Source organism: Odocoileus virginianus, chromosome 30 (genome assembly GCF_023699985.2).
Source record: "Odocoileus virginianus isolate 20LAN1187 ecotype Illinois chromosome 30, Ovbor_1.2, whole genome shotgun sequence".
Taxonomy (NCBI): domain Eukaryota; kingdom Metazoa; phylum Chordata; class Mammalia; order Artiodactyla; family Cervidae; genus Odocoileus; species Odocoileus virginianus.
In genome coordinates this window covers 35,316,080-35,387,192 of record NC_069703.1, presented here as the reverse complement: position 1 = coordinate 35,387,192, position 71,113 = coordinate 35,316,080, and the positions used below count along the sequence as shown (strand labels likewise).

The 71,113-nt window shown below is 46.5% G+C and overlaps 2 protein-coding genes, 1 long non-coding RNA gene and 1 other non-coding gene across 4 annotated transcripts in view; 3 read left to right on the top strand and 1 right to left on the bottom strand.

The window, feature by feature from the left end:
* The first annotated feature begins 714 nt into the window (after positions 1-714).
* LOC139032286 (U6 spliceosomal RNA) lies at positions 715-821 on the top strand. The gene has a single exon (XR_011484821.1). It is a non-coding gene; the product is annotated as a U6 spliceosomal RNA (small nuclear RNA).
* A 16,525-nt stretch (positions 822-17,346) lies between these two features.
* Positions 17,347-39,433, top strand: IFNLR1 (interferon lambda receptor 1). Its single transcript, XM_020874599.2, has 7 exons — positions 17,347-17,456; positions 22,292-22,415; positions 28,760-28,944; positions 34,073-34,215; positions 36,178-36,337; positions 36,944-37,077; positions 38,270-39,433. Exons 1-7 carry the CDS (start codon positions 17,399-17,401, stop codon positions 39,044-39,046), a joined length of 1,581 nt encoding a protein of 526 aa, XP_020730258.2. The 5' UTR covers positions 17,347-17,398; the 3' UTR covers positions 39,047-39,433.
* On the bottom strand, positions 27,198-28,516 carry LOC139032227 (uncharacterized). Its single transcript, XR_011484751.1, has 2 exons — positions 28,181-28,516; positions 27,198-27,668 (listed from the first exon to the last, which is right to left on the bottom strand). It is a non-coding gene; the product is annotated as an uncharacterized lncRNA (long non-coding RNA).
* A 13,541-nt stretch (positions 39,434-52,974) lies between the features above and the next one.
* IL22RA1 (interleukin 22 receptor subunit alpha 1) overlaps positions 52,975-71,113 on the top strand; it is a 28,925-nt gene continuing 10,786 nt past the window's right edge. Inside the window, exons 1-4 of the mRNA XM_020874600.2 lie at positions 52,975-53,247; positions 57,338-57,470; positions 58,605-58,783; positions 63,950-64,125. Of these exons, the coding sequence (XP_020730259.2) occupies positions 53,205-53,247; positions 57,338-57,470; positions 58,605-58,783; positions 63,950-64,125 (531 nt within the window). The 5' untranslated portion in view covers positions 52,975-53,204. The remainder of the gene's footprint in view (positions 53,248-57,337; positions 57,471-58,604; positions 58,784-63,949; positions 64,126-71,113) is intronic.

Sequence of the window (71,113 nt, the reverse complement as noted above, 5' to 3'; positions counted from 1 at the left end):
GGAAGAACCAAGAGCTGGGGGGAGGAAAGGGTCTAGGCAGCGGCCAGGACAGTCCTTGGAGGACCGTCCCCCACAGAAAATTTATCCCCACTTCCTGAATCTCTGCAGGCGTTAGAGCGGTAAATGTCAACAGTGCCCCCTGCTGGAAAGCCCCAGCATTACAACGTCTCTGTCCTGGAGGTCAAAAATACCAAGAAATCTTCTAGACTGGTTCAGCTGGAACAATACAGGTCAGTGACATCACTGCTGCCGCTGCTTATATGAATAAAGAACTGACTACATCCCTAGTGCTATGCTAAGAGCGTGCGTGCACGCTTAGTCGCTCAGTTGTGTCCGATTCTTGGTAGCACTATAAACTGTAGCCGGCCAGGCTGCTCTGTCCATGGGGATTCTCTAGGCAAGAAATACTGGAGTGGGTTTCCATTTCCTCCTCCAGAGGATCTTCCCAATCTTGGGGTCAAACCCAGATGCCCCGCATTGCAGATGGATTCTTTAGCATCTGAGCCACCAGGGAAGCTGTGCTAAGTAGGCCTCTTGTATTATCTCATTTAATCTTCAAACAAACGCATGAGATAAGATCTATTATTAACCCCATTTTTCAAATGAATAAACTGAGGTAGAAAGGATAAATTCTTTTTGCTGAGGTCTCAGATTGGTCTGTGGCAAGATTAGCTTTCTGGTCCAGGTCTTTCTGACTCAAAACCTATGGCTTTTGTGCTCACTTTGGCAGGACATATACTAAAATTGGAATGATACAGAGAAGATTGGCATGGCCCCTGCATAAGGATAACACATAAATTCATGAAATGTTCCATGTTTTTAAAAAAGGGGATATATGTGTATGTACAACTGATTCACTTTGTTGTACAGTAGAAGCTAACACTAAACTATCTAAACTAACACTAAATTAATTAACTAACTAAACTAATGCAAAGAGTGAGACATGACTGAGCAACTGAACTGAACTGAACTTAGAAACTAACACAACATTGTAAAGCAACTATACTCCAAAAAAAATTTTTTTTTTTAAATCTATGCTTTTAACTACTTTCTCAGTTGTTGTTGTTTAGTCACTAAGTCGTGTCCAACTCTTTGCGACCCCATGGTCTGCAGCGCGCCAAGCCTCCCTGTCCATCACCAACTCCCGGAGCTTACTCAAACTCATGTCCATTGAGTCGGTGATGCCATCCAACCATCTCATCCTCTGTCATTCCCTTCTCCTCCTGCCCTCAATCTTTCCCAGCATCAGGGTCTCAAGCCCCCCATCAAGTCCAAGGATGATGGAGAGCATTCCCCTTTGCATCACCTCCACTCAGTTGATCAAACCCTGAGCTGAGAAGGATTCTGGGTGTCATGACGAGTCAATGAGTCTGCCAGGGATGTGGCAGTCTGGAAGGGATGTGACAGCGTGCATCTCAGGTGTGTTTTCATCTCTGATCTAGTCTAATCTACTATGTAGAGTGATTTTTCTCAGTACCCGAAGAAAGGGATCGGGGCTCAATCTTCTGACCTCTATCTTCTCTCAGTGACGGAAAAGGCGTCTCAAACTTACCGTGTCCAAATATGAACACTCGACATGCACTTCCAAGCCATCCCTGCACCATCTTCCCCATCTAAGTACCAGGCATCACTGGTCTCTGCTCAGGCCAAAAGCTCTGATATCACCTTTGACCCTGTCTTTTTCTCACACCCTATATCCAATCTTTCAACAAATCCCATTGGTTCTGCATTTAAAATATACTCAGAATCCAACTGCTGCTTCCTCATCACCTCCACAGCTCCCAGCATCATCATCTGCCCTGTTCTGGTGTAGCGGCCATCTAACTAGTCCTGATACATGCACCCTTGCCCTCTACAGTTTACACAGCAGAGCCTGTATGCCTTGGTTTCAAAGTATCGGGTTGGCCAAAAAGCTAGTTCGGATTCTCCGTACAGTGTTCTGAAAAACCCAAACGAACTTTTCGGCCAACTGAATACTTTTGCATAACTTTTACACAAAATAAAAAGAAAGAAAGAAAAGGGGAGGGGGACAGGGAATTGTCACTCCCACTTGACAGATGAGAAAAACTGAGGCTCAGAGCAGTGGTGTGATTGGCCCAAAGACACACAATGGGGAAACTGCAGACCGTGGCTCCTACCACCATCCTGCACTCTGCCATGGTGCTCCCAGACATGCCCCTCCAACTCCCAGAGCTTCCTATGGGCACATTTGAGGGTAATCCTCCCCAGAGGCTGCAGGAGGTCCACTAAGGAGGATGTCAAGGAAGTCAGGAGAAATGACCTTCTTTCTGCCTTGTGCTAAGTCACTCAGTCATGTCCGACTCTTTGCGACCCCATGGATTGTAGCCCACCAGGCTCCTCTGTCCATGGGGATTTTCCAGGAAAGAACACTGGAGTGGGTTGCCATGCCCTCCTCCAGAGGATCTTCCCAACCCAGGGATCGAACCCAGGTCTCCCGCATTGGGGGCAGACTCTTTACTGTCTGAGCTATCAGGGAAGCTCTCTCTGCCTTAGAGTGGCCCAAGAAAGCTCTTGATCTAACACATCGCCCAGTCAAGGTTACTTTCCTTTGGTGTGTGGTGCCTCCTGGTGTTCACTATTGTGAAATGCAGTTGATTTTCTAAGAGCATTTTAGGGAAAATGTCAGCAAAAGTCAGCAAAAACAAGACCGGGAGTCGACTGTGGCTCAGATCATGAACTCTTTATTGCCAAATTCAGACTTAAATTGAAGATAGTAAGGAAAACCACCAGACCATTCAGGTATGACCTAAATCAAATCCCTTACAATTATACAATGGAAATGAGAAATAGATTTAAGGGACTAAATCTGATAGAGTGCCTGATGAACTATGGCAGAGGTTCATGACATTGTACAGGAGACAGGGAGCAAGACCATCCCCAAGAAAAAGAAATGCAAAAAAAAAGCAAAATGGCTGTCTGAGGAGGCCTTACAAATAGCTGTGAAAGGAAGAGAAGCAAAAAGCAAAGGAGAAAAGGAAAGGTAAACCCATTTGAATGCACAGGTCCAAAGAATAGCAAGGAGAGATAAGAAAACCTTCCTCAAAGATCAATGCAAAGAAATAGAAGAAAACAATAAACTGGAAAAGACTAGAGATCTCTGCAAGAAAATTAGAGATACTAAGGGAACATTTCATGCAAAGATGGGCATAATAAAGTACAAAAATGGTATGGACCTAAAAGAAGCAGAAGATACTAAGAAGAGGTGGAAAGAATACACAGAAGAACTGTACAAAAAAGATCTTCACAACCCAGGTAATCATGATGGTGTGATCACTTACCGAGAGCCAGACATCCTGGAATATGAAGTCAAGTGGGCCTTAGGAAGTGTCACTGTGAACAAAACCTAATGGAGGTGATGGAATTCCAATTGAGCTATTTCAAATCCTAAAAGATGATGCTGTGAAAGTGCTGCATGCAATATGCCAGCAAATTTGGAAAACTCAGCAGTGGCCACAGGACTGGAAAAGGCCAGTTTTCATTCAGTCCCAAAAAAAGGCAATGCCAAAGAATGCTCAAACTACCGCACAATTGCACTCATCTCACATGCTAGTAAAGTAATGCTCAAAATTCTCCAAGCCAAGCTTCAACAATACATGAACCGTGAACTTCCAGATGTTCAAGTTGGTTTTAGAAAAGGCAGAGGAACCAGAGATCAAATGACCAACATCTGCTGGATCATCGAAAAAGCAAGAGAGTTCCAGAAAACATCTATTTCTGCTTTATTGACTATGCCAAAGCCTTTGACTGTGTGGATCACAATCAACTGTGGAAAATTCTGAAAGAGATGGGCATACCAGACCACCTGACCTGCCTCATTAGAAATCTGTATGCAGGTCAGGAAGCAACAGTTAGAACTGGACATGGAACAACAGACTGATTCCAAATAGGAAAAGGAGTATGTCAAGGCTGTATATTGTCACCCTGCTTATTTAATTTATTTACAGAGTATATCATGAGAAACACTGGGCTGGATGAAACACAAGCCGGAATCAAGATTGTCAGGAGAAATATCAATAACCTCAGATATGCAGATGACACCACCCTTATGGCAGAAAGTGAAGAAGAACTAAAGAGCCTCTTGATGAAAGTGAAAGAAGAGAGTGAAAAAGTTGGGTTAAAGCTCAACACTCAGAAAACAAAAATCATGGCATCCGGTCCCATCACTTCGTGGCAAATAGAGGAGAAACAGTGGAAACAGTGGCAGACTTTATTTTTTTGGGCTCCAAACTCACAGCAGATGGAGACTGCAGCCATGAAATTAAAAGACGCTTACTTTTTAGAAGAAAAGTTATGACCAACCTAGACAGCATATTAAAAAGCAGAGACATTACTTTGCTGACAAAGGTCTGTCTAGTTAAGGCTATGGTATTTCCAGTAGTCATGTATAGATGTGAGAGTTGGACTATAAAGAAAGCTGAGTGCCAAAGAATTGATGCTTTTGAACTGTGGTATTGGAGAAGACTCTTGAGAGTCCCTTGGACTGCAAGGAGATCCAACCAGTCAATCCTAAAGGAAATCAGTCCTGAATATTCATTGGAAGGACTGATGCTGAAGCTGAAGCTCCAATACTTTGGCCACTTGATGCCAAGAACTGACTCATGGAAAAGACCCTGATGCTGGGAAAGACTGAAAGCAGGAGGAGAAGGGGATGACAGAGGATGAGATGGTTGCATGGCATCACCAACTCGATGGACATGAGTTTGAGCAAGCTCTGGGAGTTGGTGATGGACAGGGAGGCTTGGCATGCTGCAGTCTATGGGGGTCACAAAAAGTCAAACATGACTGAGCAACTGAACTGAACTGTGAGCTTGACGGGGCTTTCCCAGTGGCTTGTGAGTTTGAAGAGCCAGTGGAGGTGGTACCTGGGGCTCCTTTGACCACCCTGTCAAAGGAACTCTCTCCTAGATACAGTTTTCCGATCCTTAGAGACCAGAGTGGATGAGGGCCATGCTGCTCCTTTCAAAGCTTGCCCATCCAAACCTCCCCAGGGCAACCCAAATTGATACAACTTTTCTGAAAGCAGTTCAAAAAAAAAAATCAAGATTTTAAAAAATATGGGTTTTATTTTTAAAATTTTACTGGGATATAGTTGATTTTTTTAAATGTTTTAAGTGACATGCTCATCATATAATGGTAAGGGGAAAATTAGTATCAAAATGTGTATAAAAATGCTATCTATGTACACATAAATCAAAGATAGACACATAAATGGCAGCAAGGAGTCTCTTTAGGGAGGGGGATTGTACTTTTTAAATTTCCTTTCTAATTTTATACACTGAGCACATTCTAGTTTTTATAGTAAAGTCTTGCTCATAACTGGTGGCACTAGTGGTAAAGAACCCACCTGCCAATGCAGGAAACATAAGAGAGGCCAGTTCGATCCCTGGGTTGGGAAGATCCCCTGCAGGAGGGCATGGCAACCCGCTCCAGTATTCTTGCCTGGAGAATCCCATGGACAGAGGAGCCTAGTGGGCTATAGTCCATGGGGTCCCAAAGAGTCAGACACGACTGAAGTGACTTACCAGACCGCCCTACCTGTCTCCTGAGAAAGCTGTATGCAGGTTAAGAAGCAACAGTTATAACTGGACATGGAGCAATGAGCTGATTCAAAATTGGGAAAGGAGTACATCAAGTCTGTATATTGTTAACCTATGTATTTATTAATAACTTATATGCAGAGTACATCATGAGAAATGCCAGGCTGGATGAATCACAAACTGGAATCAAGATTGCTGGGAGAAATGTCAATAACCTCAGATATGCAGATGACACCACTTTATGGCAGAAAGTGAAGAGGAAGTAAAGAGACTCTTGGTGAGGGTGAAAGAGGAGAGCGAAAAAGCTGACTTAAAACTCAACACTCAAAAAACTGACATCATGGCATTTGGTCCCATCACTTCATGGCAAATAGGGAAAAAGTGAAAATAGAAACATGTTTTCTTTTCTTGGGCTCCAAAGTCACTGCAGGTGGTAACTGCAGCCACAAAATTAAAAGATGTTTTCTCCTGGGAAGGAAAGTTATGACAAACCTGTGAAGTGAAAGTCATTTAGTCGTGTCTGACTCTTTGCAACCCCATGGACTATATAGTCCATGGAATTCTCCAGGCCAGAATACTGGAGTGGGTAGCCTTTCCCTTTTCCAGGGTGTCTTCCCAACCCAGGGATCGAACCCAGGTCTCCTGCATTGCAGGCAGATTCTCTACCAGCTGAGTCACAAGGGAAGCCCATGACAATCCTAGACAGCATATTAAAAAGCAGAGACATCACTTTGCCAACAAAGATACATATACTCAAAACTATAGTTTTTTCAGTAGTCACATACGGTTGTGAGAGTTGGACCATAAAGAAGGCTGAGCACCAAAGAACTGATGCTTTTGAACTGTGATGTTGGAGAAGACTCTTGAAAGTCCCTTGGACCTCAAGGAGATCAAACTAGTCAATCCCTAAAGGAAATCAACTCTGAATATTCATTGGAGGGACTCATGCTGAAGCTTCAATACTTTGGCCACCTGATGCAAAAAGCCAACTCATTGGAAAAGACCTCAACGCTGGGAAAGGTTGAGGGCAGGAGGAGAAGCGGGTGACAGAGGATGAGATGGCATCACCAACTCAATGGACATGAGTTTGAGCAAACTCCAAAACTAGTGAAGGATAAGAAAGTCTGGTGTGCTGCAGTCCATGGAGTTGCAGACATGACTTAGAGGCTGTAAAACAACAACACAGTGAAATTTTACAAAAGAAAAAAATAAAACCCTTTCTGTCTGGTGTCCCGCCCCTGTTGTCTGTTGTAAGCTGGTCAGAATTCAGTGAGCAATGGACAAGTTGAAGATTTGTCCACTGGTGGGCACATACGTGCATTCTAACAAGAACTTCTGGACACTGCCTTACCCATGCATTTCAGAGTCCTGGTAGAGAGAAGAGAGGGAAGGATGGGCTCCTTGGGGACCAAGAAACCTTGGATCCCAGAGACAGAGAAACAGGGAACCTGAAAGAAAACTCATAACCAAGCTTCTCAGGCAGCAGGAGAAATACAGATGCAGAGAGATGGTATATGCGAACACGCCTGGACCAGAGAGGTGACTGGCATGCTCAAGTCACACAGCAGATGATGACAGAGTGGGTCTAGCATTCAGGCCACTGAATCCCAATTCCTGAGTTCTTCCCCCACACTGGCAACCTGGACTTTCAAAATAATCTCCGTGCAAATGCAAATTAGCATTACAGTAAGAAAACACTATTGACAAAAAAAAAAAAAATTGCTTGATGAAAGCAAAGGTTGACAAAGATGTTAGGGAGAGGATAATCTCATGTATACTTCAGGTAGGGAACAGATTGGTTCAGCCTTGTGAAGAGCAATTTGCCATATCTGTTAAATTATGAAGTGTACACGCCCTGCGACCCAGCAGATATATATAACTCTGTGTTATCTATTCCCAGGGAACACATGCCCAAGCATGTGTGGTGTACAAATGTGATTGTCAAGGCATTTTGTCAACATGAATAATTTAAAACACCCTAAATATCCAACAATTGGAGACCAGTTAAATAAAATATGGCACATCCAGACCATAAAATTCTTTGTTGTTGTTCAGTCGCTCAGTTGTGTCCGACTTTTTGCCACCTCATGGACTGTAGCATGCTAGGCTTCCCTGTCCTTCACTGTCTCCCAGAGTTCACTCAAACTCACGTCCATTGAATCAGTGATACCATCTAACCATCTCATCCTCTGTCACTCTCTTATCCTCCTGCCCTCAATCTTTCCCAGCATCAAGGTCTTTTCCAGTGAGTCAGCTCTTCACATCAGGAGGCCAAAGTATTGGAACTTCAGCTTCAACATCAGTACTTCCAATGAATATTCAGGGTTGATTTCCTTTAGGATGGACTGGTTTGATCTCCTTGTTGTCCAAGGACCTCTCAAGAGTCTTCTCCAGCACCACAAATCAAAAACATCAATTCTTATGGTTTAACTCTCACATCCGTACGTGACTACTGGAAAAACCGTAGCTTTGTTTATAGGTACTTTTGTCAGCAAAGTGATATATCCGTTTTTTTAATACATAGTCTAGGTTTGTCATAGCTTTTCTTCCAAGGAGCCAAGCGTCTTTTAATTTTATGGTTGTAGTCGCCATCTGCCTGAAATATGAAATACTTTGAACAGTGAGGGAAAAAAATGTCTCTATGTAACAACGTGTAAAGTTCTCATCAAAGTCTTGTCCAGTGAAAAATGCCAGAAGCAGGCCAAGTAGGACAATTTATGGAAAACAGTATATATTAAAAACCACACACAGAGACACACAATCATATTTTCAATGGGTTCATGAAAAATCACCCCCAAACTGTTCAGTTACTCTGTTTGTGTATGGAGGGGTGGGGAGGAGAGGAGAAAGGACAGAGGATTATGCATTAAAAGGAACACGTATTCATCTATTGCAGGTGTAATTAAAACATCATTATTTCGAAGAGATATAAGAAAGAGTTAAAAGGGAGGAAAGGAATAAGTAATTAAGGAAAAGGAGGAGGGAGGAGGCCCCAGGAAGATGGAGCACACAATCTGTCAGCCAGGACAGGCAGACGGGAAAGGGGTCGAACGGAGGAAGCCGCTGGAAGCAGAGGCTCCTGGGCCGAGATGCGCAGATGGGACCGCAGGTGCAGCGTTGGCCCCTGCACGCCCGCCCGGAGCCCAGCACACCTGGGAACCGCGGCCAGGAAAGAGTGCTACCAGCAGGTTTGGAAGGAGCCAGGCTGTTCTTACCGGAAAGGGAGGGGTTCTGGGCAGAGGGCAGTCCTGCCCCTTCTCCCCAACTCTGTCTGCGCCCGCAAGCCCCCCGGGCAGTCCAATGAGGCAGCCTCACACTTGGAGTCCAAGGGACTGGACTGGACTCCTTTGGGCAGCAAGATCCAACCAGTCATCCTAAAGGAAATCAGTCCTGAATATTCATTGGAAGGACTGATGCTGAAGCTGAGGCCACCTGATGTGAAGAACTGACTCATTGGAAAAGACCCTGATGCTGGGAGAGATTGAAGGTGGGAGGAGAAGGGGACGACAGAGTGAGATGGTTGGATGGCATCACCAACTCGATGGACATGAGTCTGAGCAAGCTCCGGGAGTTGGTGTTGGACAGGGAGGCCTGCCACGCTGCAGCCCATAGGGTCCCGAAGAGTCGGACACGACTGAGCGACTGGACTGAACTGACACGGAGTCTTCTCACCTTAGGCCCCTCAGGGATCCCACCCCTTCACCCTGTTGCAGAGGAGGCTGAGGTCGGAGGGATGAAGCAGGGGCCTTACCTAAGACTGACGGTTGATCCAAGATCCTTAGCCATGGGCTCCTTCCAGGCTGCTATAACCCCCTGCGTTCAACTCCCAGCTTCACCTCTCTCTAACTGTGTACCCTTAGGAACCCCGCCCCCCTCTATATCTGAGTATAATTTGCCTACCTACTGTAAAATTCACCCTTTTAAAGTGTACAGTATTTAATATATTCACAAAGTCCTTGCAACCATCACCACTAATTCCAGAACAGTTTCATTACCTGGGAAAGAAACCCCATACCCACTAAGAAAGTCATTCCTCTGTTCTTCTGCCCTCCCCCAGCCCCTGGCAATCACTAATATACTTAATGTCTCTATAGATTTGCCTGTTCAGGACCTTTCGTATAAATGGAATATACAAGTAGAATACAACATGTGGCCTTTTGTGTCTGGCTTCTTTTGCTTAGCATAATGGTTTCAAAGCTCACCCTTGTAGTTTGTATCAATATGCAATGCCTTGTATTACTGGATAATATTCTGCTGTATGGATATAACACATTTTGTTTATACTTTCACCAGTTGTTGGAAAGTTGGGCTGCATCCGCTTTGGCCAACTATGAATAATGCTGTTCTGAACATTTACATGCAGTCTTTGAATGGAAATGTTCTCAGTTCTCCTGGCTGTATACCCCGGAGCGGGATTGTCGAGTCATATCATCACTCTATACATAACATTTTGAGGAACCACCAGAATGGTTCTACAGCAGCTGCACCTAACTACATACCCATTAGCTCAGATTCTTAACCTTTCGGAACCTTAGTTTCTCACTGGCAAAGCATCAGGATTGATACTTACCTTATAGACTGGCTGTAAGACGTAGATTTGATAAAGGAGCGAAGGCAGTTGGTACATAGTAGGTGCTCAATAAGTGGAATTATCATACTTAGAAAACCTATCAGATTCTGAACCTGTTCCTTTTGTTTCTCTTCAAATATGAGCATCAAATCCACATTATCCCCATTTGTTTACCTACTTCTTGAATTTCCCTCCAATTAATTTTACTGTGGAGCAAAATTCCTGCTGACTGTTCCCTCCTCCTCTCTCTGTCTCTCTCCCTCACACAGACACACACACACACACACACACACACACACACACACACACACACACGCCATTTTAAAAGGACTACGTGCGTCCTAAGTCACTTCAGTCATGTCCGACTCTTGGCGACCCCATGGACTATAGTCTGCCAGGCTCCTCTGTCCATGGCATCCTCCAGGCAAGAATACTGGAGTGGGTTGTCATGCCCTCCTCCATAAAAAGGACTAAGCTAAGCTAAATGGAAAGGAAAAAATTCTCCCATCCTGCAACCTGTATGTTAGAGCTGAAATCCATTACTATGGTGGTTCTCAAAGTATGGAACCTAGACTGGCAGCACCTGGGAACTTGTTAAAATGCAAATCCTGGGGCCCCACCCCAGAAACACGGAATCAGGGACTCTGGGGATGAGCCCCAGCAATCTGTGGTTTAACAAACCCTCGGGGTGATTCTATGGTACACTAATGTTCCCAAATTACAGATGAGAAAACTGAGGCCCAGAGAAAGGATGTAACTTGTGTGTAAGCCCATGGAGTGATTAAAACTAGAAGCTTTGGAATTATGTGGTCCTGGCTACAAACTGCAGCTTCCCCATTTCCAATTGTGGGACCTTGGGCCTGCCTCTCCCTACCTAAGTGTCTGTCTTAGTTCAGGCTGCTCTAACAGAATACCACAGACTGGATGACTGAAACAACATTTATCTCTCACAGTTCTGGAGGCTGGGAAGTTCCAAGTGAAAGTCGCTCAGTTGTGTCCAACTCTTTGCAACCCCATGGACTGTACTGTCCACGGAATTCTCCAGGTCAGAATACTGGAGTGGGTAGCCATTCCCTTCTCCAGCGGATCTTCCCGACCCAGGAATCGGACTGGGTCTCCTGCGTTGCAGGCGGATTCTTTACCAGTTGAGCTACCAGGGGTTAGTTCAAGACGTCAGCCAATTTGTCATCCAATTCTGTTCCTGCCGAGAGTGCTCTTCATGGTTTGCTGACAGCAGAAGTCTTCTCCTCTTACCCCCACATGGCCAAGAGGAAACGATCTCTCTTGTGTCTCTTCTTCTTAGGGTGCTAATCCCATTCACGAGGGCTCCACCCTCATGACCTTATTACCTCCTAAAGGTCCCATCTCACAACTGCATCACTTTGGGGGTCAGTATTTCATCATATGAATTTGGGGTACAATCATCTGTAACATGGGAACAGCATATACCCGCTCCCAAGATGGCCATGATTCTGCGTTAAAGGCAGAATAAGGGCTGGAACTCAGGCCCCCAGATTTCCAGACTGGTGCTTTTACCCCTAGAAAACTAGCTGTCACCCCAACCATCCAATAAGAAGGTTCAAGAGATAACATTTGAAAAGCTGACATGGAAAGAAGGGCTTTGTTTTATTTTGAGAGACCCCAAACGGAAGAGCCAGAGGACTAGTGAAAAATTCCAAGGTGGTAGATCAATTTAAGAGACAATTTCCTACATGGAACTGTTCAGAAACAGAATTGGAAGTCCCAAAGGATTCATCACTGGAGAATTCCAAACCATATCTGGATGCCAACATTTCCAGGGTAGGAAGTTGCTGGGGATGATCTCTGAGGTCTCCTCACATGTAACCCTGTGTAGTGGATATGCGCTATCCCCTCCACATCCATTCTTTGTGAAACTGCCCATTCACCACCTCCATGTGGTTGGATGGGCTGTCAATCAGGGTGTTCCATTCATGCCTCACACCCCAGGGGAGGGCACACTACCCAGACTAGTCAATTAGACTTTCCCATGAATCCCTTGGACTGCAAGGAGATCCAACCAGTCAATCCTAAAGGAAATCAGTCCAGAATATCCATCAGAAGGACTGATCCTGAAGCTGAAACTCCAATACTTTGGCCACCTGATGCGAAGAACTGACTCATTGGAAAAGACTCTGATGCTGGGAAAGACTGAAGGCAGGAAGAGAAGGGGACGACAGAGGATGAGATGGTTGGATGGCATCACCGACTCGATGGACATGAGTTTGAGCAAGCTCTGGGAGTTGGTGATAGACAGGGGAGCCTGGCATGCTGCAGTCCATGGGGTCACAAACAGTCGGACACGACTGATAGACTGAACTGACCCTGACCACCCTGATTGGCTCAGGGAATGGCACCTGACCCAAGCAGAATCTTTTTCTGCCAGAGCCTTCTCAAAGCCACATTCATTCTTGAATTTCCCAATCTGGTGAGCCTGCAGAATTTCTTTTTGGCTTAAGACAGTTTGGGGTTTCTGTCCCTACCATTGAAAAAAGTTTTAAGTAATATTACCATACAAAAATGGGCTTTCTGTCCTTGTTTTGAGGCCTGCCTGGAATTGCATTAAAACAGCAAGAGCAACAAAAACAGCAGACAAAACAACAATAGTTTCAAGCCATTTAAAATCTTTAGTCTCTTTAAAAAATGCCAAAACAGATTCCAGTCCCAACACAGAACAAAAAGTTTTCAAATCTATTTTCTCCATCTCTCTCATCTCATAGTCACCGCAGCTGGCTCCTAAATTTGCTTCTTTCTTCTCCAAACACCTAAGCCCCAGTTGGCTCTTAGCTTTTTCCTTCTCAACAGCCTTTTTCAGTGTCCACTGATCCTGATCCAGCCTTGCTGGATCTTGGAAGCAGGAAGGAAAGAATAAAGGTGTAACTCCTTGTACAGTAATGTGGATTTATGCAGATCAGTCTTGGAGTCAATGGAAGAGGTTTAATTGTAAAATTCCATCTATGGAGTGAGGCATGACTGTGAAATCATACTTTCAGAAGAGATACTGAGGTCTTTCAAGCATGAGTCATAAGCCAAGTACAGCTTAATAAACATTTACAGAGTAACTACCATGTGCCAGCTAAGAGCCAGGAGTGGGGCTGAGTTGTCTCAGGCATCTGGAAATGTGGTTGCCTGAACTCCAGACATGAAAAGTCAGTAGTGAACAAACTTACGGTTGCTGAGTGGGGAAAATGGGGGGAAGGTATAGTTAGGGAGTTTGAGATTGACATGAACACACTGCTCTATTTAAAATGGATAACTAACAAGGACCTAATGTATAGCACAAGGAACTCCACCTAATGTTATTTAGCAGCCTGGATGGGAGGGAGATTTGGAGGGAAATGGATACACGTATATGCATGGCTGAGTCTGTTTGCTGTCCACCTGAAATGATCACAACACTGTTATCAGCTGTAGGCCAATATAAAATAAAAAGTTAAGGGGGAAAAAAAGCCTGCAACTCACTTATCATTGAATAGCTACTATGTCCTAGGCTGTGAGGATATATCCAGGCAGAGAAATATTAAAGGCATAAAAATGATTTCTATGAAATGGTGGTTAGTACTGCCAAAGGAAACATGTTGGGGGCTGAGAACAAACCGAAGTCAAGGGTTAAGTTCCCTGAGAAAGTGACTCATGAGCTGAGACAGGAAGCAAGAATAGGAACTGGCTAAAAGACTACAAGACTCAGGGGAAGACAAGCCGGGGAAGGGAATCCTGGGCACAGGAAGGGAAGCCTGGGCACAGTATTTGAAAGATGAGAGAGAGTGAGAATGAAAGCGAGAGCAAGAGGAGGAAGGAGAGAGAGAGAGATAGAGAGAGGCTCCAGGAGGACTCTCTGTGTGGGTGGAGAACAGAGAACTGGAGGAAGGTTCAAAAGGTCAGTGGAGGCCCTGCTGTAAAAGCCTTTGACTGCCACGTAAGGGATCACGAGTCTGCACCAGAGACCAACACGATCCCTATGGGCCACCTAGGTCTTGAGATAGTGGTTTGTTCAAAACAAGGAGAAGCCCAGTTCTGGTTCTTCCACCCTGTGTTGTGTTGAAGCAGGCTACCGCAGACTCAGGAGAGCCCATGCTGTGCATTTCTTCCCAACTTTGTATTCAGTGGCTTCAAACCGAAATTGACCATGATGGAGGTATGTATACCACAGAAACTGGCAAATGCTACCAAGCAGGGCTTTCCCCTGCCCCACGAGACCCAGTCCTTAAACACCAGCACCTCTGCTTTCGCCAAAGAGGAAGCTGGCACCCTAGCACTGGAGAGTTCAGTGCTAATGATCTTTGCAAATCAGGAAGTGATCAAGATCGGGGCATTTCATTTTCATCTGCCCTTAACCATCAGGAGGCTTTGTAGAAGAAGTTTTAAACCCACAGGTCAGACTGAGATCCAAATGCCAGCCCCATCACTAATCCGCTGTGTGACCTTGGGCAAGCAGCACAATCTCTCAATTTCATCTGTTAGAAGAGATATTGATACCCACTTCATGGGACTGATGTGTGTACTAAACACATGTAAACTGCAATGCCTGCTGAATAATAAGGACTATTATGGATTCAAGGACTAACGCTATTGAACGCTGTTTTAGGTAAAGAGCTCTCGATAGAGATACACTCATTTTATTCCAGAATGAACTTATAATCATTGTTTGAGATACTGGAAAGATATGGAAGGAGCTCCCTGAGGACCTACATAGAGGTTAGGTCATGGTAACTAGCTGAGATTTTCTCTTTCATCTTTCTTTTTTCTCAAGATGACGTCTTTTAACATTTTGAGAGATGCAGCTTACCCGACTTCTGTGGTCACAAAACGTCCTTTTGAACTGTTGCAGCAAGGCATTCAGACACACAGCTTGCTGATTTGAACTTATGGGGTGGGGAGAAAGGGAACAAGGGAGAGCGAGCACATGGCAGGTTTTGTCAAAAAGAACAGGTGCCAGGTTCAGATGAGCCACGTATGTGGAAAAGGAAGACACTTCTGTGCCCCCTGCTAAACTGCTCCCAGTTCAGTGGGATCCTGGGTCTGAAAGAACTGCAGTTGGTCAGATGAAGCCACAGTTCCATAGATGATTCAAGGATACTTAAGTATGCTCCCAGATGAAACTGCTTCTATCTTCCTCGCCTTTGAGGTCTGGACATGGCTTCTGTGAGCCCATGTTAAGAAGTACTGATTGAATTCAATGCATGATGCAAATCCCAGAAGTCTCCTGAAATGTCTGAACATCTGCACCCAGGGAAAAATACAGGGCAACCAAGTCCCCAGAAGATGCATTCTCTCTCCCAAGAACTGCTGGAACCCAACCAGATGAGCCCCAGGATTCCCTCTGCAACTTCATTGGTCCTAGTTCATGGGCTTGGTCACAACTGATCAACAGTTACCAGGCCCATTACTGAGACCCAGAGAATGAACAAAGTAGTTACCCAGAGGCAGTGTAGCCATGAAGTCAGACAGGCCTGGGACTGAATCTGGAATTCAGCACCTGCGTGAGCTATCTGGGTTCTCAGAATGGCAGATTCTTCATCTGTGAAGAGGAAGCAAAACCTCCTTTGAGAGCTGTGGAAGAACAGAAAGCAACAGAGTTCATAAAGGAAAGCTATGATTATTCTTTAGAATACAAGTGACTTTTCTTGTTGGAAAAACAACATATATTAATTAGAAATTAGTTTTGGGTTAATTTAATTACTTAACTTTAGAAGTTAGACGTAAACAGAAAGAAGAAAACTTAAAAATATCCTCACCATTAAGAGATAACAAACGCTAACGTATTGGTGTTCAAAACCGTTCAATTCAGTTGCTCAGTCCTGTCCAACTCTTCGCAACCCCATGGACTGCAGCACACCAGGCTTCCCTGTCCTTCACCATCTCCCAGACCTTGGTCAAATTCATGTCCATTGAGTCGGTGATGCCATCCAACATCTCATCCTCTGTCATCCCCTTCTCCTTCTGCCTTCAATCTTTCCCAGCATCAGGGTCTTTTCCAACAAGTCGGCTCTTTGCATCAGGTGGCCAAAGTATTGTAACTTCAGCTTTAGCATCAATCCTTCCAACAAATATTCAGGATTGATTTCCTTTGGGATGGCCTGGCTGGATCTCCTTGCAGTCCAAGGAACTCTCAAGAGTCTTCTCCAACACCACAGTTCAAAAGCATCAATTCTTTGGCACTCAGCTTTCTTTATAGTCCAACTCTCACATCCATACATGACTACTGGGACATATTGGTGTTATACTCTTCCAAATCTCTCTATGCCTATGTGTGTGTGCCTGCTCAGTTGTATCCGACTCTTTGCAAACTCACGGACTGTAGCCCGCCAGCGTCCTCTGTCCATGGAATTTTCCAGGCAATAATATCAGAGCGGGCCATTATTTCCTACTCCAGGGGATCCTGCCGATCCACGGGTTGAACCTGAGTCTCTTGCATCTCCTGCGTGGGCAGATACTTTACCACCCGTGCCTCCTGCGACGCCCACAAATGCCTATAGGCACACATTTTTTAATGCGCTCGTATTTTGGTACTTGCTTTCCTGCTATTGAGTAAACATCTCTGAGTGACTACGTATGTCTTGGCAGCATCTTTTTTTTAATGACTGTAGACTCTTCTGTGGTGAGGCTTGTTCCATTGTCTGGAAGCGATTACTGTTCAGGGACAGGTACCACGCCAAAGGCTTTGGCATCAGAGGGACCAGTGTTCCTGGGAACATGCCCAGGAAGCTCTGGAGGCTGTCATTCCCCCATGAAGCGTGTAGAGAATAACAAGACGGACCCCGCCCCCCCCCCCCCCCCCACCATTGTCGCTGGAATTAAAGTAAATAACGGGCCAAAGTGCTTGACCTGGAACCTGGCACTTGGAACGCGCCCGGATGCACCCAGTGGTGTCTGAGACTACGTTCTTAAACTGGCCCTGAACTAGTTTGTCTTGTTTCAAGTCCCGTGTTGAAATTCCTGTGATTACTAACTATGAATTCCTCTTCTCCCCTCCCTCCATACGCGGATTTACTGATCTCCCCCCACTCCATCCTCTCGCCGGGATCGGGCAGAAAAGAACGAAGTAGAAGCTTTGGGGAGCTCCTGGAGGGTTTGAGCGGGGCTGCCCCAGGGGAAGCCCCGGGAGTCTCCCTGGCCACGCCCCCGGAGGGGCGTGCCCGTGACTCGGCCTCCTATTGGCTGCCAGTCGCATCACCTGCCCGGTGTGAACCAGGAGGCCGGAGGTGTGGGAGGCCTGACCTGGTCCCCCTCCCCGGGCCGCAGGAGGGCCGGCATGACGGGGGCCCGACGCTGGGCCTCCCTGCTCCTGTGCCTGCTGCAGTCAGCTCCAGGTAAGGGATGGGGCCGCGGGGCGGGCGCGGGGCCGCTCCATCCGGTCTGCACCCAATTCAGACCGACCCAGGGAGGGAGTGCCCGGGCAGAGGTCTGTGCGGGGTAACCCTGGTCGTGCGAATCAGCAGAGCCCATCCCTCCCCCCTCCCCGCCCCCAACCCACCACCGCCAGTTTTTTTCTAACCGGGGACTAAACAGACTCGCCACGCCAGTACTCTTGCCTGGAAAATCCCATGGACGGACAGAGGAGCCTGGCATACTGCAGTCCACGGGGTCGCAAAGAGTCGGACACGACTGAGCGACTTCACTTCACTTTCTAAACAGACTCGAGTCTGAAATTCCTTTACGGGAAGGAACTGATCCAATTTCCTAGTGCCAGTTCAGGTCCAGGTGAACAGAGAAAAACAGAGAGTGGCAGTTCAAAAGTCAGCTGCATTTGTCTATAAAGCTCTTGTTAAGGTTTCCTAAAAGCCCTGTCCGCTAAGTGAATACCACCACACTTGACCCTCATTGGTACAGGGAACCAAGCAAAAGTGCGCTGCCCTCGCTGGCTGGGAGCAGAGCGGGGCGGGGGAGTCCCCTATCCTCCCCCTCCTCCCAGCTCGAGGTGTCAAAACTTCCACCCAGGCCTGAGGGGAAGGACCACCCGCTTAGTCTAAGCTGTGCTACCGTTCTAACAAGTCACATTTTTTCTTTTCTGCGCCCTCACTAGTAAATAAGTTGACAGGGTACAAAACACCTTGGGTGGTTGGGATCCAACCACCAAACCCCAGCTAATCCAGGAAGAAGGAGCCCAGATTGGTGCCAGGATATCCCCCTAATCTTAGACTAATAATTTAAGAGCTTAGAAGGGCCCTTAGACATAATCTAATGTTGATGCTAAAAGCCAACATTTGTCTGAGCAACTTCTTTGTGCTGGGCACCACATTATTCTAGTTAAGCGTCACAACCCAACTGTCCTAAAGGTATTTTCTCCCTTTTCAGATGTGGAAACTGAGGCTCAGAGCAGTTAAGGGAATTACCCAAGAAGGAAGGGATTGGTGAGACACACAGAACAGGGAAGACAGGCTGAAGCGAGCATGGCCAGCTTTGGCGGCGGCTGGTCCTTCCACCCGGGTCAGCTCAGGGACGCCCCAGCTCCTGGTGCCTTCACCGCAGTGTTACGGCAACTGATGAGGAACGGGATACCTACGTGGTGGGAGGGGAGGGAGTCCTCTGTACTCCCCTTTTCACCGTCAAACTCAATGGTTTTGCTGTCTAGCCCTAGCTATCCTTACATTCGATGAATATTTAATGTACAGAACACAAGCTGTGGTGTGAAGGTTTAGGGTGAAGCGAAGCTGAATCCAGGTTCTAATCCTGGCTCCCACACATAATGGGTGTGTAGCCTCAGGCAGTTGGGTTGTGACACTTAATTAGAATAATGTGGTGCCCAGCACAAAGAAGTTGCTCAGACAAATGTTGGCTTTTAACATCAATATTAGATTAAGTCCAAGGGCCCTTCTAGCTCTTAAATTATTACTGTGTAATGGGTGTGTAGCCCCTTCTGTGGGTGTGTAGCCCCTTCTGTGGAAGGGGATTGACGCCTACACCACAGAGTGGTTTGTCCTGAGGACTGCATGAGGTTTTGATTGAATGGGGATTTGACTGAATGCCACCCTTGTGCCTGGCACCTTTCAAAGGCTTGGTAGAGGGTAACGGATTGTCAGGGGGCTCAGTGGTAAAGAATCCGCCTGCCAATGCAGGAGACACAGTTTCGATCCCTGGGTCAGGAAGATCCCCCAGAGAAGGAAATGGCAGCCCACTCCAGTTTTCTTGCCTGGGAAATCTGTGGACAGAGGGGCCTGGCGGGCTACAGACCAGGGTCGCAAAGAGTCGGACACCACAGAGCAGCTGAGCACCCAGAGGGCAACTACTCTCCACTGCGGCCAAGCTCAGACTCGAGGCCTATTCTCAGATAAGCCACTGGTAGACGGATTTTGGCCTCCAGACAGCCACCTGCTAGAAAGTCCAGAAACTGGGAGCACTGTCAGCATCAGCGTCCTGGTGATCCAGTTCCAACGACAGGACACAGGTTGGGGTGAAAGCAGGAGCCCACATTTGGGTCTAAAAGGTGGGAGTGTGGACCTGAACTGAGGGCCATCAGCAGAATTGGCCCCACCTTCCCTGATGCCCTTCTGTATACTGTATGGATTTCTATCACGGCGCATGTGACCCTTCAGGTAACTGAATTCTCCATGGGACCATGAGTACTTAAAGGGCAGGAGTGGAGTTGTAGCCCCCTTTAAACTTCTGGCATGCAGTGATCAAGAGATGTTCTTGACCAGCAGTGAGCCACAGATGTTGGAAGAATAATGCTGAACATAGAGGGAAAAAGTGAAAACAATGGCAGACTTTATTTTCTTAGGCTCCAAAATCACTGCAAATGGTGGCTGCAGCCACAAAATTAATAGGCGCTTACTCCTTGGAAGAAAAGCTATGAAAAACCTAGACAGCATATTAAAAAGCAGAGACATCACTTTGCTAGCAAAGATCCATCTAGTCAAAGCTATGGTTTTTCCAGTTATGTACAGATGTGAGAGTTAGGCTCACATAAAGAAAGCTGAGCACCAAAGAATTGATGTTTTTGAATTGTGGTGCTGGAGGACTGTTGAGAATCCCTTAGACACCAAGGAGATCAAACCAGTCAATCCTAAAGGAAATCAACCCTGAATATTCACTGGAGGGACTGATGCTGAAGCTCCAATACCTTAGCCACCTGATTTGAAGAACTGACTCATTTTTTGGATGAGACCCTGATGCTGGGAAAAATTGAGGGTGGGAGGGAAAGAAAGCAACAGAGGATGAGATGATTGGATGGTGTCACTGACTCAATGGACATGAGTTTGAGCAAATTCCGGGAGATGACAGGGAAGCTGGGTGTGCTGCAATCCATGGAATCGCAGAGTTGAACATGCCTTCTTGACTGAAGAACAGCAGGCCCCGTGAGAACCTACGGGAGGAAGTGTGATCAGAGTTTAGACTTTGGGGATTTCCCGGTGGTCCCGTGGTTAAGAATCAGCCTGCCAATGCAGGGCACATGGGTTTGATCTCTGGTTGGGGAAGATTCCACATGCTTCAGAGCGAATAGGCCAGTGCACCACTCCTGAAACCTTCGTGCCCTAGAACCAGTTTGCCACAACAAGAGAAGCTGTGGCAATGAGAAGCACGTGCACCAAAATGAAGAGCCCAGCCCCCCACAACTCCAGAAAGCCCTCCCATAGCAACAAAGCCAAAAATAAAAATGAATTAAAAAAAAAAATTTTAAAAAGAGCCCAGACTTTGGGATTGACTAGGCCTGGATGGATTTGAATTCCATTTCTGCAACGTATTAGCTAAGAGGGCCTCAGTTTCCTCATCTGTAATGTGATGCTCACAATTAGTACCTGCCTCCTGGAGATGTGGGGCAGGTTGAAGGAGAAAATGCAGATGACATAGTTTTTGCATCGTGCCTGGCACATAGTTAGGACACAGTACACATTAGCTGCTCTTACTAGCAGCAGCAGCGTTGCCACTACTTCTGACAGATGTCAGGAAGACTCCCCAGAGGAAGTGACATTTGAATCAAGTCTTTAAAAGATTGGATGGTGAATACCATGCTGTCAAGAATGCTTGGGTTCAAGGACACACAGAAGAATGCAGTGGTTTGAGAAGGGCGAGAAGGAAGATTGGCTGCGGCCTGGTGAGGTGTGTTGGTGAGCTGTCAGGAAGACGTCAACGAGATGGCCAGGCCAAGCTGGGCAGGGCTGCACGTACCCTGATAAGGAGCATGGACTTTATTCTGAGGGCACGGGAAGGGCAGGAGCTGGTTAGCTGTGTAAGCAGATGCATATTTCAGAAGCTGAGCAGTGAGAAGGAAGGAGTGCCAAGGAGGGCGGTAGGGGCAAGTTTGAGATGGTCAGGGAAAGAGCCGCTGGGACAGTGACGTCTGAGCAGAGATGGGAAGGAAGCAAAGAAGTGAGCCAGATGGAATATCCGGGGGAGAACAGTCTAGGCGGAAGGAACAGCTTGTGAAAAGGCCTGGAGGTGAGTGCAGGCCCATCGCACTCTAGGAACAGGAAGGGGCCAGTGTGGCTGGAGGGGACAGAGTCCTGGGGAGTCCTGGGTCGGACTGGGTAGGGCCCTGTGGGTGACTGTAAAGACTTTGGATTTTACCTTGAGTGAAACAGAAGCCACCGGGGCTTTAAAGCAAAGGGGTGACATGATTTAACTCTCATTTTAACCCTTGCTGCCATATGGTAAATGGATTGAGGGGACAAGGCTGGAAGCAGGGACAGCAGTTAGGAGGCCTTAGGGATAATCCAAGTCATCACAGTACTCATTCATTCACTCGACAGATTTTCACTGTGCACCTACTATGCGCCTAGGGGCCCTTGCAGGCAGCCTCTGGGGACACGGCTGAGGACAGGACAGAGCCTCCGTTCCATGAGGCCCTCAGGGCCGTTCCCTCCTGAAGGCCAGGGTTCTATCAGATGGTTCTGCTCTGTGCTGTTTTGCTGGAATCCTCAGGTGCCAGGGTGGGCACAGATGGGCACAGATGTGCTGCTGAGGTCTAAGGAGGGGAAGGGGCTGTAGTACAGCCAGTAAGTCGCACAGTAATGACTGGAATCATGCCCCCCGGCTCTCCCGCCTACATCATGTCCCGTCTGCTTCGGCCACCCCAGACAATGCCTGCTTCTTCTTTTTTTTTTTTTTTAATGCCTGCTTCTCGAACTGAGCAAGCACCCGATTGCCTGCCATGCCACACTTCTGCTCAGAATGGCTCCAGGCTTCATGACCTCTTTCTCCTCCACAGGGCGGCCCCTCCTGGCCCCTCCCCAGAACGTGACACTGCTCTCGCGGGACTTCAGTGTGCACCTGACGTGGCTCCCAGGGCCTGGCAACCCCCAGAACGTGACCTATTTTGTGGCCTATCAAAGGTGGAAGGATGCCTCTGAGCTGGTGGGGAGGGGGGTGTGGGGGGGGGCAGTGGGCCTGAAGAGGTGGGCAGGAGCCAGAGGGGCTTCTCTGCAATAAATAGCTACATTCAGTGTGGGCAGCACCCACAGGTTCTCTGAGTCCCACGGGTGACAGCATGCGGCAGGTACTGGGAGAGGGTATTCACGAAAGTTCTGGAGGTGGGGGTGATGCTGAATGGCGAATAGTGCCCAGGTGATGGACCCACCAGGAGCGAGGCAGGATCTTTGAGAAAAGTCAGAACAGGACATGGATGGAGCTGTGAGGGCCTGATGATGGAATTCTTGAGGGCTTGGCTAAAGTGCTTGACACTGTAGCAGGTAAAGGAGGCAGGGATATCTCTTGCAGAGCTGTGGTAGGCATCACGAAATGATCACCCTTTTCCCCACGGAACCTACACAGGGCCTTGGGGTCCTTCTCACCTTGGCAGCCCAGGCATCCACCGCTGATGCAGAGGAGTCGAAAAGTGAAAGCAGATTTGTCATCTTTGCACATAGGTGGAAGTCATCTGAAGATCTTTCATTAGAGAGTAAGCTAATAAAAGCAGATACTCAGCAGCATCAATCTAGAATTGGTGGGAAGGAGGAGGCAGAAAGGAGAACTGCCATATCCTCAGGACTCTTCCTGTGCCAGGCTGAGTGCTAGGAGCCTAGCGTGGGTGCCTCCCTTCTGCCTCCCTGTATCGCCAGGCAGCCTCTGCATTTCCCCTGTGTTGGAGGTGAGGAGGTACTCAGAGGTGCTGTGACTTGCCTAAGGAAGTCAGTGATGGAAGCAGAAGAAAAACCCACATCTGTCTGACCCCAAAGCTTCTGCTCTTCCTGTTCTATCATGGTGCCTCCATCTGTAGCCTCCAGATATGAACGGTGGGGGCCTGGCTTGGGAAAGGACAGACTAGAGAGCTTTCAAAAGAGAGAATGGGAACTTCCCTGGTGGTCCAGTGGTTAAGAATGCACCTGCAATGCAGGGAACTTGGGTTCAATCCCTGGTCTGGGAAGATCCCACATACTGCGGGGCAGCTCAGCCCGTGGGCCACAACTACTGAGGCTGTGCACCCTAAAGCCCATGCTTCACAGCGTGGGAAACCACCATAACGCGGAAGAAGCCCTGGCTCATCACAACCAGAGAGAGTCCGCACGCAGCAACGAAAACCCAGTGCACCCAAGCTAAAGAAAGAAAAGAAAAAGAAAGAACGGTGCAGAACTGTATCAGGAGGCAGAAGATACCCAGCCTGTCCTGCGTGTTTGCTGTGTGTCTGCACATGTCCATACATGAAACATGTTTAATCTCACACTGCCCTGCAAGGAAGGATTCAGTGACTCCGCTCTGCCAGTGAGGGAACTGAAACACTGAGAGGGTGTTTTGCTCAAAAGCACACAGCTAGGCATAGTGGAGGTGTGATAAATTGATTAAAGAATTGAAAGCCTAACCTCAGATTTTTATGATATTTTCCTTTCCTTTTACACTTTTGAAACACCTGTGAGGATTCCAAAACTGTGATATTCTAATGGTACTATTTTCTCATTTATTAGCTAGAATTATTTTATAAAAACATGCTTCCTTTCATGTAGTATTTGATATTCAGTGGTACTGTTCATACAGGCAAGACAGAATAAATGCTTGGAATTTTTTTCTTGACCAGCTTGGAAGATAACGAATTGGTTACCTATCATGCCCCAAAGGTGATTGCCTTGTTGTTGTTTTTTTTAATTATCATCACCAACTCAAGTAGTTAAACATATCTAATGGTTTAGTCCATTGCAATTGATTCTACTCACTGAAGCTTGAATTGTCTCACCTTCGGCCAATGCAAGTCCCTTCAGGTTGGCTCCTGGGTCCTTTGAACTTGACCCTAGTAAGTCTTGATATCTTTATTGTCATTTGTTGCAAATAGATGTTCCAGATTCATTTGCACAATTCCTTACCTGAAACCTGAAATCAGCCATGTCTCCATTTGGTAAAAAAAAAAAAAAATGGTTTTAAAGAACACTGTGTAGCTGTCTGATCAGTACTGCACTATTGCTTTGAGATCTTTTCAGTGAACATAATTGAGGTAATATGTTTAAAAATCCCATCTCTATTCCTGGCTTCTACTGAGATGGCTGATTAAATCTGCAAGTCACACCCATGATCTCCTTATCAAAAGATTTTCAAGCCACAACTTTGGCATTCTCTCCAGAACATGCTTTCTTATTGTTTTTTTGCAATATGCATAGGCTGAGAATTTTCCTTATCTTCAAGTTCTAGTTCCTTTAGGCTTAGCGATTCCTTCTATCTGTCTCTCTCTCTCCTCTCTCATTTTACTATAAGCAGTAAGAAGAAATCAGGTTACATCTGCAGCATATTTCTTAGAAATCTCCGCAGCTAAGTATCGAAATTCATCACTTTCCACTTCTGATTTTCCATAAAAACACTAGGATGTAATTCAGCCGCACTCATTGCTACTCTATAACAAGGATCAATTTTCTTCCGGTTTCCAATAAGATATTCCTCCTTTCCATCTGATCACTCCCAGAATCACATTTTGTCAGAGCTCTTAACCATGACTCATCCATCCTAGGTGACCCTGCGTGGCGTGGCTCATAGCTTCATTGAGTTACATAAGCCCCTTCCCCATGACAAGGCTTTAATCCATGAAGGGGGTCTATATTCCTACCAGTAGTGTTTTCAAGGCAATTTTGGCTTTTGCTCACATAAACTTTAAAACCCTTGCAGCTTCTACCCATAACCCAATTGCAAAGCCACTAACTCATTTTTAGGTATTTGTTACATTAGCTCCCCTGAGGCCTTTCTCAGGAGATGGTCACCTTCCTTCTCCCTGTGTCCTCACCTGGCCTTTTTTCTGTGTGAGAGCAGCACTGGTGTCCCTTCCTCTTCTCATAAAGGCACTAGTCTTACTGGCTTAGGACCTCACCCTTAGGACTGCGTTTAATCTTAATTACCTCTTTAAAGGCCCCATCTCCAAACACAGTCACATTGGGGTGTTAGGGCTTCAACATATGAAGCGGGGCTGGGAGGTGGGGGTGGATGCTGTACAATTTAGTCAACAATACTGATAAGCTGAATTTCAGTAAATTTAAAACTTTTGTTCTTTAAAACAATAAAACCCCAAAGAAAATGAAAAAGCCAGTCACTGAGAAATATATATTCACAATACATACACTGACAAAGAACTTATATCCAAAATAGATAAAGAACTCCTACATCTCAAAAATTAGATGAATCACCCCAAAATATTTGAATAGTCACTTAACAAAAGAAGATATGTAAATGGCCCAAAAGCATATGAAGAGATGTTCAACATCATTAGTCTTTAGGGAAATGCAAATTAAAGCTACAAGGAAATACGCACACCACTAGAATGGTTAAAATTAAAAGATGTGACAGTACTAAATGTAGAGAAGCATGTGGAGGGCATTTCGTTGTTTAGTTGCTAAGTTGTGTCTGACTCTTCGCAACCCCAGGGATTGCAGCCCACTGCCTCCTCTGTTCATGAGATTTCCCGGGCAAGAATACTGGATTGGGTATGGTGGGCATATGGCCCTCCATATTTGGAGGTTTTGCAGCCACAGGTTCAACCAACCATGGGAAAAAAAAAATATTTTTTTAAAAAAATTCAGACAGCTCCAAAAGACAAACTTGAATTTGCCACACAGTAGCAAATATTTATGTAGCATTTGCATCATATTTACAATTATTTACATAGTGTTTGCATTTATATTAAATATCATAAGTGACCTAGAGATGATTTAAAGTATATGAGAGGATGTGCAAGTGTGGTATGCAGATACAAAACCCCTCATGTAAGGGAACTTAACTCTGCAGATTTCTGTGTCAGTGGGTGATCCTAGAACCAATCCCTTGTGGATACTGACCATGTAGTGTTGGTGGGAACTACAATGATATAGTCACTTTGGAAAACAACTTTACAGCTTCTAGTAAAGTCACACATTCAGTGACCACGCTTCCCAGATTCCACTCCTGGATCTATATCCAAGAGATGTGAAAACATATATCCATATGAAGACTTGTATGTGAATTTTCATAGCAGCTTAATTCGTAATTCCCTGTTACAGACTGAATTGTGTTCCACCCCATAGTCACTCACGTGTTAAAGCCCTAACACCCTTGAGACTGTATTTGGAGATAGAGTCACAAGTATACCGTATTTAAGATGTAAGAGGCAATTAAGATTAAATGCCGTCCTAAGGGTGAGGCCCTAAGCCAATAGGATTAGCACCTTTATGAGAAGAGCAGGGGACACCAGGGCTGCTCTCACACAGAGAAAAGGCCAGGTGAGGACACAGGGAGAAGGAAGGTGACCATCTCCGGAGAGAGGCCTCAGAAGACAGCAGACCTGCTGACACCTTGATCTTGGACTTCTCGTCTCCAGACCACGAGAAATCAATGTATTTGTATCATTTAAGATTACACATATAAGTGATATCATATGAAATCTGTCTTCCTCTGTCTGACTTAATTCACTTAGTATGACAATCTCTAGGTCCGTCCATGTTGCTGCAGATGACAACAACAACCACCATATTTCATAAATGAAGAATAAATTAGAAGAAATATAAGAGCAAATCAATACAGCAGATAATGCCTTAAAAGAAACAGAAGGTGAAAAGAGAGAAAATTTTTAAAATAAAAGAGAACTGAAATGTAAATGCTCAAGTTATAAGACTCATAGAAGAAAGCACAGAAGAGCATCTTCGTGACCTTGAATCAGGCAAACATTTCTTAAGTTCAGTTTAGTTCAGTTTAATCACTCAGTCGTGTCCAACTCTTTGTGACCCCATGGACTGCAGGACGCCAGGCCCTCCCTGTCCATCACCAACTCCTGGAGTTTACTCAAACTCATGTCCATCGAGTGAGTCTGTGATGCCATCCAACCATCTCATCCTCTGTCGTCCGCTTCTCCTCCTGCCCTCAATCTTTCCCAGCATCAGGGTCTTTTCAAATGAATCAGCTCTTTGCATCAGGTGGCCAAAGTATTGGAGTTTCCGCTTCAACATCAGTCCTTCCAATAATCATTCAGGACTGATTTCTTTTAGGATGGACTGGTTGGATCTCCTTGCAGTCTAAGGGACTCTCAAGAGTCTTCTTCAACACCACAGTTCAAAAGCATCAGTTCTTCGGCGCTCAGCTTTCTTTATAGTCCAACTCTCACATCCATACATGACCACTGGAAAAACCATAGCCTTGACTAGACGGACCTTTGTTAGGATTAGGACACCAAAAGGAAAGAAAGCTGATGTGTTAGTCTGCCAGGGCTGCAGTAACAAAATGCCAGACTGGGGGCCTAAACTCAGTTTAAATGCTGGCTTATCTGAGTGATATTTTAAAAACATAAATCAGATAACTTCAGTCCCCCTGTTCAGAACCTTCCAGCAGTTTCCTGTGACATATGGAATAAAATCCAAACTCCATACCAAGATGGTGAGACTCTGCCTGCTCTGCCCACCCGCCTCCATCCTCATCTCCAGTCTGCCCACCCTCTCTGTTCCTTGTCCACTGGGCTTTGGCCACCCTGGTCTTGCTTTTTTTCTGGACTGATCAAATCCCTTCCCATCGCAAGGCTTGCTTTTGCGATTTCCTTCCCCCCCACCCCTTCTCCTGGCTCCCTTCTCAGCATCCCAGCCTCAGCTTCAGCACTGTCTTCCTGACCTTTCCTGAGCTGCCTTCAGAAAGTAGTCACCCCACCTTCCCCTGTTTTCACCGCACTTACCAGCTCCTGGGTTTATCTTTTCATGTGACAATGGTGGGAAAGCTCCTCCTTCCTGAGTGTCGGTTCCCGAGGGCAGGACCTCATCTGCCATGAATTGCCGATTCCTCAAGAATAACGCCCAGCAAGCGGGTCCCTCCTTTGCACCTCAGTGTTCTCAGGAAGTTGGAGTCATGGACTTGGGTGTCCCCTCCAACATTCACGTAGCACCCAGCACAGAGTGGGACACACAGCGGGGGGCCTGTAACTGTCTGAATGAATCAACGTGGTGGAGAATGGTTCCTAGCAGAGCGGCCCTGTGAGGGAGACATCACAAATGAGGAGATTCAGGCTTAGGGACTTTAATAAGGTCCCAGAGCTAGTGATGGGCAGAACCCGGGTTCCCACCCTCATCTGTCATTCTTGAGTCCAAGCTCCTAACAGGACGGTCCTTCTTCTGTCTCAGTCGATGGCTGGCTGGCCAGACAGATGGATGGATGGACAACCAGGTGGGATGAAGGGACAAGTAATCATGCATTCTCCAAGTTTCCTCACCCCAAGAGGCCGAATCCGTGACCCACACTCTTCTGTCTCCTCCCTCAGCTTTGTACCCCCCAGACGGTGGCGGAGAGTGAAAAGGTGTGCCGGAACCAAAGAACTGATGTGTTCTCTGATGTGCCTGGAGAAGCAAGACCTGTGCAACAAGTTCAAGGGGCGTGTGCAAGCAGTTTCACATGGCGCCAGGTCCCCCTGGGTAGAGTCCAAGTCCATGGATTACTTCTTTGAAGGTGGGTAAGGGGCCTGTGAGAGGGAGGCTGTCTGCCCAGGAGCTCAGCTCAGTGACACTGCTGTCCTAGCCATCTGTCCTCCACTTCCCAAAGCGGTGGGCAGCTCTGGAGCCATCCGCCATGGGCCCCAGCCTGTAGTCCAAGTAGTCTGACTTTGCAACCGGGAATCAGAAATGTTCACCAGCCCCAGAGTTCGGGGTGTGTGTGTGTGTGTGTGTGTGCGCGCGCACCACTCAATTGTGTCTGACTCTTTGTGACTGAATGGACTGTAACCCACCAGGTTCCTCTGAGCACAGAATTCTCCAGGCAAGAATACTGGAGTGGGTAACCTATCCCTTTCCCAGGGAATCTTCCCAACCCAGGGATCAAACCCGGGTCTCCTGCACTGCAGGCAAATTCTTTACTGTCTGAGCCACCAAGGAAACCCAGTTCTGTTCGTACCTCCAACTAATGAGGTTCATGATCTTCTACTGTATACAACCTTGGTTATGAACTACACAAAGCACTTTACTTATTCCTATTTTTATTAATGTTCAATCTCTCTCTTTCAGAAATTTTTTTTAAATTTTGGTTGAAAAAAATAATTTTTGTACACCATAGAAATTTCAGGGGAAAGAGAGAGAAGAATAGGAAGGAAAACATTCCCCATGCTTATAATCAGGAATCACTATTGTTAACATTGAGTGAGGAGAGCAATTTTTTCTCCAATGTATTTTATTTCTGACCCTCACAACAGGCCTGTGAGGTTCATTTTAATCCACCTGTGTTTTTTTAAAAATTAAGACTTAAAAAAGTTAAGAAACTTACTGGCTAGTAATTGATGGAGATGTGATGTGAAATAGCTCTTTCTGATCTTGGACAAGAGGCTGGGTTGGGTTAAGAGTAAGAAAGACAATAGCTTCATGGAGCTGAAATCTGTAATTTATCATTCAGGCTTCTCGAAATATTTGAGGACAAAATAGGGCTTGAAGGGAGGGGAGGAAAGGATTGAATGAAGGATGGCAGGAAAGAGTGACAGAGAAGAAAGAAGCAGTGATTGGGATGGGAGGAAGCTGGCAGGGTGGATTGACAAATGGAGGAAAAGGATGGATGAATGAGAAGAAAGGAAATGTGGAAGCAATAGGGAGGAAGTGATGGATGCATGGGAAAGATGAGGCTAGAAGGATGGATAAATGCTTACTATGAAGGAACTAGTATGGGTGGAGAAGCACAGGATAGGAATGAAACTCAGATGGATGGGTCAGTGGCTAGAGACTATAGAAGGAAGGCTGGCTGCCTGGCAAGGGAGGGAAAGGTGAGAGGGAAGGAGAAGCAAAGGAGAAAGGAAAAGCAAGAAGAAAAGATACATGGAAAGAAAACAATGGATGGATAGGAAGGATGGAGGGATAGCAAAGTAGGCTGATTGGCTAGATGAAAGGAAGAAAGAAAGTATAAATGATTAGGAAGACAGGATGGATAGGAAGGAAGAAATGTCAGCTGGAAAGAAAGGAAGATTGGATAATTAGGAAGAAGGAAGGATGGCTGAGAAGGATGTATGGATGGGAAGGAAAAGAAGCATAGTCATGAAATATGGACAGATGGACGAAAAGGAAAAGAAAGTTGGGAAGGCAGACAGAAAGGTTGTCTGCCTAGAAGAATGATGGATGAATAGGAATAAGAATTAGAACAATAAAGGGACCGATGCAGAGACGTGCTTACTTTTTTATTTTTTTAATTAATTTATTTTGTTTCTTCCTCCCTAAAGCTCTTCTGATTCTCTTAGAGCACACCTCAGGCTTGAATGATCCTTCCTGCCTTTTTTCTGCACTCAACCGTGACCCTGGTCACATTCTCTCTTGAGTTTTGTTAGTTTGAATATTTCATTTTCCTTCTAATTTCCTCCAACTCCTTGAGGTCAAAATTTATGGGGGCCTCGTCTCCCCATTTCTCTCAGCTCCCTGCCCAGGGCTTAATACATATCAGTGTCGAGTGGGTGTTTCTTGATCACATAAGTAGTGGCAGCTTGCAGAAGCCCCATGCTTTCCCTGAGCACAATCAGAGCAGGGAAGACCAATGTGGTCAGGGCTCCTGCCGTTTGGTACTCAGGGAAGGCAGCATGGAAAAAGTGGCATTTCAGCTGGACCTCGAAAAATGCTATATTAATTTTCTCTTGTTGCTTTATTCCGTGTCACTGCCCCCTCCATCTTCAAACCATCAGTCAAACCTAAATAATCTTGATCAGACTGTCAGTAGAAATGGACATTAAAGATTCTGCCAGTGAGGGCTCAGAAGGAAGTGAAGAACATCATAAAGGAAGCCTACATACCCTTCAGGTCCATGGGATCTTCCAGGCAAGGATACTGGAATGGGTTGCTATTTCCTTCTCCAGGAGATCTCCCCAACCCAGGAGTCGAGCTCTTGTCTCCTGCCTCTCCTGCATTGGCAGACAGATTCTTTACCACTGAGCCACCTACGAAGCCATAAATCTCTTTCAAGAATAGTTAAACCATCATGAGCAGAGTGTTAGTAGAAGAATGGATACTAAAGGTACTGCCTCACAGAAGGAAGTGAGGAATATGTTTCTGAAAATTTCGGGAAGGGGGATGCCTCTTATATACTGAAAAACGATGAGCAAATTTGTATCCTACATGTGTATGGAAAACAGAACTCATAAATGATTAATTTGGTCCTTTATCAAGGAGATTTCCAAACAAAAATATTGAAGGCATGGTCTGGTTTATTATTGGCAACTATAGCAAAATGCAAGGAGGAAAGAGAAATTGAGGAAAGAGCCTAAACAAAAAGGAGCTAGGACTCAAACGTCTGGACAACTCTCAACCTATCCAGATGGCAAAAGATGCTCAAATTAAGAAATTTCTTCCAGGAGTGTGACACAGAGCAATAGCCAAGGGTGTGACTGCATGCCTGGACTTCCTGGTGGCACCAGTGATATAAAACCTGCTTGCCAATGCAGGAGACATAGGTGACACGGGCTTGATCCCTGGGTGGGGAAGATGCCCTGGATGAGGGCACAGTGACCCACTCCAGTATTCCTCCCTGGAGAATCCTGGTGGACAGAGGAGCCTGGCGGGCCACAGTCCATGGGGCAGCAAAGAGTTGGACGAGACTGAAGCAACTGGGCATTCATACACCCATGTGATTGTATAACCACTTACTAAAACCTCAGATCAACGTGTTTGGCCCAGAAAAAATGCTCTCGGAAGAGATTTAAGGGTATGGCACACAGTCCCCTTCAATCAAATCAAGGGGCCTCTAGAAAGCGGAAGTGTTACCCCTCAGCCAGCTCAGCTAAAGCCAAATAGAAACAGCTCTTCTCAAAAAGATATGTGGAACTGGCTTCTGTCAGATGCAGTAGGTCCCCGTGACATCTGTAGGAGATCCGTAAGCTTCTTGAGCATTTTATATCAGCAGAAACAGCATCAGTTTGGATGAAAAGGAGCAGAGAGAATATGAAATGAAAGAAGGCTATTGGTGCCCCAATTTCTACTGGAAAGAAGCAGACTGTAAACTATTTAGCTGCAAATATCTTTCATGAAAAAGAAGGGTTATTCAGAGAGTGGAACCAGGATCCTAGAGAGCAGTGTTGAAAGCCAAGGAAATGTAGTTCCCAGGCCTAAAAATCTAATACAGTTTGTGTAGCTAGATTTCAAAACTACTTCGGCTCAGTGAGTGTTTTACCTCCTGTTTCTCCCTATTTGAACCAAAATGTCCATGATTATTGTCCGCTGCCTATCCCACCTCCTTATATTGGGAGCAGATAACTTGTACTTTATTTTCACCGGTCCACAAGTGGACAGGAACCCAGGTGTCATACTGAGTGCATTGGATCCAGACTCTCACCTGAACCTGATGTAGATACTTTATAAGATGATATTTTGGAATTTGAGTTGATGCAGTAATGGGATGAGACCCTGGTGGGCCTTGGGACGGGGTGAGATGGCTTAATGGTAAAGAATTCGCCTACCAGTGCGGGAGACACAGGGAACACAGGTTCGATCCCTGGGTTAGGAAGATCCCCCAGAGAAGGAAATGGCAACCACCTCCAGTATTCTTGCCTGGAGAATCCCATGGACAAAGGAGCCTGGTGGGCTACAGTCCATGGGGGTCACAAAGAGTCGGACACAGATGAGCAACTGAGCCTGCACGCACAGGATGGGGTGAATGTATGTTGCCCTTGAGAGAGACAGGAATTTCAGTCTCAGGAGTCACACGGAGAACCATGATAGGCAGAATGACTCCCTCCAAAGATGCCTTAATCCCTGAACCTATGAATATGTTAAATGTCAATATTAGATGGCAAAAGGGATTTTACTTAAGTTTATGGGTGTTAAAATAGTGAGATTATCTTGGATTATCCAAATCGGCCCAATCTAGTCCCTTGAGTCCTTAAAAGCAGAGACCTTTCTCCAGCTGGAGGCAGAAGACATGTAGAAGAAGGGAATATCAGAGAGTTGAAATGTGAGAAGGATTAAATATGGTGTTTCTGCTTTGAAGATGAAGGGGTAACGTGATTAGAAATGCAGGTGCTGGGACTTCCCTGGCAGTCCAGTGGTTAAGACTCCATGTTTCAACTACAGGGGACATGGGTTCAGTCTCAGTCGGGGAACTAAGATTCCCATAATGCTATGCAGTGTGGCCAAAAAATTTTTTAAAAAGAAAAAGAAGAAAGAAGCACAGGTGTCTTCAGAAGCTGAGAGAGGCTTTAAACAGCCTGGAAATAAACCTCAGCCTCACAGCACAGGGAACTGAAATCCGCTAACAACAATCATGAGTATGGGAGTGAATTCTGCCCCCAAAGTTCCCAGAGGAGAGCCCAGGCCGGCTGACACCTTGATTCCCACCCAGAGTTGAGAACCCCATCAAGCCCACCTAGACTCTTACCCCCAGAACTGTGACATGATAAATCTGTGTTGATATAAACCACTGAGGTTGTGGCAATGTTATGGCAGCAACAGAATACTGATACAGACGGGCAGGAAGCTGACAGACCAGGGACAGGTGAAGGGCACCCGGGGGAACGGGCAGCTTAACTGCGCGCTGGGTGAGGGGCAGGCCTGCCTGCAGGCAGGGGTCTGCGTGCTCTGTGGCCTGCAGAAGGCCCTGACAGGCCCCGTTCTGTGTCCGCCAGTGGAGCCAGCCCCGCCTATCCTGATGTTCAACCAGACAGAGGAAATCCTGATTGTCAATGCTACATACCAGCTGCCGCCTTGTGTGCCCCAACCAGATCTGAACTATGAGGTGGACTTCTGGAAGGAGGGGGCTAAGAACAAGGTGAGAAGCCGCCTTCAGGCCCCCCAGGCTGAGTCCCCTTCCCCAGTCTCCCAGCAGATCCCCATGCTCTTCACCCTCCGAGCCTTGCCCCTGGATGCCTCCTCCAGGAAGCCTTCCATGCCCACCCCTCACTGCTGCAGTCACCCACTTGACTTTGCAGTGTGATTGACTTGTGGCTCACCTCTGCCCCAAACCCCCACCCAAGGGACCACGTCCAGGACATCCTTCTCCTGAATATTACAGCTAGTAACAACAGGGCAGTTTTGTTTTGTTTTCATTATGAAACTTTTTAAAAAAAATAAAATCTGATTGAAGTATGATAGGCTCTGGGAGGCCTACTTGCTGAGGCACCAGATTCATTAGGAAAAAAAACTAGAAAATTCAGATAAATTCTAGGAAGAAAACCGAAAGTATCCAGAGATGATTTCAAATAGCTCTTTGGTGTGTATACAATTTGGAGAAGGCAATGGCAACCCACTCCAGTGTTCTTGCCTGGAGAACCCCAGGGACGGGGGAGCCTGGTGGACTGCCATCTATGGGGTTGCACAGAGTCGGACACGATTAAAGCGACTTAGAAGCAGCAGCATATATACAATTTCAGACTTGTTTCTGTGTATGCATGTGCTTATGTCTGTATCTATTTGTTTATGGTTAGCAAATTTGTTTACGGTTAGCAAATTTTTTCCATAATTGGCCAGAGAGTAAATATTTTTGACTTGGCAGGCCATAGCGTCTCTCACATCTATTCAGCTCTATCTGTAACATGAAAGGAGCCAGAAGTAAATAGGTAAATGAAGAGGCATAGCCATGTTCCAGGAAAACTATTTTCAAACAAAGGTGAGGTTAAAGTCTATGGACTCCTGTTCTTATTCATTCTGTCTTTTACTAAACCCAGACTCACACTCCTGACCTCCTGCACACTCTGGATCCCAGAGACAAAGATCTTCATCTGATGTGGTCCTTGCCTTCAAGAACCTCACAGGTGTTCTTATGTTCTTTCTACTGTCCAGTAGAAACATAATGCAGAACACACTGTGTCGCTTAAATGTTCCACATTCAATTAAGTAAAAAGAAACAAGTGAATTTAGTTTTCACATTAGATTTTATCTCATTCAATAGAATGTAATCATCTCAACATGTAGTTAATATAAAAATTACTGAGATTTTTGGTTTGGTCTCTCATGAAAGTTAGTATGCATTTTATACTGGAGCGCATCTTGGTTGGTACCAGCCACGCTCCAAGTGTGCAATAGCCCCATGCGGCCAGTGGCTACAGTGTTGAACAAGCAGCCCTAGAGTTTTCTGTGTCTTTATTGGCCGAGTGAACACCCCTGTGTGTTGTTTAGTCACTGAGTCAGGTCCAGCTCTTTGCCACCCCATGGACTGCAGCACACCAGGCTCCTCTGTCCTCCACTATCTCCCGGAGTCTGTTCAAATTCATGTCCATTGAGTCCATGATGCTATCTAACCATTTCCTCTGTCGCCCCCTTCTCCTTTTGCCTTCAACCTTTCCCAGCGTCAACCTTTCCCAGACTCTTCCAATGAGTTGGCTCTTCCCATCAGTTGGCCAAAGTATTAGAGCTTTCACTTCAGCGTCAGTCCTTCCAGTGAATCTTCAGGGGTGATTTCCTCCACCCTAATATTTTGACATGCCCTGAGGGTAGGAAACCTGAGGCATCCTCCCCTGAAAGTGAGGACCACTGGGCCCTGGTAGGGTATGCCTGGGAGTAACCCTGAGTGGCAGGGCTGCTTTTAAACCCAAACCATCTCTACCTTGAGACTCAGCGAAGAAGAGAAGCCAGATAGTGTTGGGAAGTGCTCTCTGAATGCTTAAGCCTTACTGCAAGTAAAGAAGTTGTGGGAATCCCAGCTGTGCCATACCTGCCAAACCCACCCCATCCTGACTGCATGGAGCCAGTTGCCCCCACAGGTCCACTCTCCTCTGTTTCTCTCTCCACACAGACCCAGTTTCCAGCCACTCCCCATGGCCAGCCAGTCCATATTCCCCTCCAGCCAGACACCAGCGGGTACCACTGTCTCAGCGCCAGAACCATCTACACCTTTGGCAATCCTAAATACAGCGAGTTCTCCGAGCCCACCTGCTTCTTCCTGGAGGCCCCGGGTGAGTGCCAAGTGGTACAGAAGTGAGGACTTCCCCCCTGAGCTTTAGGATCTTCATCACGTGGTGGTTAAGAGCCCAAGTCTAGAGACAGACTCGCCTCCATTAAAATTCCAGCTTCACCTCCGCTCACTATGTATCTTTGGGCAGTTTACATAATCTCTCTGAACCTTGCTTCCCACCATCTGTAGGATGGGTTTAATTCAGGTTTTTATTTCTTTTTAAATTTTATGTATTCATTTATTTTGGTTGCACTGGGTCTTCACTGCTGCTAGAGGGTTTTCTCTAGTTGCCACAAGTGGGGGCTACTCTTTGTTGGGGTGCAGGGGCTTCTCATTGCAGTGACTTCTCTCATTGAGGAGCACGGGCTCTAGTGTGGGCTTAAGTAGTGGTGTGCAGGCTTAGTTGTCTTGAGGCATGTGGGATCTTCCCAAACCAGGGATTGAACCCGTGTCACATGAGTTGTCACTTAACCACTGGATCACCAGGGAAGTCCTGGGTTTATTCTTATGAGAATTAAATAGGATAATGTATGTGAAGCCTCAGCTCAGATGCAACTGATAGACAGGAGCCCCTGTTTCTCTAGTCGTTATTTTTTTTTCTTCCTAGGATCCAGCTGGGCCCTCCTATTGCTGCTACCGCTTCTGCTGCCACTGCTGTTGGCTGTTGCCATAGGGCCTGTGATGTGGAAGACCTTCATGGGGAACCCCTGGCTTCAGCAGACAAAGATGCCACAGGCCCTGGTATGGCAAATCTGGGGGCGTGGGACAGGGAGGGAGGGTTGTCCAAGAGGAAGGAAGTGGAGCTAGACTTGGTAGATACTTCAGGTAGAATATCAAGATGGCCTAGACTGCAAAATGTCTATCTACCCGTCTAAATTTTCACCATTAGTGATTCATTCCTTTGGCACCAAATTAAAATAGCAGATAAGCCTGGGAGGGACAAGTGCCTTAAATCCCTTTTTAAAATAATTTCATCTCTGCTAAGGATTTGTCAAGTGCCAAGAGCAGAATCCCCAGCCTTGGGATTCAGGAGAGATGCCGGGAGGGGAGGCGGGGAGGGTGGAACCGAAAGGAGACATCTTAAAAAGGTCCCAGCACTTTGTTCACCGTCTAACTGAGTGTAAGTCTTGCGCAGGCAGACCCTGCAATTTCTTCATTGGTCTGCTGGCTCACTCACTTAGAACCTGGGGCCACTGGGACAAGGGAAGCCTGGAGAGGCCAGATTTGTTCAGTGGAGGCCTGGAAAGGGAAGCTGAGTCATACATGGGGCTCGGTGGGCACTTGGGTTGGATGGGAACTTTGAGGATGGGCTCTGAGCGTTCGCCACATGGAAGTGTTTGACATTCCTGGACCTGCAGGGAATTCCCACTCACTGGAGGACTACCTCTGTGTTAGACATCCATACCTGCCCCATCCCTCTACCTTCCTGAGCGTGCATGCATGCGAAGTCGCGTCAGTCATGTCCGACTCTTGGCAACCCTATGGACCGTAGCCCGCCAGGCTCCTCTGTCCACCTTCCGTTACATGGTAGATCACCAGCCCGACCTCCTAAAGCCAGCGCCTGCAACCTGGACGCTTTCTCTGGCCTCTGGTGCCCTCTCTACCTGTGCACATCACAGGCTGAGTGTGCCAGGGAGTTCACGCCACCACCCCCTCCATCCCTCCCTGGCTGGTGCTCTGAGGCCCCGGTGCTGCAGCTGCTTCAAGTCCCCAGCAAGGCTCAGCTCCAGCTGCCCTCGAGGTGACCTGACTCATCATACCCCGCTACGGGCTGCTGCGCCTTGCTGGCACTTCCCGGGATGACTTCCTAGAGAAACGGCTTCCGTTTGAATCGCTTGTCTCTTTCCTTGTCTATTTCCCGGGGAACCCAAATTAGAACATTCATGCTTCCAGAAAGGCTGAATCTCTGTTCTCTCTCCTCTCCCCAAATCAGCACTTCTCCGGACACAGACACTACAGGGTAACCTTTCAACCCAGTGGCCCAGAGTGCGTGCACAACCTGATCCTCTGTCCCCAAAAGGAACTGACCAGAAGGGTCAGGCTGACCTCTAGAGTCAGGGCTCCAGCCCCTGTCCAGGCCGGACCAGAGAAGGACAGTGGTGAGGAGAAGGACGGTGAGGAGAACACAGATGAAGAGGACACGGATCCCAGTGTCAGCTTCCAGCCCTATGTTGAACCGCCCCCCTTCCTGGGGCAGGAACTCCAGAGCCCAGGGCCCACCGAGGCAGGAGGGCCCTGGACTCCGCTGGTCCAGGGGGAAGGCTCCTCTGCCTACGATTCTTCAGGCAGAAGCTGGGCCAGCACTGCCGGCTCCTCCTCCTGGGATGAGGCTGGATCCTCTGGCTATTTGGCCAAGAAGGGGCCAGGCCAGGGGCTGCGTCGGGAGGAACACCAGAAGCCTCTCCCACCGCCTGAATTCTCCGAGGACTCCAGTTCCTTGGGAGAGCCCCCCAAAGACAACCTCTCCACCTGGACCACCTGGGGCTTATCATCACCAGGGCTGAATCTAGTCCCTGGAGAACCCCCAGTTTCTCTTCGGACACTGACCTTCTGCTGGGACAATAGTCCTGAGGATGTTGCGGGGGAGGAAGAAGAGGAGGAAGAGTGTTGGAGGGAGTCAGAAAGTGAGGACGACAGTGCTGGCAGCTGGGGGGCTAAGAGCCTCCAGAGGACGGAGGTCAGACCCCTGGGGCATTACTTGGCCAGGTGAGCTGTGCCTCCGAGTCTGGCTGCTGCTGAGTTTTCTGGGGACCCAAGGCGTCACCAAGACTTGAAATCCTGGGCGTATCGTTGCTGGGGCAGCAGAGGGTCTTCAGAGTACCTCGGGGAGCCCCAGCTATTAGAGGCCGTCCACCAGGCTGAGCCGTCAGAAGCCACCCGCCCTCTGACCTGCCTGCTTTGTGCCAAGCACCAGGAGGGGTGGAGACGAGAATGGGAGAAGGTCAGAGGTTGGTTGGGTGTCAGATCACCCCACTGTCCCTGGGGTGATAGGCCAGCTGGAAAGATTATCTCCGGACAACGTGAAACGGGCAAGGTCAGGTCCCAGTGGACACTGAAGGCCGACAGTGCAAGGGCCCATCCGGCTTTGGGGAGAGAAGGAATTGGAGGCACATCTGGTGGAGCAGAGACTCGCATCTTTCTCCAGCATCCGCTGGGCTTCCTCCTCCGCAGAACTCGGCCTTCTGGTTTATGAGTTCCCTAGGGTGGGCCCCAGTGAAGAAAAATCTAGTTGGCCAAGGGTGTTGGAGAGGCAGAGGAAGGGGAAGGGCGTCGTCATTGAAAGCCCAGTCTCTGAGTCACACGTTTCACAATCTATAATATCAGACAGACCTGGGTCCAGATCCCAGCTCTGCCATTTACCAGTTGTGTGGCGGGTGGGGAGACACCCTCCTCTGTGCCTGAGTCTCCTCTCCACAGCTACCACCTGGGGCGTGGCAAGAGTTCCGGCAGACGTGATGCCTGCCACATCGTTGGCACTCACCACGTGGCGACCAGTAGGATTCTCCCATCCACCCAGGCTCCGGGGGGGCGGGGGGGGGACCACTGGGCATCTCCCACCTGTGACCCTAAACTCAGAGTGACTGGATTCTCACTCCAAGTCTCCCACCTACCTCCCACCCTCACTGCCCCCCGCCTTGTGGTCAGGAAACCGAGTTCTCAAAAGCTGAAGCCCAGTCAAGGGGATCCCTGGTCCCTCTCCCTTTTCATGGCAAAGAAAGAACCAAATGGTCCACTGTCTAGGGAGCCTGATTAATTGGTGGTGAAAAAGCAACCCAGCAGGGGATTGGGCCCCCAAGCCTGTGATCCCCAGCTTAGAACTTTAGACCCTTCAGTTGCCCATTGTGGTTGTAAAGATGTCCCATTTCCCCTTCCAGTTTTGAGAAACCACTGTTTCTGGAAATAGGTGACTGTTCTTCCCTGGAGGTAGTGATGGATGTTCTCAAACAACTGATTTGGTAACCTAATTTTCTCAGTTTTGTGGCCTTGCGGGAACCACAGAGATCAGAACAAACCTTGGCTCTGCCATTTCACCTGCCAGGACTTAACATGTTTTTCCAGTGATGCAAAAAGCATCTTCATAAGCTTTGTACCCACAGGGCTGTGCTGTTTAGAAGTCAGCATAAAGGTATAGCATAGAGAGAATGATCTGGAAAAGCTTCTCAAACTTCCAGGGCTTCTCAAACTGTGTTCCCAAAAGAGCCTGGGCTTCACAGGAGGAGTCTCAGTCTCAGGGGAAGCTAGAGGTTCCCCCAGGTTCAACCAGAGCAGCCTCCCTGGACCCTCATTTTCCTCCAGCATTCTCCATGTGCAGTTGTGCTTGGGAGTCTCCACTGCTGAAGAAAAAGTTAACGAGCCCCCTTTGAAGCTGAAAATCCTGTCTTCTGTTTCAGCTGAGGAAGCAGAAATGTTGACTTCACTGTATATATCGCTAAGAGTGAGGTTGGGTCTCTGGCCCGCCAGGGCAACCCCGGTCCCCTTGGCCATGTAAACAGTACCAAGGTCTCGGCAAGGGGCACGGGGTTGCAGGGGCCTTCACCACTGCTGGGAGGCATGCACGTGCCTGCACGCCCAGGCACACACACGTGCCTGTCTGCAGAGGTTTCTCTCCCATGAGGCTTGTCTACACCCATCACTCAACACAGGAGAAGAAAAACACGCTGTGCCGTGGCTCTGGGGAAGGCTCAGGACCAGTTCCCAGGGAAATACCCAGACCAAGCCCGGTGTCCTTTCTGGAACCCGTTGAGCTGCTTCAAGGAGGTAATTCCAAGTCCCTAAAAGCTATCATCACTGTTGTCTTAGGCTGGTGTGAAGTAACTAACCTTTGTATTCTGAAACCTTGTGTGTTTTCTAAGTATTTTTTTCAAAGTTTAATTTCTGACATAGGCTGAACCCTCCTTGAATTCTAAAAGTCCAGCTCCTTCATGGTCATTAAGTTATAAACAAAAAACTATGGGCAGCATTAGGAAAGAACATGCTGGCCAATATTATTAGTTAGGTGTACTCAGCACTGAACTGTTTACAAAGCCCTTTCATAAACTCAGTGGCCAGGAACTGCATAGCTTGAACTCCAAGGCCACATGTGAGGAACAACGGGGGTGGAGCAGGTAATGCCCTAAGTAAAAGCAAGATTCCGATTCTTTAGGGTACTGAGAAGTTTATATATTGCTCTGAGATATTTGTATTTATTTCTAGCTTTATTTTATGTTTATATCATATTTAAATAATTTCCCAATGCTTGTTGGGACCTACCCTAAACTGTTTAAATAAAGAGCTCTATTTTTAGAGAAAAAGGCAAAATTGAATGGAAAAGTGTGTGCTCTTATTTCTCAAAGGCTCTTCACCAGTCTTGACTGTTAAGACTAGAGTAAGTCCCCTGCATACGAATGTGTTCCATTCCGAAAGCACATTGGTAAGTCCAATTTTTTCATTAAGTCCAAAGAAGTTAGCCTAGGTACCCAGCTAACACTATCAGCTATACAGTACTATACTGTAATAGATTTATAATATTTCTTATACAAATAATGCATACAAACAAACACACAAAAATAAAATATATTTCACCTCACAGTACAGCACCTTGAAGCTTCCCAGGTGGCACAGTGGTGAAGAATCTGCCTGCCAATGCAGGAGACACAGAAGACGAGGGTCCAACCCCTAGGTCAGGAAGATCCCCTGGAGCAGGGAATGGCAACCCGCTCCAGTATCCTTCCTTAAAGAATGGACAGAGGAGCCTGGTGGGCTACAGTCCATGGGGTCTCAAAGAATCAGACACAACTGAGAACTCATGCACAGTACCTTGAAAAGTACAGCCGCTGGCATACAGGGGCTGGCATCGAGTGAGCAGGCAAGAAGAGCTACTGACGGGAGAAGAGAGAGGAGATGGGAGATGGAAGAGCTGAAGGATCGTCAGCAATAGGAGATGGAGGGCAAGCTGCAGCTTCACTCATGCCTGACATTGATGACACAGATTCTGGTTTCTGCTGGAATCAGATGCACGTTCACATCTTTGAAAGTTCACAGTTTGAAGATTCATATGTAAGGGCTTTACTGGATAGGGTCTTCAGTTGGGTCCCCAGCAGTGGACCAGAGACAAGGACTTGGGGAATACAGCAGTGCAATGATTTCAGAAAGCACCAACAGGAGAGTGGAAGAGCGGGAGGGGAAGCAGCCAGTCCAGGTGCACAATCAGACAGGTAAGGTCTCTGAGCAAGTGGAGCTCAGTCTTCCTAGGGAGTTTTGGGAGTTGGGTATTAAACCCTCTAGATATGTTCCACTACCAGGGACAGGAACTGGGGAATTTATCCACCAACTCCCAACAGTCCTGTGTAGAGGGCCACCCCCTCCCAGAGAGGTGCGGGTACTTGCAATTGGAATCCATCAAACTGAGTGCACAAGACGAGTGCTACAGTGCGGCCGGAGCTGTGCCGGCCACCCCGGCAGCTTGCCTTTTGGCAACAATGGCCTATGGAAGGATATAGAATATCCTATGTGGCGGCCTTATAAGCCCAAATTCATTCTAGTGGCGCTCTACTGGGGAAGGGTCTCCCAGCTCCCACAAATTCTCCCTCAGAGTAACTTCTGAAAACCTAAAAAAAGAAGGAAAAAAAAAAAAACAGCCTGTCATTTGACCAGCTAAATGGATTTATTCAGAAACAGCAAAGAATTGCCATTTGGGACATGCGATCCATGAGGAACAACAAGCAAGCCCAAAGGACAAGGGGAGGAATGCTTCTTTATAGGGGAAAGAGGGGCCACTGTAAACCATCTATTGGAGGAAACTGGGAGTTCGAAGGGTAGTGACTCTTCATTGGCTGAGCTAGGACAGTCTCTCATTGGCTAGACTGTTGCCAGGCAAAGAGAAATTCCTCCTCCTGCTGGGTAGTAACATAGTAGCCCTCTTCCTGTTGGGGATGCAAGGTTATGTCTCTTTCTGGGGAGTCTGCGATTGACAGCAAGAGGTAGAGCAGGAGAGTTCTACCTTCTGTCCTCCCACTATTAGTCGTTCAGTCGTGTCCAACTCTTTGCAACCCCATGGACTATAGCCCACCAGGCTCCTCTATCCCTAGAATTCTCCAGGCAAGAATACTGGAGTGGGTAGCCATTCCCTTCCCCAAGGGATCTTCCCAGCACAGGAATCAAACCCAGGTGTCCCACATTGCAGGCAGATACTTTACTGTGAGCCACCAGGAAAGCCCTTAATCCCCTACCTGTAAGCTATTATTTTCTGTAAACTTAGCATCTATGACTGCTTGCTTACAGCTTCCTGGAGTTCATTCCTGTGTGCACAAAATTAAGCTAAAGTGATGGGAGTTTGGGGGTTTAAAAAAAACCAGCGACTTCCCTGGTGGTCCATTAGCTAGGACACCATACCCCCAATACAGGGGTTCAATCCCTGGTCAGGGAACTAGATCCCACATGCCACAACTAAAAGAAAATACCCCACATGCCACAATGAAGATAGAATATCACACATGCAGCAACCCAAATGCAGTGCAGCCAAATAAATAAATATTTTTTTTAAAAAACAGATGAGAAGTTATCAGTTCAGTTCAGTCACTCAGTCATGTCCGACTCTTTGTGACCCAATGGACTGTGGTACACCAGATTCCCTGTCCATCACCAACTCCTGGAACTTACTCAAACTCATGTCCATTGAGTTGGTGATGCCATCCAACCATCTCATCCTCTGTCATCTCCTTCTCCTCCCGCCTTCAATCTTTCCCAGAATCAGGGTCTTTTCCAGTGAGTCAGTTCTTCGCATCAGGTGGCCAAAGGATTGGAGTTTCAGCTTCAGCATCACTCCTTCCAATAAATATTCACGATTAATTTCCTTTAGGATGGAGTGGTTGGATCTCCTTGCAGTCCAAAGGACTCTCAAGAGTCTTCTCCAATATCACAGTACAAAAGCATCAATTCTTCAGTGCTCAGCTTTCTTTATAGTCCAACTTTCACATCCATACATGACTACTGGAAAAACCAAAGCTTTGACTAGATGGACCTTTGTTGGCAAAGTAATGTCTCTGCTTTTTAATATGCTATCTAGGTTGATCATAGCTTTTCTTCCAAGAAGCAAGCATCTTTTTTATTTCATGGCTGCAATCACCATCTGCAGTGATTTTGGAGCCCAAAAAAGTAAAGTCTGTCACTATGGAAAAGGTCAGTTTTCATTCAATCCCAAAAAAAGGCAATGCCAAAGAATTCTCAAACTACCTCATAATTACACTCATCTCACACGCTAGTAAAGTAATGCTCAAAATTCTCCAAGCCAGGCTTCAGCAATACATGAACCGTGAACTTCCTGATGTTCAAGCAGGTTTTAGAAAAGGCAGAGGAACCAGAGATCAAATTGCTAACATCCACTGGGTTGTCGAAAAAGCAAGAGAGTTCCAGAAAAACATCTACTTCTGCTTTATTGACTATGCCAAAGCCTTTGACTGTGTGGATCACAACAAACTGTGGAAAATTCTGAAAGAGATGGGAATACCAGACCACCTGACCTGCCTCTTGAGAAACCTGTATGCAGGTCAGGAAGCAACAGTTAGAACTGGACATGGAACAACAGACTGGTTCCAAATAGGAAAAGGAGTACGTCAAGGCTGTATATTGTCACCCTGCCTATTTAACTTATATGCAGAGTACATCATGAGAAACACTGGGCTGGAAGAAGCACAAGCTGGAATCAAGATTGCCGGGAGAAATATCAATAACCTCAGATATGCAGATGACACCACCCTTATGGCAGAAAGTGAAGAAGAACTAAAGAGCCTCTTGATGAGAGTGAATGAGGAGAGTGAAAAAGTTGACTTAAAGCTCAACATTCAGAAAACTAAGATCATGGCACCTGGTACCATCACTTCATGGCAAATAGATGGGGAAACAGTGGAAACTGTGGCAGACTTTATTTTTTTGGGCTCCAAAATCACTGCAGATGGTGATTACAGTCATGAAATTAAAAGACGCTTACTCCTTGGAAGGAAAGTTATGACCAACCTAGATAGCATATTAAAAAGCAGAGACATTACTTTGCCAACAAAGGTCCATCTGGTCAAGGCTATGGTTTTTCCAGTGGTCATGTGTGGATGTGAGAGTTGGACTGTGAAGGAAGCTGAGCATCAACAAATTGATGGTTTTGAAATGTGGTGTTAGAGAAGACTCTTGAGAGTCCTTTGGACTGCAAGGAGATCCAACCAATCCATCCTAAAGGAGATTAGTCCTGGGTGTTCATTGGAAGGACTGATGCTGAAACTGAAGCTCCAATACTTTGGCTACCTCATGCGAAGATTTGACTCACTGGAAAAGACCCTGATGCTGGGAGGGATTAGGGGCAGGAGGAGAAGGGGGCGACTGAGGATGAGATGGCTGGATGGAATCACCGACTCAATGGACATGAGTTTGGGTAAACTCTGGGAGTTGGTGATAGACAGGGAGGCCTGGCGTGCTGCGATTCATGGGGTCACAGAGAGTCAGACACTACTGAACGACTGAACTGAACTGAACTGAACTGATTTCCATTGTTTCCCCATCTATTTGCCATGAAGTGATGGGACCAGATGCCACTATCGTAGTTTTCTAAATGTTGATTTTTAAGCCAACTTTTTCACTCTCCTCTTTCACTTTCATCAAGAGGCTCTTTAGTTCTTCACTTTCTGCCATAAGGGTGGTGTCATCTACATATCTGAGGTTATTGATATTTCTCCCGGCAATCTTGATTCCAGCTTGTGCTTCCTCCAGCCCAGCGTTTCTCATGATGTACTCTGCATATAAGTTAAATAGGCAGGGTGACAGTACACAGCCTTGACGTACTTCTTTCCCTATTTGGAACCAGTCTGTTGTTCCATGTCCAGTTCTACTGTTGCTTCTTGACCTACATACAAATTTCTCAGGAGGCAGGTCAGGTGGTCTGGTATTCCCATCTCTTTCAGAATTTTCCAGTTTGTTGTGATCCACACAGTCAAAGGCTTTGGCATAGTCAGTAAAGCAGAAGTAGATGTTTTCCTGGAATTCTCTTGCTTTTTCGAGAAGTTATACCTCAGTCTAAATGAGTCAGTCAGTTCCATGAATCAGTTACTCAAGAGATACTGGTTGGTGCCAGGGCCTATTTCTGCCCAGGGTTTCCACACCCTTTGGCAAGTGATGTGATAATATAGGATGCAGAGGCGTGACTACATTTTATCAATTATCAGCAGTCTGTTTTTTCCCTTACTGTCTCTTTAAGTGGGCTTGGGAGCAGAAGGTGGCGATCCGAAAAGAATGCCTCAGAGTACACGGTCCTGGTGTGACAAACCATCAGCAGCGAATTCGAGGCTGCTGTCCAGGAGCCAGTGCCTCCAAGGTGAGTCCCATCCATTCTTTCAGGTTGCTCAGCACATCCCATCCCACTCTGAGCCTTGGCCTTTCTGGGCACTAAATGGATGTCTTGGAAGCCAGATTCCAACAGGGGCTCAGACTCCCCGACTCCAACTCCCATCTCGGAGTTCCAGACCCTTTCATGGGATGCATGCTAAGTTGCTTCAGCCATGTCCAACTCTTAGTGACCCCATGGACCATAGCCCGCCAGGCTCCTCTGTCCATGGGATTCTCTAGGCAAGAATCCTGGAGTGGGTTGCCATGCCCTCCTCCAGGGGATCTTCCTGACCCAGGGATCAAGCCTGCATTTCTTATGTCTCCTGCATTGGCAGGGGGGTTCTTTACCACTAGCGCCACCTGGGAAGCCCTTTCATGGGATGTGTGCAGGCGTGCATGCGCAGACGCTTCAGTCGAGCCTCCTCTAAATAGCTCTAATCCAGCCTCAAAGCCTAAACTGCAGGATGCAGTCCTTTTCCTCCCCCATCGCTGGAATTTGGCCTCACAAACTACTGCCAACTGAAACTTATAAGTGGATATTTATGACTGTCCTCATTGCCACTCCTGGCATCTCCGTGCCTGTATACCCAGGAGGCTCTTTTATTATGAAGGTTTTTAAGGGCCCTCTCTTGATCCTTGGTTCCTCATTTTGTAACAGAGAAGACTCACTGCAGGAAGTGTCCTCTGAACCTGCCCAGAGACATCGGCTTGTTTAATCCTCCAAGCATCACTGAGAGTAGAGGCACTTTTGCTCTTTTGTAAATGAGAAAGTTCAGGGGGAGAGCTTAAGCCATCTGCACACTGCAAGCAATTGGCAGAGCTAGGATTTGAACCTAGGTCTGTCTGCCCAAGGCCCATATTCTGTTCACTTCCTGACTCCCAGGGTACATATAAACCTGTTGCCCCAATCCTGGCATGAGATGCAGGGTATTCTTAATGTTTTATGAGGAAGCATGATCTTGTTAGCATGTAATAAGCTACTGGAACTCCTTACCCTGAGAGGGACAGCTAAAATTCTAAGCAGAGTCAGTGACTGCTGAGCTGAATTTGTGTTTGTGGTCACTGACAGCAACCAGGTAGGGAATTCCAGGATGTCAGGAGAGGATTCCAACCTCAAAGTGACACAGAAGCAGAGGCCATTTGAGCTCCAGGGGCCCTTAGAAGACTCCTAAACCCCAGCCTCCGTTATAGACAGAGGCCCAGAGAGGGACCAAAATCTCCTCTAGGTTACCTAGAGTCAGCTGCAGGGGTGGGACCCAGGCTCCCAACTTGGAACACTAAGTCATTGTCCTTGATTAACACAGCCAAGCTTGGAGGCAGATGGCTCCAAAGTGAATCTGATGCTCCTTTTCTTTAAGAAAAGGCCGTGGGGTGAGCTGTCAAAACTTCATCCCTTGTTCCTCCCACCCACAAGTGGTCAGGGACCTCTTTCAAGTGTCTCACCGCTGAATCACCATGGAAACAGCACTCCCCTCCCCTAAAGCCACCCCACTCCCTGCTAATGTTCTTGCTTCTACAGAACAAGTTCTGGCATCCCTGGGTGTTCAGAGACAGGACCGGAGCAGGTCACATCCCTGAGTATTTGGCATTTTAGGAAATGCTTTTTGCACACCTTAGGGGTATTCCAGGGAAGCCCTGGCCAGCTCCCTCAGCACATTCACTCATCCGGCAAATATTCCTGGGTACCCACTTGGTGTCAGCTCATGCAGGATGCAAGTTACATGCTCTGTCCCCGAAATGGGGAAACAAATAATGTGGTGAGATACATACCAGGTTGGAGGAGAGACAGGGCGTCATGGGAGCTGCAGCTCCTAATCTACCCTGATGAACTGATCACATGGGGAAGGCTTCCTGGAGGAAGTGAGCTTGAGAAGCGGTCAAGAATGAAGAGGAATTAAAGTGGGATGGACAAGGTGTTTTGGGCAGTTCTGGGTGCAGCCTGTGCAAAGGCTCAGAGGCTGGACAATGCAAGGTGTAATTGGAAAATGTTATCAGAGGGAAAACAAGTGCATTTTTCTGGCTGTCTGTGTAAAAGAGCTAGCAAGGGCAATCTGCTGAGATAAAGGTCAGTTCTGTAAGCTGGTGCTGGAGAGCTGCTCTGTGAAGGATACAGAGCGAGTAAAGAGGAGGGAACAGAGAAATACACGGGGTGCTCTTTACTCCCCTGGTGGCTCAGGCGGTAAAGCGTCTGCCTATGCGGGAGACGCAGGTTCAATTCCTGGGTCAGGAAGATCTCCTGGAGAAGGAAGGGGCAACCCACTCCAGTACTCTTGCCTGGAAAATCCCATGGACAGAGGAGACTACAGTCCATGGGGTCACAAAGAGTCTGACATGACTGAGCGACTTCACTTACTTATTTATTGTACTCAGAACATTTTCTTCCTCACTGGGGAGACAAACACCTTAAACTTGACAGGCCAGAGAAGGAGGTCATCTAGGGAGCATCTCCCAGTGGTCTTACCTTCTCACTGAATACCCCCAGCAACCAAGTGCAGCCCATCACAAAGTCGGCCATACCTTCGTGGGGAGAGCTGCTTCCTTAAACCAAAAGGAATTGGCCTCTTTAATATGTCCCCTTACTCTGTACTCTGGTTTTCCTATTTGGAGGCAGTTACCAAAAAGGGGCTCAACTCTTCTCCATGCAGCAGCCTGTCTGGTATTTGAAGACGATGCTGGCACCCCACTTTGCCCCCACCAGAGTCTCTTTTTTCCAGTTATAGGCATGAGCACAACTCAAGAATAATATTGGACAATGCCAAGTACACAGCATACCAGAGTTCAAGAAGGATTTTTTTAATTTTTAGTTTTGTATTGGAATAGGATTTATTTATAATGCTGCTTTCATTCCAGGTGTACCACAGTGATACAGCTATACATACACACAAACCTATTCTTTTCCAGATCCCCCTCTTGTATAAGTCACTACGGAGTCCTGAATAGGGTTCCTCGTGCTTTGCAGTAGGTCCCTGTTGGTCATCTATTTTATATTTAATAGTGTATATATGCCAGGCCCAATCTCCTAATTTATCCCTCTCCTCTTTTCCCCTTTGGTAAACATAAATTTGTTTTCTAAATCTGTGAGTCTGTTTCTGTTTTGTAAAAAAAAGTTTATTTGTATCATTCTTTTAGATTTCACATGTAAGTGGTAGCATATGATATTTGTCTTTCTCTGTCTGACTTCACTTGGTATGTAATCTCTGGGTCCATCCATGAATTATCCATTTGCAATGAATATGCAAGTGGAATTATTTCGTTCTTCTTTAAGGCTGAGCAATATTTCATTATGTATATTCATGTATATACCACATCTTCTGGAAGGATTTTTCAGAGTGAATCTGTGATAGTCTGGAGCTGTCGTGAGCAGAGGAGAGACCATCCCAGCTGGCTTTGAAGAAGTGGGTCTCTGGTTGAGGGAAAAGAAACCCACAGAGACAGGCCCAGCCCAGACAAGGGCATTTCTTCAATGTCCACTTGCGTTGTACTGTCACCTTACTTTTCCTTAATATTTTGTTGTTCAGTCATTAAGTCGTGTCCAACTCTTTGTGACCCCATGAACTACAGCATGCCAGGCTTCCCTGTCCTTCACTATCTCCCAGAGTTTGTTCAAACTCATGTCCATTGAGTCAGTGATGCCATCCAACCATCTCATCCTCTGTCATCCCCTTCTCCTCCGGGCCTCAACCTTTCCCAACATCAGGATCTTTTCCAAAGAGTCAACTCTTCATGTCAGGTGGCCAAAATATCCGAGCTTTGGCATCAGCACCAGTCCTTCCAATGAATAGTCAGGACTTATTTCCTTTAGGATGGACTGGTTTGATCTCCTTGCTGTCCAAGGAACTCTCAAGAGTCTTCTCCAGCACCACAGTTCAAAAGCATCAGTTCTTCAGTGCTCAGCCTTCTTTATGGTTCAACTCTCACATCCGTACATGACTACTGGAAAACCTTAGCTTTGACTAGATGGACCTTGGTTGGCAAAGTGATGTCTCTGCTTTTTAATATGCACCTAGGTTGGTCATAGGTTTTCTTCCAAGGAGCAAGCGTCTTTTAATTTTATGGCTGCAGTCATAAAATAATATATTTCCTATAAGAGCTTTAAAAAATGCAGATGAGCAAAGGAAGGGAAATAAAAATACCTTTAATTCTACTACCACCCAGAGATAATTCCATGAAGGTTTTCATATATATCTTTCAGACTTTTTTCTTTATGCGTGCATGTGTTTTAGCATGCCTTGTACTGTGCATAGTTTGTGCCATGCTTCTTTTTTTTTGGCCAGTTTATGAGATGTTAGTTCCCCAACCAGGAATTGAACCAGCACCATCAGCAGTGAAAACGCTGAGTCCTAACCACTGGACCACCAAGGAATTCCCCAGGCTTCTTTTCATCTAGTAAAATATGGTGACCCTTTACCTGGGTCACAAAACAGTTTTCTCCAGCGTTCTTTTGAAGGCCGCATTCATCCTGCATTGGATGGACTTAACAGTTATGCATTTAACCAAACCCTTAGAGTCAGATATGAATGTTGTTCTCTTTTATTTTTTACTATTAGAAATGATGTCCGATGTTCTCAAGTTCTTTAACAATCCAGGTGTCTTCCTTGTCATTAATAGTCTCTTAATCATAGTCCCTCCTAAGTATGGGGGGCCTAGTTCTCTCACAGATTCGTTCTTCCAGGAGTTTCTGAGAGTCTCCAAAGAAGACTTCACTTTCCACAGACCTACAGGCTTGCAGCCTGTCCTCTCATCCAACCAGCCCAGATTGCTCCAGTGACTGCTCCTCTCCTGACGAGCCCTTCTCGGCATTTTTGTAACCTGTTTCTCTGACCGTGATCTCCCCACACCCCCTTGTCCCTAAAGTCATCACAGGCCTACCGCCATCATAGTCCACTCAGGAGCAGAGAAACCTCTTAAGTCTTTCAAACCAAGAGACTTTCACGGAAGGGAGTTGGTCGCCCAGGTGATGAAAGAGCTGAGAAGCAGCCCAGAGAGTCACCGCGGCAGGAAGTTGCTCCATCCTTTGAACTGAAGGGGAAAATGGAAGTAGATGCCGTCAGAGCCCAGGCCACCTGACGGAACGATGGCGGCTGCCTGGCTGGAGGCAGCGGGGGCTCCAGGGGAGACACTGCCTTTGGGGGAGGCCGCTCAAAGTGGAGGAAGAGGACGGGAAGTCCCCTGACTTCTCTCCTCCAGCTCACCTGTCTGCCTCCCGCGCCTCCCACTGGCGGAACCTAGCAGGAAGCCCCTGGCAAAGGATTCTGGGAAATGCAGTTTCCTGCAATTAACAGGACAGGACTGGCACAAACCATGCCTTAATTCCCCCAAAGCACAGCTCAACTGTGGCTGTTTAGTCAAACAAACTTTGCCAAGGACTCGGAACTGACAGAAAACAAGGACAACACAGAAAAGAAAAACTTAAATACAGATCCCTGGCTGTCACAACTTACTACATCCGAAAACCAAGGCCTCTATGCCCTTCCTGAGGACCCAGCTGTCCTGCTACAGGACTCAGCCAGCTGTTGTGTGACTGGAACTGGTCAAACTCTCCCCAGAGGCAGAGATCTCTGATAATGTCCACCCTAACCAGAGTCCAGGCCCCTTCAACCTTCTCTTGAGGCCCAGTGAGGAGGGGAAAATCATTGCCTAAACACCCGTCCCAGTGGATATCATGTAATCCCTATAGATCCAGCTGCACATGATGGGACAGCTTGGGTGAGCAGTTTGAATCTTCATGGTCCCCAATCAAAAGCCCATTCCTGAATTTTGCCCCCATCTCTAGTACAGTAGAACAAGTCACTGAAATCTCAGATCCTTTTTTTTTTCCCCTTTTGCAGGTTCCAAATTCCCAAGGCTCAAGGTAGGAGGACCTGGGCCTCTCACCCCCAGCAGCCTCTCTGGGTGGAAAGCTATTCCCAAGCCCAGCATCCATCATGGCGGACCTACATCAGTACATAGCACAAGACACAAGCAAAGACATTTATCTCTTCTTGCCAGAACAAAACCAAGGAGTCTAGCTTTTCCTCTGCCACAAGGAACTTTCCAGAACATATCTTCTGCTCCTGCCTCTGCTCCAGTTGCTTTCCTCAGGGTGAATCCCTGTGGATGGAATCACCAGAGCAAAAGGTAGTTTGTAAGTTGCAAGCTTTTGATACCCAGTGCCAACTTGCTCCCAGATAAGGCTGTACATCACAGATTATTTTTGTCTTTTCTGCCTATCAGTTCCCTAATAAAGCACTGAAGTCTTAGGATGAATCAGCCACCGGACCAGATAAACAAGCCAGTCCGTCACTGTTGCTGTTTTCTGCACTTAGGAAGGGAACTCCCTTGGATCCCGCCCAGGACCTGGAATTCCGAAGCACACGGACCAGGCACCTTTGTACCCAGCTCCCCACTGCCCAAGTCCCACCTTTCCTCCTTTCCCCGCCCTCGTGCCTGGGTGGAGCCAGCTGCCAAGGCGCCAAAGTTTCTCAGCCCTTCCTCTGGGCTCAGTCTGGAGCGGAGACCGAAAGCGGGCTCTGTGCCCGGCCCCGATGAGGACGCTACTGACCATCCTGGCGGCCGGATCCCTGGTCGGTGAGTGCCCACCACCCTGCGGTCAGACGTGCCCCTACCAGGAGTCGATGATCAGGGCTGTCCTCCCCCCGGAACCCCATCCAGCCCCAGCACGAGCAATTTCAGTTTCTTCTCTGCTGGGCTGCACTGGGAGTTTCTGGGGAGAAGTAGATAGCAGCTCAGGTTGCTGGGGGGCGGGGGAGGGGGGAGAGGGTCCCTGAGATCTGGGTTCTTCCAGAGACTCAGCTGACCCTTAAGACCGTCACCATTCTGAATCTGTGGATGCTCCCACCCCAGCGGATGGAGAACTAGCTTGAGGGAGACGGACATCCTTGGACAGCTCACATCTTTCTGGTGGAAGTTGTGCTTCTTTCCTCTGCTTCTGGCCGGTGCTGGCCTGACTTGGGGAGGTGAGGAAGCATCGAGATGGACAAAGCTTGAGTCCGGCCACTGCCGCCTTCCACGCTCCCCAAGGCAGCCTCTTGCAGCCCCTTTGTGGCAGACCTGAGAGAGCCCTCTCTCACAGAGTGCTCAGGTCTGTTGCACTAATAGGTCTTCAAACACCAGCGCTCTTAAGAAAATGGGGCTCAAGGACATAGTCTTCACAGCCAATAAATTAGATTCTTTGATGTGTGGTTATGGAGAACTTCAGGACCAATGCTTGAGATCCTAGATTATCTCTCTGCTCCCTGAGATGTTTAATAAAATTCAGGGAACTTTCTGAGAAAGTGAAAGCATAGTCCCAGCTGAAGAAGGGGGAGGGGTGGCTGCTACAAGGTCCCTTCGAGCTCAAGAGCAGGGTGAAGGCCATAAAGGGCTGGAGCTTCCAGCCCCTCCAGTGCTGCGCATGGTGTGTGCTGCGTGGATGCACGGGGCTTCCAGCTGCCATCCCAGCCCTCCAGTTCACCCTCTCCTGGGCATCAAGCCGGGCATTCCCAACACACTGAACTCACGATAAGTTCAGGAGACTTGATGCTTCCCCCCCAAGAGACCCCAGATCTGTCCCTCCAGACCCCCACCCATTCTGGCTGGGGGCCATTGGCCCTTCACGATGTGGGACCCAGGGGGTACCAGCCTTTAGAAAGTGGTTAGGAGTCTAAGTTCACTCTGGAGACCCAGACGCCTTCTTTGAAACTCTTCTGCTGATTCCAGAGCAAGTTGAATTGCTTTTGCTTGTCTGTCCTTAGCTTCCCAACTGATTGACGTAGAATTGTTTTTCCTAGCAAATGCAAAAACTTCCTTTGATCAGATCTCCCAGGCTGTCAAGCTCTAGACAATACACGTGTCCCTACGATTTCACAATGTAGACTTTTACCCAGGAAGTGCAGAAACGATGTGGGCTAAGGAGCTGATGATGAATTTGAGAGGGAAAAGGAATGAGTAGACAGGAGGAAAGGGGGAGATCTTGTTATCCCTCAACACCCCCTAAAAGAGGGGGGCTACCAAGGTCCACCAACCTGACTTCAGGAAGCCAACTTCACTTCCTTCTTGGAAAGTGGTCCCCATCTCCATCCAACCTGGGCCCTTCACCTCCCTAGCACATCCCAGCCTCAGCCACCTGCCTCCTCCAAATCCACGTGGCCCACCCAAGATAATGACCCCAACCAGCCACCCTCCGCCTGCAGACCATAGCCGAGCCCGCCTCCAGGCACACCCTGGCCTTCTCTCAAATCCCTCTCTCTTGCCTGCTCTTGACCTCACCACCTTGCCCGAAGCCACCATTGAGTTCTGACCTCAAGTGGGCTCCCTGCCTCAACTTAAGACCCAGTTCTGAATGAAGGACCCCTCCCTTCAGTGAGTGCGTGCTCAGTTGCGAAGTCATGTCCAGCTCAGTGTGACCCTGTGGACCGTAGCCTGCCAGGCTCCTCTGTCCATGGGATTCTCCAGGCAAGAATTTAAGGAGTGGGTTGCCATACCATCCTCCAGGGGATCTTCCCGACCCAGGGATCGAACTTGCGTCTCTTCTGTCTCCTGCACTGGCAGGCGGGTTCTTTACCATTAGCGCCATCTGGGAATCCCTCGCCCCAGAACAGACCCCAGTTCCGCCAAGACCCAGATCCAAACAAGATCCCAGCCACACCTTGGGACTCAGCACTGTATCCAGCACATTGGCTAGAGGCAGGAAGAAACCCCCGCACCCTAAGACCCCAGTCTGGGGGCTCCGAGAACACAAAGAATTCTGCAGCTGCCTGGCCTGCCTGATCCACCCAGATTCAAAGGAGGATGTGGCCTTAGATTTAGCACACGGATGCACAGCAGAGTCAGGCTGCCCTAAGATACTTTCCTTTCCCCACAAATGCCTCCCTAGTCCGTGGACCTCTCTTGCAGAAATCCTGTACGTAGACTTGGAATAGAGGAGTAAGTAACTCTCCACTGCCTCACTCTCTGGACCGTCCGGCGGTCATCATCATTGACTGGGCTGCAGGTGGGGGGAGGCCACACATCACATCAAAGACATGTACACACGGGCCTCAAGGCCTTGACTCAGCTGCGTCTGCACCTGTTTATTTCCCACCCCGGCCAACCAGGCCCTTTGAGCATGCGCAGAGCCAGCTGCCGCTCTGGTCGCCATTTTCCTGTGCTCTCCTTTCTTCAGACCAAGCTGGGAGGGCTGAGAGGAGATCTATTTGTAAGTCAAGGGCTCTCATTTACAGTGAAGATTCGCGTCAGGGTCAGTGCCTCCTTCTGGGTCCTCTTCTTGGGGCTCTGGCTTTTGTTGCCCCTTCCTTGGCCCATTGTATCTGCCCCAAAAGCAGGCTAACTGCTGTGATGAGTATTGCACACTGCCTCTCTGAGCCTCAGTTTTCCTTATCCATGAAATGGGCATAACCTACCTCTTCAGGTGGTCAGGAGGATTAGATGTGGAGACTTAGCCCAGTGCCTGGCACTTGATGTGCATTTCAGACATGTCAGCTGCTGTGGTCCAGTTATTTCCATTATAGAGCTGAAGAAATTGAACTTCTAATGGCTTAAACAGCTTCCCCAAGGTCACACTACCTGTTCAGTTCAGTTCAGTCACTCAATCGTGTCCAACTGTTTGCGACCCCATGAAGCTGTATGTGGCCTCAGTCAGCATCCTCCCCCTATGAAATCCATGGGGCTGCCGAAGGCGCCTTTGCCCTCCTCAGCAGGTGTGTGGTGGGTGGGCAGGGACTGGATCCACCAACAGAGAGGCAAGGATTCACAAACATCTTCTTCACCCTTGCTTGAAATTACTGGTTCCAGGAAAGTTACTTCTTAGACATTAGTTGAGTACCTCTAACACATTCCCTTGGTGAGAACACTGACTTCAGATGGTGCTGAGAAATGAATGAACACGGTGGCAGTGTCGACAAGGCTGTGGAATAACCGCACCCACTCAGACATCGCTGATGGGGATGTGAGATGTTGCAGTCACTTCTCTGGAAAACAGTTTGGCTGCTCCTCAAAAGTTCAACATAGAATCACCATATGACCCAGAAATCCCACTCCTACTGAACCTATGTCCACTTCACAAATGTGTGCACTAATATTTGCAGCAGCATTACTCAAAATAGCCAGAAAATGGAAACAATCCAAATGTCCATCAGCTGATGGGAGGATAAACAGAATGTGACCTAGCCACACAAGGGAATATGATTCAACCATAAGAAGGAAATAAGTACCAATTCATGTAATATGGATGAACCATGAAAACATGATGCTAAGTGAAAGAAGCCAGAGGCCAATTGGATAACTTCATTTGTACAAAATGTCCAAATAGGCAAAGTCATTGAGACAGGAAGTAGATTATTGGTTGCCTGGGGCTGGGAGGACGGGGAGGGATAGGAATGACAGCTCACGGATACAAAATTTGTTTGTGGGCGATGAACACGTCCTGAGGCAGTGGTCTACACTACCTTGTGAATATATTTAGGATACCACGGGACTGTATGATTTTAAGTGGTGAATTGTATGGAATGTGAATCATAGCTCAATAAAAAGGAAAAAAAGAAGTGAAGGGAGCAGGAGGGTCAGCTAGCACAGTCTCCTGCTAAGTGGTTGCTGGCTCACCCCCTCAGTTGGCAACTCGAAAGGGGGCTAGGGCGGGGTCTATGCACCCACCTGCTCACCCTGCCCCCACTTCTGGCAGCTCACATCGCTGAGGACACCTCGGATCTCCTTCAGCACGTGAAGTTCCAGTCCAGCAACTTCGAAAACATCCTGACGTGGGACGGCAGGCCGGAGAGTGCCCCTGACGCCGTCTACAGCGTCCAGTATAAGACGTAGGCTCCCCAGCAATGTGACCCCTTTGGCTCTGCTCTGAAACCAAAGAAAACCCTCCCCTCTTCCGTATGTCCCCACGTCCCCCTTGGACCCAGACTGGCATCACTCAGCAACACTCCCCCAAGACATGGCTTTGTTCCTTGAAGTTTCTTCTGCAGGGAGAGGTTAGAATGATGGTTACAAGTACGGGCTCCGAAGGCAAACTCCAGCCCCTCATCCTATAACCCCGGGCAGGTAGATAAATTCACCCAGCCTCCATTTCCCATCCATGAAGTAAAGATAGCAATAATACCTTCCTCTTAGGGTTGTTGGATGGGTTAAGTGAGTCATTAGCATGTGTGCCTGGCAAAGAACAAATGCCCAACCATTGCTTTGTTATTTGGAGAAGACTAAGTCAGCAACCAGGTGGCGCTAGTCGTAAAGAACCTGCCTGCTGACGCAGGTAGACGGAAGAGGTTCCACCCCTGAGTCAGGAAGATCCCCTGGATGAGGGCATGGCGACCCACTCCAGTATTCTTGCCTGGAGAATCCCATGGACGGGGAGCCTGGTAGGCTGCAGTCTATAGAGTTGCACAGAGTCGGACATAACTGAAGCGACTGAGCACGCATGCACGCCAGTCAACAAAAAGTCTTGTTCACCCCCTCCAGCCCCCACCCAGCCCCATTTCTGCTCATCTCCCTTCCCAGGCAGGAGAGGGGGGTTGCATGGGCTCAGGAATCTGCAAACCTGGGTGCCATTCCTCCTCCTGCCACTTCATCCTGTGGCAAGTCACTTGCCCTCTCCAAGGCCCAGGTCCCTGACCTTTAAATGGGCCTACCAGTGCCCAGAATATGAACTCAAACTGTCTGAGTTCACATCCTGGCTCCCTGCATGCATGATGCAAACACCTGGGCAAATTTTACTTCCTGAAGCCCCAGCTTCCTGACTTGAAAAGGAAGGAAGATATTAATAATGTGTGAACCTCGCAACACTGTTGTGAGGTTGATCTGAAGACTAACAGATCATCTGCATAAAAAGCCTGGGACACACGTGCTAAGTAAATATTCAATATCGTTATCAATATTAATAAACCACAGGCTGGCTGCCAAGCCTGTTCATGAAGGGTGTGCTCCAGCCCCTCCCTGGCCCACAGGTATGGAGAAGGAGAGTGGTTGGAAAAGGAGGGCTGCCAGCGGATCACCCGGAAATCCTGCAACCTTACCGTGGAGACAGGCAACCTCACTGAGCTCTACTACGCCCGGGTCACCGCCACTGACGGGACAGGCCGGTCTGCCACCAAGACGACTGACCGCTTCAACTCACTGCAGCACAGTGAGGGGGGGCTCTCGTTGCACAGGATCTGGGGTGCGAGGACGGCCATTTCCCCTCTGCAGTGGGTGGAGCGTCCAGAGGGGCTCTGCCTCTCAGGGCCAGTTAAGGATGTGGCTTTTACGGAAGACGCCCCAGACTGGACAGCGTCCCCCGTGTGGTTCTCCATCTTTCTCCATCTCTAGACCACATTCACCTTACCACTTTAGTGCAACCAAGGCCTCCTAACTCCATCCCCCTACTCCTGTTTGACTCTTTTCCAATCCTCAGTCATGGTTTCAGTTTCCACATCACCTCCTAAGTGAATATCTCCACCCCACAGCCCCAACAACTCCCTTTTACGATACAGGTCATTACCTGCTATTTTCCATCACCATGAACTCTTCACTGACTTCAGAGCTCAGATCATAACTGTCTTTATTGTTTGCTTGCACGGGTATCATCTGAATTGAAATGTGAGCTCCATGAAGGCGTGCGTGGGCATGGGATCCATTGTATTCCTAGTCCCTAACATAGCACCTGGCACATAGGAGTTGCTCCGTACATAACTGATGAAGGGTTAGATGGGTGGATGGATAAATGGATGAGTCGTTAAACTCCTCACTCAAGTTAAACTGGTGATGTTCACTAACTGACTTAAAAGTCACATGTTTTTTTAAGAAAATAAAAAATAAAATTCAGCAAGTTATTTTATATTGTCTCTCAGGTTGTTCAATTAATGCATAGTTATTGTAGGAAATTTGGAAAATATACGCAAAGAAAAATAGAGCTAAGCCCAAATAATCTGAACACTTAAACATAACCGCAGTTACTAGCAGCTGTATCTACTCTTTTGTGACCAGGTGGTTTGTTTTTCATATCATGGTATCATGAACACTTCAGTTCAGTTCAGTCACTCAGTCGTGTCTGACTCTTTGCAACCCCATGAATCACAGCACGCCAGGCCTCCCTGTCCGTCACAAAATCCCGGAGTTTACCCAAACTCAAGTCCATTGAGTCGGTGATGCCATCCAACCATCTCACCCTCTGTCGCCCCCTTCTCCTCTTACCCTCAATCCCTCCCAGCATCAGGGTCTTTTCCAATGAGTCAACTCTTCGCATGAGGTGGCCAAAGTATTGGAGTTTCAGCTTCAGCATCAGTCCTTCCAATGAACACCCAGGACTAATCTCCTTTAGGATGGACTGGTTGGATCTCTTTGCAGTCCAAGGGACTCTCAAGAGTCTTCTCCAACACCACATTTCAAAACCATCAATTCTTTGGCACTCAGCTTCCTTCACAGTCCAACTCTCACATCCATACATGACCACTGGAAAAACCATAACCTTGACTAGACGGACCTTTGTTGGCAAAGTAAGGTCTCTGCTTTTTAATATGCTATCTAGGTTGGTCATAACTTTTCTTCCAAGGAGTAAGCATCTTTTAATTTCATGGCTGCAATCACCATCTACAGTGATTTTGAAACCCAAAAAAATAAAGTCTGCCACTGTTTCCACTGTTTCCCCATCTATTTTCCATTAAGTGATGGTACCAGATGCCATGATCTTAGTTTTCTGAATGTTGAGCTTTCAGTCAACTTTTTCACTCTAATCAAGAGGCTTTTTAGTTCCTCTTCACTTTCTGCCATAAGGGTGGTGTCATCTGCATATCTGAGGTTATTGATGATTTCTCCTGGCAATCTTGATTCCAGCTTGTGCTTCATCCAGCCCAGCATTTCTCACGATGTACTCTGCATATAAGTTGAATAAGCAAGGTGACAATATACAGCCTTGACATATTCCTTTTCCTATTTGCAACCAGTCTGTTGTTCCATGTCCAGTTCTAACTGTTGATTCCTGACCTGCATACAGGCTTCTCAAGAGGCAGGTCAGGTGGTCTCTTTCAGAATTTTCCACAGTTTGTTGTGATCCACATAGTCAAATGCTTTGGCATAGTGAATAAAGCAGAAATAGATGTTTTTCTGGAACTCTCTTGCTTTTTCAATGATCCAACAGATGTTGGCAATTTGATCACTGGTTCCTCTGCTTTTTCTAAAACCAGCTTGAACATCTGGAAGTTCATGGTTCATGTATTGCTGAAGCCTGGCTTAGAGAATTTTGAGCATTACTTTACTAGCATGTGAGATGAGTACAATTGCACGGTAGTTTGAGCATTCTTTGACATTGCCTTTCTTTGGGATTGGAATGAAAACTGCCCTTTTCCACTCCTGTGGCCACTGCTGAGTTTTCCAAATTTGCTGGCATATTGAGTGCAGCACTTTCACAGCATCATCTTTCAGGATTTGAAATAGCTAAACTGGAATTCCATCACCTCCACTAGCTTTGTTCATAGTGATGCTTTCTAAGGCCCACTTGACTTCACATTCCAGGATGTCTGGCTCTAGGTGAGTGATCATACCATTGTGATTACCTGGGTCGTGAAGATCTTTTTTGTACAGTTCTTCTGTGTATTCTTTCCACCTCTTCTTAATATCTTCTGCTTCTGTTAGGTCCATAACATTTCTGTCCTTTATCGAGCCCATCTTTGCATGAAATGTTCCCTTGGTATCTCTAATTTTCTTGAAGAGATCTCTAGTCTTTCCCATTCTGTTATTTTTCTCTATTTCTTTGCTTTGATCACTGAGGAAGGCTTTCTTATCTCTCCTTGCTATTCTTTGGAACTCTACATTCAAATGGGAATCTTTCCTTTTCTCCTTTGCTTTTTGTTTCTCATCTTTTCACAGCTATTTGCAAGGCCTCCTCAGACAGCCATTTGCTTTTTTTGCATTTCTTTTCCTGAGGATGGTCTTGATCCCTGTCTCCTGTAAAATGTCACAAACTCTGTCCGTAGTTCATCAGGTACTCTGTCTATCAGATCTAGTCCCTTAAATCTATTTCTCACTTTCACTGTATAATCATAAGGGATTTTATTTAGGTCATACCTGAATGGTCTAGTGGTTTTCCCTACTTTCTTCAATTTAAGTCTGAATTTGGCAATAAGGAGTTCATGATCTGAGCCACAGTCAACTCCCGGTCTTATTTTAGCTGACTATATATAGCTTCTCCATCTTTGGCTGCAAAGAATATAATCAATCTGATTTCGGTGTTGACCATCTGGGGATGTCCATGTGTAGAGTCTTTTCTTTTGTTGTTGGAAGAGGGTGTTTGCTGTGACCAGTGTGTTCTCTTGGCAAAGCTCTATTAGCCTTTGCCTGGCTTCATTCTGTACTCGAAGGCCAAATTTGCTGTTACTCCAGGTATTTCTTCACTTCCTACTTTTGCATTCCAGTCCCCTATAATGAAAAGGACATCTTTTTGGGGTGTTAGTTCTAAAAGGTCTTGTAGGTCTTCATAGAACCATTCAGCTTCAGCTTCTTCAGCATTACTGGTTGGGGCATACACTTGGATTACCATGATATTGAATGGTTTGTTTGGAAACAAACAGAGATCATTCTGTCGTTCTTGAGATTGCATCCAATTACTGCATTTCGGACTCTTTTGTTGACCACGATGGCTATTCCATTTCTTCTAAGGGATTCCTGCCCACAGTAGTAGATATAATGGTCATCTGAGTTAAATTCACCCATTCCAGTCCATTTTAGTTCGCTGATTCCTAGAATGTCGACATTCACTCTTGCCATCTCCTGTTTGACCACTTCCAATTTGCACTGATTCATGGACCTAACATTCCAGGTTCCTATGCAATATTGCTCTTTACAGCATCAGACTTTGCTTCTATCACCAGTCACATCCACAGCTGGGTATTGTTTTTGCTTTGGCTCCATCCCTTCATTCTTTCTGGAGTTATTTCTCCACTGATTTCCAGTAGCATATTGGGCACCTCCCAACCTGGGGAGTTCCTCTTTCAGTATCCTATCATTTTGCCTTTTCATACTGTTCATGGGGTTCTCAAGACAAGAATTCTGAAGTGGTTTGCCATTCTCTTCTCCAGTGGACCACATTCTGTCAGACCTCTCCACCATGACCCGTCCGCCTTGGGTGGCCCCCCACGGCATGGCTCAGTCTCACTGAGTTAGACACGGCTGTGGTCCTGTGATCAGATTGGCCAGTTTTCTGTGATTATGGTTTCATTGTGTCTGCCCTTTGATGCCCTCTCGCAACACCTACTGTCTTACTTGGGTTTCTCTTACCTTGGACGTGGGGTGTCTCTTCACGGCTGCTCCAGCAAAGCACAGCCGCTGCTATTTACCCTGGACGAGGGGTCTCTCCTCAGGGCCGCCCCTCCTGACCTTGAACGTGGAGTAGCTCCTCTTGGCCCTCCTGTGCCCACGCAGCTGCCGCTCCTTGGATGTTCCAAATAGGCAGATGTCATTAAATACTTTCCACATCATGGTATCTCACAACTACAAAAATGATCCATTCTACAGAGGTACTTTAACTGACTTCCCTGATTCCCTTTTGGAGGCAATCAGTTTTTTTGTTATTGTTGTTTTTTAATAAACAACACTGAAGCAAACATTCTTTTAGTGCAGATCATTTTATTTTTACTTTTTTTTTTTACTTTGGCTGGTATCTAGATGCTTCTTTTTTTTTTTTTTTTAGTGCAGATCATTTTAATCTTGGAGGTCAATGGACCCTTGAGGACTTTTTATAAGTTAGCTTCAGGGGGAGACATGAATCCCTGAAATTGTTTGCAAGATTTTTGTATATGTACATTTTGGGGGAGCAAAGAACCATAGCATTCATCAAATTTACAAAAGGGTCTATAAACCAGGAAAGGTCATTTGGTTATTTGGAAAATTCGTCTTGAGAGAGATTGAAGTCTTAGGCCTTGCCTTTGAGGTTGCATCAATGATATTGGAAACCGCAAACATTCTTCAGGATGCATAGTTGAAACATCTCTCCCCAAAACTCTCATTGCCAAGGTGTCCAACAAGACTCGAGGTAGGGATGTATGGAGGCTGGGGCAAGGGCATGATCAGCCTAGGGGGCCAGGGCCCCTCTCCCTGGGCTCTTCCGACCACCTTTGGTCACCCCTTTGCCAACCTTACACCCAAACACCAGTTGCGTCTCTTCTCACCTGTTAATTTAGTGGACGCTTTCAGAAACATGACTGGGGTTGGGGTGGGAGGGGGTGGGAAGCAGTCATTTCCCAAGATCTACGGCAGCCTCTCAGACACTTCTGGCTGATTCCAACTGTTTCATTTCTTTTTTTCTCTCTCCCTTTTCTAGCTATCATCAAACCACCTGATGTGACCTGTATCCCCAAGGTGAGATCCATCCAGATGATTGTCCATCCCAGCTACACACCGATCCGCGCACGGAATGGCCACCAGCTGACCTTGGAGAACATCTTCCAAGGCCTGCTCTACCGCTTAAAGCTGCGCATCAACCACACCTACCAAATGGTAAATGGGTAAATATACACACCACCATGGTCCTCCCCTGCCTCCAAAACCCATTTTCCTCTCTGCATTGTTTTAAGTAGAAATGAGATGTGTTATATAAATCAGCATTTCCCAAAATACATCTACAGCCTACCTCTTGTAGATTCACGCACACAATAGCATGCTAAAGTCTCTGACAAGTCCTGCAAACTCAAGACTCCAGTTTCAGTTTGTTTAATACAACTGTTCTCACATATTTGATCAGAGAAAGTCCCTTTATTTTGCATTACATGTTTTGTTTTGTTTTGCCTAAGGCCTTCTAGCATTCTGAAGAACATCTTCTATTAACATTCTCACATGTCCGCTTTGGAAAATACTGGAATCAATTTCTTTTGTTGTTCAGTCCCTAAGTCATGTCCAACTCTTTGCAACCCTGTGGACTGCCCCACAGGATTCCCTGTACTTCACGATATCCTGAAGTTTGCTCAAACTCATGTCCATTGAGTCAGTGATGCCATCCAACCATCTCATTCTCTGTCGTCCCCTTCTCCTGCCTTCAATCTTTCCCAGCATCAGGGTCTTTTCAATGAGTCCACTCTTGGCATCAGGTGGCCAAAGTTTTGGAGTTTCAGCTTCAGCATCAGTCCTTCCAACAAAAATTCAGGGTTGATTTCCTTAAGCTTTGACTGGCTTGATCTCTATCTCCTTGCTGTCCAAGGAACTCGCAAGAGTCTGCTCAAGCACCACAGTTCGAAAGCATCAATTCTTTGGTGCTCAACCTTCTTTATGGGTCAGTTCTCACATCCATACATGACTGCTGGAAAAACCATAGTTTTGACTATATGGACTTTTGCTGGCAAAGTAATGTCTCTGCTTTTTAATACACTATCTAGGTTTGTCATGGCTTTTCTCCCAAAGAGCAAGCATCTTTTAATTTCGTGAATGCAGTCACCATCCACAGTGATTTTGGAGCCCAAGAAAATAAAATCTGTCACTGTTTCCACTTTTTCCCCATCTATTTGCCATGAAGTGGGGGGACCATATATCATGATCTTTGTTCTTCAATGTTGAATTTTAAGCCAGCTTTTTCACTCTCCTCTTTCACTTTCATCAAGAGGCTCTTTAGTTTCTCTTTGCTTTCTGCCATTAGGTTGGTATCATCTGCATATCTGAGGTTGTTGATATTTCTTCCGACAATCTTGATTCCAGCTTGTGTTTCATCCAGCCCAGTGTTTCTCATGATGTACTCTGCATATAAGTGAAATAAACAGGATAATAATATATAGCCTTGATGCACTCCTTTCCCAATTTGGAACCAGTCTGTTGTTCCATGTCTGGTTCTAACTATTGCTCTTTGACCTGCATACAGATTTCTCAGGAGGCAGGTAAAGTGGTCTGGTGTTCCCATCTCTTGAAGAATTTTCCACAGTTTGTTGTGATCCACACAGTCAAAGGCTTTGGTGTAGTCAATAAGACAGAAGTAGAATGTTTTTCTGGAATTCTCTAGCTTTTCTTATGATCCAACAGATATTGGCAATTTGATCACTGGTTCCTCTGCCTTTTCTAAATCCAGTCTGAACATCTGGAAGTTATTGGTTCATGTACTGTTGAAGCCTAGCTTGGAGAATTTTGAGCATTATTTTGCTAGCATGTGAAATGAGTGCAATTGTGTGGTAGTTTGAGCATTATTTGGCATTGCCTTTATTTGGAATTGGAATGAAAACTGCCCTCTTCCAGTCCTGTGGCCACTGCTGAGTTTTCCGAATTTGCTGGCATATTGAGTGCAGCACGTTAATAGTATCCTCTTTCAGGATTTGAAATAGTTCAGCTGGAATTCCATCACTTCCACTAGCTTTATTTGGAGTGATGCTTCCTAAGGCCCACTTGACTTCACATTCCAGGATGTCTGGTTCTAGGTGATAGGTGAGTGACCACACTATCATGGTTATCCAAGTCATTAAGACATTTTTTGTACAGTTCTTTGTGTATTCTTGCCACCTCTTCTTAATATCTTCTGCTTCTGTTAGGTCCTTGCTGTTTCTGTCCTTTATTGTGCCCAACTTTGCAGAAAATGTTCCCTTGGTATCTCTAGTTTTCTTGAAGTTCAGTTCAGCTCAGTTGCTCAGTCCTGTCCGACTCTTTACGGCCCCATGGACTGCAGCACACCAGGCTTCCCTGTCCATCACCAACTCCTGGAGCTTACTCAAACTTCTTGAAGATATTTCTAGTCTTTCCCATTCTATTGTCTTCCTCTGTTTCTTTGCACTGTTCACTGAGGAAGGCTTTCTAATCTCTCCTTGCTGTTCTTCGGAACTCTGCATTCTGTTGAGTAAATTTTTCCCTTTCTCCTTTGCCTTCCACTGCTCTTCTTTTCTCAGTTATTTGTAAGTCCTCCTCAGAGAAACTTTTTGCCTTCTTGCATTTGTTTTTCTTGGGGATGGTTTTGGTCACCACCTCCTATACAATGTTACAAACCTCCATCCATAGTTCTTCAGGCACTCTGTCTATCAGATCTAATCCCTTGAATCTATTTGTCACTTTCACTATATAATCATAAAGGATTTGATTTAGATCATACTTGAATGGCCTACTGGTTTTTCCTACTTTCTTCAATTTAAGTCTGAATTTTGCAATAAAGAGTTCATGATCTGAGCCACAGTCAGCTCCCAATCTTGTTTTTGTTGACTATGGAGAGCTTCTCCATCTTTGGCTGCAAAAAAAAAAAAAAGGAAAAAAAATCAATCTGCTTTTGGTGTTGCCCATCTGATGTGTCCATATGTAGAGTTGTCTCTTGTGTTATCGGAAGAAGGTGTTTGTTATGGCCAGTGCATTCTCTTGGTGAAACTCTGTTAGCTTTTGCCCTGCTTCATTTTGTGCTCAAGGAATCAATTTCTACAGCTGCAATTCTTTTTGCTGACTCTCCACTTTTTGTGGGAACTGGATACAGGCAGTGTCTTAAGATCAGTAATAATGAAAGGTGGAAGGCAGGGACATAAATTGTCAAATGTTACATATTTCTTTTTGTATTCAGAAAACAAAATATGAAGTATGTCCCCTTACCCCTGTAGTGTGCTACTGATCCATAACTCCATTGAATGACTATTCCTGCACTCAGGGGGTTTGTAATCTAATGGGTGTGGCAAGAATGAAAGCAAGAATTCATACAGCTAGAGGCAGAGGGAAACGAGTGTGAGAGACAGGACAGGGGCTGGAATGAGAGAGAAGAGGTGTCAGCTCAGAGAGATCTGAACGAACCTCTAGAACAGGAGGCTCTTGTGCCTATACCAGTTTCTGAGGTGTACCAGGTAATATATGCCGATTGTGTCATTTATTTCTCATCACAACACTATGAGGTAGGTGATTCTATCTCCATTTTCTGAATGAGAAAGCAGAGGTTCAGAGAGGTTAAGTCACTTGCTCAAGACTGGTCAGCAAATAATAATGTAGTCAAGACTCCAAGCCAGCCTTGTTCCAAGCTCACATTCCTCCCCTGCCCCCTTCACTGGTCTACCTTGTCCCACTATGATCAGAGAGAAAAGCAGGGAAACTTAGGATAGTGTTGGAAAGCACAAAACTACCCATTTGAGCTGAATCATAGGGACATGTAGAACAGTTTCTCAATAAATAAACCTGGTCCCAAACCAATGGCATCACAATCTCCTACTGCCTTGGTTTGAAATGCACGTTCTTGGGCCCCCTTATAATCTGCTTCATCAAATTCTAGAGTTTCACCTCTGGGATCTGAATTTTAGTAGGAACCCAATGATCACTACTCACCCTAAAGTTTAAGAACCACTGATGCACAATGATAACCCTGAAAAGACAGGCTGGGGCCATGCCGTAGAGGTCTGGAGGGCAGATGGAGGAATCAGGAGTCTTTATTTGCTTCGGTTGTCAAGGGGAGTGAATAGAGATTACTGAGCAGGAAGAGGCTTTATCACAACTCATTTTGGGCAAATATTTGGGGTTTGAATGAATATTTTATTGTTACTGATTTACAGTTTAATTCAGTTTGTGACCAGAGAACATATTCTGTATGAGTTCACTCCTTTATGGAGACTTGTTTTATGGCCCAGCATATGGGCTATCTTGGTGAATGTTTCACATGCCCTCGAAAAGAGTATGTGTTTTGCGGGTGTTTTGTGGAGTGTTCTACAAATACCAATTAGACAAAGGCGGCTAAGAGTGTCATTCATATCTTCTATGTCTTTCCTGATTTGGGGGAGCTCTATTGTTCTCTTAATTGCTGAGAGTATTACAATCTCCAGCTTTGATTATGGACTTGTCTATTTTCCCCTTTAATTCTGTGCATATTTGAAACTTTATTATCAGACAGTTACAGACACGGTTGTTACAGCCTCCTGGTGAATTGACCCTTTCATCATTATGAATTGTCCCTTTTTATCTCTAGTAATACTCTTTTTATTGAACTCTACCTTGTCTACTATTAATATAGTGACAGAAGGCAATGGCACACCCCTCCAGTACTCTTGCCTGGAAAATCCCATGGAGGGAAGAGCCTGGTAGGCTGCAGTCCATGGGTCTCGAAGAGTCGGACATGGCTGAACGACTTCACTTTCACTTTTCACTTTTATGCGCTGGAGAAGGAAATGGCAACCCACTGCAGTGTCCTTGCCTGGAGAATCCCAGGGACGGGGTTGCACAGAGTCGGACACGACTGAAGTGACTTAGCAGCAGCAGCAGTAGCCTTGTACTTGGGGCTTCCCTGGCGGCTCAGCGGTAAAAAATCCACCTGCTGATGCGGAAGATGTGGGTTTGATCCCTAGGTCAAGAAGACCCCCTGGAGAAGGAAATGGAAATCCATTCCAGTATTCTTGCCTGGGAATTCCCATGGGCAGAGTCAGAAACAATTTAGCAGCTTAACAACAACAAAGCCTTATATCTATAATTTGCATGGTATATTTTTTATGTCCATATATTTTCAATCTATAGGTGCCTTTATATTTATTTTTTACATTTTCTTTTATTTTTAATTGGAGGATAATTGCTTTACAATACTGTGTTGGTTTCTGCCACACATCAACATGAATCAGCCACAGGTATACATCTGTCCCTTTCCTCTTGAAACTTCCTGCTGGTGCTTTTATGTTTAAAATGTATGTCTTTAGACAGCATTCTGATAGTGTTTCCCTTCTTAAGAATTGAGATATAATCACCTACCATAAAATCCACCCCCTTTAAAGTATAGGAATCAGTGGTTTTCATATATTCAAGAAATTTTCCAACCATCACCACTATCTAATTTTGTGTGTTCTGTTGATCTGTTTTCAAGCTCTTTGATTATTCTGTCATCTCCAATCTGTTGTTAAGACTATTCAGTGGGCATTTTTAGATTTTTTTTTTTCAGTTCTGAAGTCTCTAATTTTTATAGTCTATATGTTACTGAAAAACCATTTATTCATTATGAGCACATTTTCCTTAACTTCCTTGAGCATACTTATATTAGCTGGTTGTCTGAGGAGGCCTTATAAACAGCTGAGAAAAGAAGAAAAGTGAAAGGCAAAGGAGAAAAGGAAAGATGCTGCTGCTGCTGCTGCTGCTGCTAAATCGCTTCAGTCATGTCTGACTCTTTGTGACCCCATAGACGGCAGCCTACCAGGCTCCTCCATCCATGGGATTTTCCAGGCAAGAGTATTGAAGTAGGGTGCCATTGCCTTCTCCCAAAGGAAAGATATATCTATTTAAGTGCAGAGTTCCAAAGAATAGCAAGAGAGATAAGAAAACCTTCCTAAGTAATCAATGCAAAGAAATAGAGGAAAACAATAAAATGGGAAAAACTAGAGATCTCTTCAAAAAAATAACAGATACCAAGGGAACATTTCATCCAAAGAAGGGCACAATAAAGGACAGAAATGGTATGGACCTAAGCAGAAGCAGAAGATATTAAGAAGAGGTGGCAAGAATACACAGAAGAACTATACAAAAAAGATCTTAATGACCCAGATAAACAGCATGGTGTGATCACTCACCTAGAGCCAGACATCCTGGAACAGGAAGTCAAGTGGGCCTTAGGAAGCATCTCTACGAACAAAGCTAGAGGAGGTGAGGGAATTCCAGCTGAACTATTTCAAATCCTGAAAGAGGATACTATTAATGTGCTGCACTCAATATGCCAGCAAATTTGGAAAACTCAGCAGTGGCCACAGGACTGGAAAAGGGCAGTTTTCATTCCAATTCCAAAAAAAAGGCAATGCCAAATAATGCTCAAACTACCACACAATTGCACTCATTTCACATGCTAGCAAAATAATGCTCAAAATTCTCCAAGCTTGGCTTCAACAGTACATGAACCAATCCAGATGTTCAGACTAGATTTAGAAAAGGCAGAGGAACTAGTGACCAAATTGCCAATCAAACTGTCAAATTGCCAATTTTGGATCATAGAAAAAGCTAGAGAATTCCAGAAAAACATTCTACTTCTGCTTTATTGACTACACCAAAGCCTTTGACTGTGTGAATCAAAACAAACTGGAAAATTTTTAAAGAGATGGGAATACCAGACCACCTTACCTGCCTCCTGAGAAATCTGTATGCAGGTCAAAGAGCAACAGTTAGAACCAGACATGGAACAACAGACTGGTTCCAAATTGGGAAAGGAGTACATCACAGATGTATATTGTCACCCTGCTTATTTAACTTGTTACAGAGTACATCATGAGAAACGCTGGGCTGGATGAAACACAAGCTGGAATCAAGATTGTCGGGAGAAACATCAATAACCTCAGATATGCAGATGACAGCATCTTTATGGCAGAAAGTGGAGAAGAACTAAAGAGCCTCTTGATGAAAGTGAAAGAGAAGAGTGAAAAGGCTGGCTTAAAACTCAACATTCAAAAAAATAAGATCATGGCATCCAGGCCCATCACTTCAAGGCAAATAGATGGGGAAACAATGGAAACAATGACAGACTTTATTTTCCTGGGCTCCAAAATCACTGCAGATGGTGACTGCAACTATGAAATTAAAAGACCCTTGCTCCTTGGAATAA

Excerpts from the sequence above, each read along its gene's own strand:
- IFNLR1 (XM_020874599.2), top strand. The coding sequence starts at position 17,399 with ATGACGGGGGCCCGACGCTGGGCCTCCCTGCTCCTGTGCCTGCTGCAG. Across the intron at positions 34,216-36,177 it reads AGGAGGGGGCTAAGAACAAG|ACCCAGTTTCCAGCCACTCC; the intron begins GTGAGAAGCCGC and ends CTCTCCACACAG. Across the intron at positions 37,078-38,269 it reads CAAAGATGCCACAGGCCCTG|CACTTCTCCGGACACAGACA; the intron begins GTATGGCAAATC and ends TCCCCAAATCAG.